General features: G+C 36.4%; 5 protein-coding genes and 2 non-coding genes across 10 annotated transcripts; 5 read left to right on the top strand and 2 right to left on the bottom strand.

Moving 5' to 3' along the window:
- Window positions 1-5396: 5396 nt before the first annotated feature.
- On the top strand, window positions 5397-6535 carry LOC132179042 (cysteine-rich and transmembrane domain-containing protein WIH2-like). Its single transcript, XM_059591660.1, has 3 exons — window positions 5397-5587; window positions 5733-5910; window positions 6306-6535. The coding sequence occupies exons 1-3, from the start codon at window positions 5536-5538 to the stop codon at window positions 6349-6351; spliced, it is 276 nt and encodes a 91-aa protein (XP_059447643.1). The 5' UTR covers window positions 5397-5535; the 3' UTR covers window positions 6352-6535.
- A 17977-nt stretch (window positions 6536-24512) lies between these two features.
- Window positions 24513-38326, top strand: LOC132177593 (telomere repeat-binding factor 1). 3 transcript variants are annotated; one of them, XM_059589974.1, is made up of 7 exons: window positions 24513-24803; window positions 25576-25758; window positions 25933-26150; window positions 27413-27497; window positions 28686-28769; window positions 36329-36679; window positions 37792-38326. In XM_059589974.1, exons 2-7 carry the CDS (start codon window positions 25609-25611, stop codon window positions 37804-37806), a joined length of 903 nt encoding a protein of 300 aa, XP_059445957.1. In that variant the 5' UTR covers window positions 24513-24803; window positions 25576-25608; the 3' UTR covers window positions 37807-38326. The 3 variants fall into 3 exon arrangements, with proteins under 3 accessions (XP_059445957.1, XP_059445956.1, XP_059445958.1); XM_059589973.1 differs by having other exon boundaries at window positions 25571-25758; XM_059589975.1 differs by having other exon boundaries at window positions 24513-24815; window positions 25571-25758.
- Window positions 38327-40873: 2547 nt separating this feature from the next.
- LOC132177344 (uncharacterized) lies at window positions 40874-56887 on the top strand. 2 transcript variants are annotated; one of them, XM_059589614.1, is made up of 18 exons: window positions 40874-41069; window positions 41475-41537; window positions 42173-42266; window positions 42450-42553; window positions 42630-42668; window positions 43818-43901; window positions 44139-44200; window positions 45761-45863; window positions 47198-47338; window positions 48893-48961; window positions 49056-49112; window positions 49230-49493; window positions 50806-50889; window positions 51051-51161; window positions 53515-53585; window positions 55377-55598; window positions 55787-55880; window positions 56211-56887. In XM_059589614.1, the coding sequence occupies exons 2-18, from the start codon at window positions 41535-41537 to the stop codon at window positions 56514-56516; spliced, it is 1908 nt and encodes a 635-aa protein (XP_059445597.1). In that variant the 5' UTR covers window positions 40874-41069; window positions 41475-41534; the 3' UTR covers window positions 56517-56887. The 2 variants fall into 2 exon arrangements, with proteins under 2 accessions (XP_059445597.1, XP_059445596.1); XM_059589613.1 differs by having other exon boundaries at window positions 42445-42553.
- Window positions 56888-57613: 726 nt separating this feature from the next.
- LOC132177345 (LIM domain-containing protein WLIM1-like) lies at window positions 57614-59778 on the bottom strand. The gene is made up of 5 exons (XM_059589615.1): window positions 59307-59778; window positions 58679-58775; window positions 58541-58581; window positions 58282-58365; window positions 57614-58027 (listed from the first exon to the last, which is right to left on the bottom strand). The coding sequence occupies exons 1-5, from the start codon at window positions 59445-59447 to the stop codon at window positions 57800-57802; spliced, it is 591 nt and encodes a 196-aa protein (XP_059445598.1). The 5' UTR covers window positions 59448-59778; the 3' UTR covers window positions 57614-57799.
- Window positions 59779-61813: 2035 nt separating this feature from the next.
- Window positions 61814-61885, top strand: TRNAP-UGG (transfer RNA proline (anticodon UGG)). The gene has a single exon. It is a non-coding gene; the product is annotated as a tRNA-Pro (tRNA).
- A 2813-nt stretch (window positions 61886-64698) lies between these two features.
- On the top strand, window positions 64699-64770 carry TRNAP-UGG (transfer RNA proline (anticodon UGG)). The gene has a single exon. It is a non-coding gene; the product is annotated as a tRNA-Pro (tRNA).
- Window positions 64771-65713: 943 nt separating this feature from the next.
- LOC132179927 (ADP-ribosylation factor-like protein 8a) lies at window positions 65714-70616 on the bottom strand. The gene is made up of 6 exons (XM_059592741.1): window positions 70463-70616; window positions 69122-69203; window positions 68979-69011; window positions 68701-68822; window positions 66617-66778; window positions 65714-66175 (listed from the first exon to the last, which is right to left on the bottom strand). The coding sequence occupies exons 1-6, from the start codon at window positions 70498-70500 to the stop codon at window positions 66058-66060; spliced, it is 555 nt and encodes a 184-aa protein (XP_059448724.1). The 5' UTR covers window positions 70501-70616; the 3' UTR covers window positions 65714-66057.
- Between the last annotated feature and the right edge of the window lie 258 nt (window positions 70617-70874).

The raw sequence follows: 70874 nt of genomic DNA, 5'->3' as shown, positions 1-70874 counted from the left end.
CCTTGCTTTACTGCATTAGTTGGATTATATTGGTGAACAATAATTCCTCTAGGTCATTCACTTCTTTAATACAACAATTGACCTTTAAAGATACTATTTTGCTTGCATTTTTAACATTAGAAATGTAATTAATTGCTCTATGTCCTCTTTCACATGTATTGGATGCATATAGCTCAACTGTTTTTTATTGTTATAAATCAAAAAAAAAAAAAAAATCGGAATTTTCCCTTTTTTTTTTCTTTTTTTTTTTTCGAATTTATCTTTTAGACCCTAGTTTATGAAGATTTTAAATCTAAGACGTCTGTACATTTTTCTTGCAAATAAATAACAAAACATAACGTTAGAAAAAACTATTATGGCTTTCCTATTAAAGAACAAAAAGATAACCGCTCTTTAACCAAATTGGTTGCCCCCTAACAAAGGTGTCGCTGGTGGCCACTCCCAAAAGGGATGGCTCACGGTCACCCCCATCTTTTATTTTATTTTTTATTTTTAATAGGAAGATCATAATAATATTTTGATGTCTTTTTTTTTTTTTTTTTTTTTGAGGAAAAAATTGACAAAAGTGGTATATTAAAAATCTTCTTAAAATAAAAAATAAAAAATCTTCTTAAAATCAAGTCTTTGAATTGGTCAAGCTAAAAAACTGAGATCTAAAAGTTAAATTCCCCAAAACCCCAGAAGAATTCCGAAGTCTTTCCTATAGAAAGAGAAGAGAGGGGGTGGGGGGGCTTTTGATTTTCAATCAAATTGGACTCTATCTGTTCTTAAGCCCAACCTATGGTAAACCTTTTAGCTTCGAAGCAAGTCTGATAGGCCCAAAAGTTCCTCAACCTTTTTTTCTGGTCTGAAAATTCCTTCCACTTGAAGCCTAGTAATGGAGCCCATTAAGGCCCACTGGACACCCAGTATGATCTGCCTATTGAGAAGGGGTGTCATCTCGCTCCGGTTTTTCGGCTTTTGCCAAAACCAGGGACCAGAACCGGTGTACCCGGTTCTTGGTTTATATATATATAAACCAGTAGAAACCGGGGACCCGGAACCGGGTCCCCGGTTTCCTGGTTTTTCGATTCTGATTTCGGTTCCCCAGTAATTTTTGACACCCCTACTATTGAGCGAGAGGGGAAAAACCAAAGAGCATTCTTAGCAAATTTTTCTTTTATTTCGTAATGTTAAAAATTATATTTTTATCGTACAAATATTTCAAAATATTGATGTGCCAATCACAACTGACCCTTTGATCAATCTATGTTAAAAAATAATAAATCTAAAGGTTCGATTGGAATTGACACGACATTATTATAAGATATTTGTAGAATAAAAATGTAACTTCTAACATCACTCTTCAATCTTAAGCAATTAGCAATGAGCTGGTTTAACAAAAATTTAGGTAAAAGAAATACCTTTTTTGGCCGTTTAACCTTCATTTAGGTCAGTGTAATCTTATTAGTAGTTAACAAAATATATACATTCCTACTATAAACAACTTTGATTGAGAAATGCTATAAGCTACCATTTTATCTCATAATTATAACATAATGTTGACCTCAACCAACATTTGGACTTTTTTTTTTTTTTTTTTTTTGAATCTAAGGATTAGTTTATGCTATCACGTCAACATTATGAAATAAAAATGTGAGGCTCGTTTGTTAATACTTTTTATGAGTCTATGTCAACTTTTTACTAAAAAAAAAAAAAAAAAACTCAACAAACAACTCAACACATAAACACTCACAAATCAAACAAAAGTACTTTGACATTTATATCACATTACAATCAAAAAGTAAAAGAGAAGTGTTAGGAGCCAAACAAATGAACCCAGAAAAATTTTTAAACTAACATGACAAGGGTTTTTAAATTAAAAAAAAAATGCAATTATCTCTCTCCTGTCTGCCACATTAGTTTGAAAATTTTTTGGGTACATTTGTTTGGCTCTCTAGCACTTCTCTAAGTAAAAAAACACCATCTAAAAAGCATTAGTAAATTAGCTCGTAATTTCTAGCGTTAGTCAGTTTTTATTTAATGCTTTTTAGTGATTCGTCAAATATTAAATTTAATACGAATGACAAATTTGAAAATCAAAATCATATATATATATATATATATATATATATATGACATGTCCAACAAGAAATCAAAATCTTATTTAATCATCAACTAGGATCAAATGTTCCGTCCCAAGATATTCACTCCCATATATATATATATGGCAAAATGAACATAGTATGCGATGAGTGCAATGCATGTCAACTTTGCTTAAGGCGTCAAACCCTTTTACATGTTTGAACAAGACTCACAAGAGTAGCGGACCACGTGATTAATTGCTTCGAGGTGCTATGATTTTATTATTATTAATTTTATTAATTATTATATTATTTTTGCACATTGGCCAACCATGACAGACAACATTTTGAATTTGTTTTACTGGGTTGTCGATCCAGTAACTTGTTGGTTCGAGTAAAAATAAAAACTTTAAATACTATTTATGATAAATACTTAATATGAAAATAATTACAATAATGTAACAAAGGAACGTTGTGTAAAGAGTCTAAAGACCCTAATTTTGTTACATTATAATATATTTTCCATATATTTACAATGAGACTTGTAACAAAATATTGAACGGAGAAAAGGACGCTTATGAATCCTATATATTATTTTAGGAATGATTTTTTTTTATTATTAATATATATAATTGATGAAATGGTCAAAGACTCAAAGATGATGCCTTCCACCAAACTTGATGTTAAAAAACCAAAAAAGAAAAAAGAAGTATTAATTAGTTTAAGCATTCCACCTAATTATGCTCACTTTAAAAGAGAGCACATTCAGAATTGTCAGGGTTTGGTAGATGAGGTATGGCATTTCTTACAGCTCTTTCGCATTGTTTGTCATGTGTAGTGAGATGGTTCGTCATACGGGACTTAGCTTGGCGCAATCAATTCTTGGATCGATGGTGACGAACCTTGTTGAGGCTCGCCATAATGGGTTTCCTATAGCAGGATGGTTCGTCATAATGGGTTCGTACCCATATTGATGGTTGTTATTCGAGTGGGAGCCTCTAAATGGGCTCGCTTCTAATTTGAGGTTCGCAGATTGTTAATGGGTAGATTAAAGGAAAACTCTCGTTTATTGATAATAAAAAAAATGATAAAGTTTGAGATTATAAATGTTGAGTTAATAAAAGTGATAAATATTAATATGATCAAGATGCTCCTCTTCCTTTTGTTCTTTTCCTTTATTTATTTTTTTAATATTTCCCAATAATGCTAGAATAATTAATGACATTAAAGCAACTTTCATAGTTTAATAAATTAAAAAGAAAGACTAATTAACATGTATACAAAAGTTTAGTTTAAAAATTAATAGAAGGGTAGAGACAGTAAAAGAGATTTTCACGTTCACATGTCATTACGTGCTTTCTACGTACTTTTATGTTTTCCTAATTGAACAATTATATGTCCTGTCGCGTTAATTTGAATTCCCAAAACCTTAAATCAATCAAATTATTGTTTGATTGTTGTTGTTAATTGGTCAAACTAAATTTGTCACAAAAAAAAAAAAAGGGTCAAACTAAAGATTTGCAAGGAGTCTTGTCTAACAAGGACTCTAGAATGGTAAACAACCCCAAGTTTGTCAGAGTGTTGCTTCAATTATAAATCTTACCTTTTTCCCCACAAATATGGAAGTACTACATTTCTATAATTTTACCAAAAAAGAAAAAGAAAAAAAATTCATTGACTATTTTCTTTTTCTTGTTTAAGAGAAAAAAAAATTAATTCAACTATCAAATTTGATTATGATTGTCACGTCAACATTTACGACATTACTCAAATAAAGTAGCTAGGCCATGTTTGTTAACGACTTTTTTTTTCCCCTTGTGTTTTGGTTTTTGTTCTGAAGTCAAAAACCGTTACAAAATTGAAACGCACAGCGGAATAAAAGAGGACCTCACTTACAATGCAAACAATCAAGTGTTGTTCTACCTTATTTTGAGGTGGAATACATTGTATGCTCTCTGAATTCTTGGAGCAACACCCACAAAAAATTCTATAATCTAAGAGCACCAAGAAAAACACACAAAGAGAGAGATTTTCACTTCCTATTGGATCACTTAACACTAAAAGCTCTAAGTAATCTCTAATGCCTCAACTCATCCACTGGGCGAGTACCTATAGCCGCACCCCCATTGATAATTTGGTGGAGAGGAGGAGTAACGTGACAGGTATAACGCAACATATATTATAGGACTGATAAAATGGGTTGGCAGGTTGGGTTCGGGTCGATTTGATTGATGCGCTAACATAATAAAGGTAAACTAGACAGGGAGAGAACCACCTTATAATTTGGGGGAGGTGATCCCAAAAAAAATAATTTTTTTTATAAAATACACCCTTAAAAATTAATTCCCCACCCTTGTCCCTTGCCCCTCCAATTTTTATTTTTTATTTATTTTTTTTTTAATTTCGCCTCTCAAACTAAAAGTTTTAGTTCTGCCCCTGAAACCAGAATGCGACTTGTGAGTAATCCGACATAATCCATTTGACCCATTATGCCTAAACGCGACATGTTTAACCATTTGATATAACCTAACATGATCCGTTGACCATTTTATGATGCAAATTGGCTTATGCCAAACTCTAATCTTATAATTTCGTGTTGTGTTTGCAAATTGCGTACAAAATTGACAACAATAAAAGTGAAGAGCGATTTCTATAAGGAGCTAGTGTAAATCAGTTCTTTTGTGCCCACCAATAAAAAATGGCCACATAGAATTATTGCACCAAATGAAATAATCACAAAAACACTAGATTATTATGATTTTTTTTTTTTGTTTTGTAAGATTGTGCAGGGGGCTGGCTCACCGGCCACCCCAAATGTGCTGGGGTAGCGGCCCTTCCCATATTCTTAAAAAAAAAAAAAAAAAAAAAAAATTAAATAAATCTAAATAATTTAGAATTTTTGTTCTTATTTAAATTTGTACAATATTCTCAAGTGACAGTTTCTTAGAATCTTATTAATGGATACAAAAGAAACTACCTCCTTATAGAAGTTATCAATTATGATGGTATAACATTTTCGTGATTTCCTCCCCGCAGTCCGAAGATAAAGCTGATGATAAAAAAGACAAAAAAAGTGCAGCTACGCGCGTTGGACACGGTAATGTATTTTTCGCAAATCCAACTAATTATTATTAATAAAGAAAGGAGGGAAAAAAAAGGGTCGCCCCATAAAAAGCGTTTACCAAGACTCAATCGCAACCCCAGATTGTTGCCACCTCATTATCGCAATTAGTCATCGCAGCCATTATTAAGTGTAAATATCAGGAAATTTAACCGACTCTCCCACATAATCTATTTTTTGATAACTCAAAAAATACCAAACAGACCTGTCTCGATTCCAACTCCCCCACCACTACCCAATCTTCTTCTTCTACTTTCGCACCCTATAAAAACAATAAAACCCCACTTTCTCTCCTCCTTTATTAATACCAGAAACCAGATCTCAGATTGCAGGCCTTCAAGAACAGAAAGAATGAGTTACTACAACCAGCAACAGCCCCCTGTCGGTGTTCCTCCCCAGCAAGGTCACCCCTCCAATCAAATCTTTGTAAATTCTGCTTTTGTGTCGATATGGATTTGTGGGTTTTGCGTGTTTTATTTATTTATTTTTGTTTGTTGGATCTGACTCTGGATCGGATCTCTGTTTCTTTGTGGGTTTTTTGCGAACAGGTTATCCGCCAGACGGATATCCTAAGGACGCATATCCGCCTCCGGGATATCCCGCGCAGGGATATCCACCGGCGGGATACCCTCCCCAGCAGGGTTATCCTCCGGCCTACGCCCCTCAGTACGCGCAGCCTCCTCCTCAGCAACAACAAAGTAGCAGTACTGGCATGCTGGAAGGCTGGTACGTCTCTCTTATCCTTTTCTTTCTCTGTTAATCGTTGACCGAGCCTGTTGACCCAGATCCGGGTCGATCCAGGCTCGTTTCCAGTTTTTTGGAACGAATCAACCCGCCTTGCATGACAGTTGGAGAAGATGGGGTTGGTTTCCATGGCGACTTTCTTCATGGGGATATTGTTGAAGATCAGTCCAAAAATAGATATTTTTTTTGTGATCCCAATTTGGAACTGAAAAAGAAAAAAAGCCAAAATTAGCTTTTATGAACTCATGATTAATTACCGTTGTATGCTTGTTTGTTTGTTTGAATCAAATGTCAAAGAGACATGCTAATTATGTTCATTTAATTAGGCATTTAATGAAGTAATTAAATTAAGATTTGTTAATTTTTTTTGCGTGCAGTTTGGCTGCCTTGTGCTGTTGCTGCCTCTTGGATGCCTGCTTCTGATGACCAGAAAAAAACATTGCAGCAAAAATGGAGTCATGAGTCATATGCCACGTAGACAATTCGGATTACCCAATGTTTGGGCTAATTTCAAATGACTGTTTTTATCTTTATAAAATAATATTGAACTTTTGCTTGGATGTTGAACCTCTTGTTATAATGTATATGTTTCTGGGTTTCGTTTCAATTCCTATCCCTGTTTTCTCCTTTCATCAACAATTTCTTGGATGTAAATTGTAAAGATTCAATTTGTCATTTGGATTTAGAAAATCTAGTCTTTTTTGTTTTTTTGAAAACACCATAGAAAAGATACCACGTATAATAATATGGTAGTAAACTTAATTAGTTTGAAATTTGAAATTGAATAGCTGTTTTTGGGTTGGATTTGGGGTAGCTTTCTCAGGAACAGAAGGCCAGCCAAAAAGGAATCGGTTCCGTAAGGACAAAGAATTCTTTTTTGTTTTTAATCTTTTCGTGGGGGTAATCACTAATCAAGGTTTAGCATAGGTGGATGATTGGATTTGCATGTACAACAGTTCCAAGTTTATATGTATTTTATTTATTCCTATTGGCTTTTGCCCTCTAAATTCTCTAATCATAACGGAAGATAGACATTGCAAAAAATTAAAAAATTTGATACCCTAAATTAAGCGTAATCTGATACCCTAAATTAAGCGTTTTTTAGCATCTTTTAGCAGTGTGATAGTTGTAATGGTAGAGTGGTTGCTTTTGGGGTCCAATCTTCTGATATTTCAATGCTTTTGTTGTGAGCTAGAGTGGGTACCTTTTTGCAATTCATCGTTAAGGTAGCAAACATTATGCTTGCGAATCATGCACCCAACGTTTTTTTAGTGGAACATAACAAACATGTCCACCCAAGAACACTCTCAATGCTTTATGATTAATATAATAAACAGAATTGTGGAGGTGAACATTCATTGCTGACTATATCCTTCAAGTCTCACGCGTGAACGAGACGGAAAAGCTGTGAAGCATACGGGAATTAAGAAAAGTCCCAATTGAGTATTCAATTTGGGTTCAAACTCGAATCGAATGGGTTGAATAGTACCACATGAATTAACGGTGCCCATGTAAAAGAGAACCGTCGTGATTTGAAAAAAAAAAACAGCAAAGCACATCACCAATTAGAACTAGATCAACCAAAGGTCCAACACCAACTCAATTGGTTTGATTTGGTTGATGAACTAAAGTAATAATATAATTGATTCGTTTTTTCTTATCATAATTTATTATGTATTTGAAGCTTATTATATACTTAAAAATGGGCCATTGCCTAAGTTTTATCATTATTATAATTTAATAATTATCTAATTGCTAGAGCACTGATGCAAAAAATATATATTAAAAAAAATTTTGCACGCGGCGTGCCTGTTTTGTTTTACCCATTGACAGTAGGCCCTAACCTTTATGTTACGATGGGCTTTGTTATCATACGCTAGTGTTGATTGGTGCACGCAAAAGGACGGCTCCTAAACCAATCAATCCGCAGAAGAATTTAAGAAACAGCAAACCAAGTTGATCGACCAATCAATCCATAAGTGTTGTTTTACATAAGCAAAGTACCCAAGAATTCTTTTGAGTTTTGTTCTTCAACCATGACAGATTGGTTTAATTTTAGGACAAAATACTGTTCCATTTTGGAGTTTTATTTATTATCAAATCACTATTTGAGGTTTTGTTTTGTTTTTTTGTTTTTTTTTTGACGAGCCAATCTTTAAGGTTTTATCTATTATCAAATCATTTGTTTTGTCTCAATTTCGTTAAATTTTCGTAGTGTCAAAATCTTTAGTCGCTTCGGTAACCTTTTGCCTAATTTCCCCATGCTAATAAGTGGCCTAATTTACTCACTTACCTTAATTTTTCTTTTTTTATATTTTATATCTCAAATTTTAAATTCAAATGTCATCCACTTAAGCAAGGTGTTACGCAATTTAATTCCTTAGTTACCATCTTCTTGTAACCAAAATTGATTAAAAACCTATTTAAACATTTATGTTTTAGTTAAATTCAAAGAACTACGATTGAAGTATCAATCGAGCTTTTCTATCCCTAATTCATACAAACAAACTCCCATTTCGCTCAAACAAACCCCAGAATACATTGTTTCACCCACATGTGCGACACGTTTCAATAGTTACTGGCTCGTTTGAATGAACTACAATTGAGTTATCGAACAAATCATTATGTGTTAGATTCATTCAAATGAAATACAACTCCGTTCGACCAAACCACACTGTCCTACATTTGTTATGAACGAAATACACACAAAACCCTAATATTCTCACTATCGCTCCCTGTGTCACACCTCACCTTATACTTGAAACATTCAACAAGCAACACAAACATGCCAAACTCACTTTCCCTTTCAACAAAACACAACAAAAAAAATTGTCTAACACAACTCCAAATACTCTTCACCATTACACCAACATCACAAAGCACTATCAATTGAATAAAAGCAAAAATGCAGTCATTTAGGCTTTATCTTATGAAAATAGGTCTTAGACCAAATCACTTAAAATTTGTTGTCTTTATTTTCTTTTATTTCTGCTATTGTATTTATTTTTCCATTTGATTATGTTCTTTTTCCTGGTATTAGAGCTATAGGCTAAAGCCAATTTTTTTTTTTTTTTTCTAAAAAAAAATAAAATAAAAAATCACAAAGCACTCATCAAACTCCAAAAAACACTCCTACAACCATATTCATAAAAACTCAATCACAATACCAAAACCCTAAACACCACCACAACATTATGATCGCAACAATATAACTACAACATATTCTGCAAATTTTCATGCAACTTATCATCAACTTCATCACAATACCATCACCACCACCATCATTTTCTCAATAACAACAACAAATTTGTTTCAATTTTATTCGAACAAACCTTAAGTTTGTTCGAAAGAAGTTGCCCACATTTGAATTATGTTAAAAGAACTCCCAAAATTAATACCATTTTGATTAAGAGCATGTTTGGGTCTGCAAACGCACTTCTAGTGCCTGAAAAGCCCGTTTCAAAAAAATCATGGTCGTTTGGTAAAATCATGCGAAAGGGCTTTTGAGGTTTCAAACGTTCAAACACACGTTTGCCTCAAAGCTGGATATCGAGGCTTCTGCTCAAACGTATGTTTGGAAGAAAGGCGCGCCGCGGTTTTGTGGTTAATGAAATATATGCACAGACAAATATATCCTTACGAATTTCACGTAATAACAACCATACCTGTATATAAGCATCTCTTCCCAAACAAGCTCGATTTGTCCTTCTTGTTGCCGCGGTTAGAGCTACTTCAGAACGAGGGAAATCCAAGCAGAAAGTGTTATCCCGTTGCAGGTGAGTTAAAGCTCCGTTTGATTTTGCTTTTGCTCATCTATTTTTTTTCCAAGAAAACACATATCTACAGAACACATATAGAAAAAATATAGATGAAGATAGAATAATATAGAGAATAGAAGGGACGAAGATAAAGGAGAGATAAGGTTTGAGAGTGATTGAAGGTTTTGGGCGTGTGTGATAGAAGATGGGTTTGAGAGTGATTGAAGAGTATGAGACTTACAACAAATCCATAGCCTGGGCTGAGAGACGAGAGTGAATGGCCGAGTGGGAGGGGAAGTGAAATGGGTTTAGGAGAGTGAGTACCGAAAATGGAGATGAAGGGGTAGTTAATCGAAGCAATTGATGCACACTTCCCAAGACTGACGTGCAGCAGAGGAACTCAAGATTACGAGCTGGCATCCAATACCTTAATTCCTGCGTTTTATGTTTTGCTTCCTGCGTTTTGTATCTCCTATTTAGCTTTTTGTTTTATGGTTTGCTTCTTGCTTTTTGATGAAGGCAAGCACTAATAATTATAGTATAATGTATTTTTTAGTTCATGAGAAACCATCAAAAGAAATAAATTTTTTGAAAAATTCTTCAAATATTAATATATTTTAATATTTTGTGTCTTCAATGGGTAGTTCAATGAGATAGGGATCACGCCTCATGAGAAAACATGAATTATTTAATGCTTTTCCTGTTGCAGAAACTTGGTTCCATTATTTTTTTTTTGTTGCCATTTTGTTTGATGGACATACATATTATTCATGTAAATATGAATTTTTGCACTCTATCATCAGTTGATTACTTTAAACGAATTTTTAATTGTTAATAGTGTTTAACATATTTTTTTATTTTTTTATAATTTTATCAGCTTATTTATTGTGTGACAAACATGAGTAAAAAAGGTCAAAGCAACGTTGTTGTTGCTACTGCAGATACTCAGATAAAGAAAGTAGTTTGGACTGAAAAAATGTTAGAAGATTATCTTGACATATGTATTACTGAGATTCATGCTGGTAACTGCCCAGGAACACATTTCAATTGGGTATGATGGAAAAATGTGATAGATAAATTTCATGAAAAAACTGGAAAACAATATTACTATAAACTGGAAGCCAATCGAGGGGTATGCATGAAATTTTTAATCATACACATTCATCACTTAGATGCACTATTGAAAGAACATTGGGAGTTTGGAAAAATAAGTGGAAATTATTACATTCCATGTCGAATTTTCCGTATGATACACAAGTGAAAATCGTGGTGGCGTCTATGGCTCTTCATAACTTTATTAGGAAGAATGTAATAAAGGATACTGAGTTCCAACCATATGATGATGACGATGATTTACTACCTACTGACACTATAGGCGATGACAAAGCACAAGATGAGTCAAGCATACCATAATCACAGACGTCCAATGAAAATTCTATGAACATTGAGTGTGATCATATTGTTAATCTACTTATGACCCGTTAATTATTATTATTTTTTTAATGTTGTTCTGTTATAAACTATTTAAAATGTTGTAAGGATCTTCTTGAATGTTGTTCTTTTTTATGTGTTAAATACTTTGAAGTGTTAAATACTTTAAATTATTTAAAAAAAGAAAGAAAGAAAATGATTGACATCACTTTTTATTACATATAAGAACAAAAGAAAGAAAATGTTGATGTTTTGTTACCTAAACCATTACAAAATAATTGTTACTTGTGAAAGCTAACATTAAACATTTTTATATAAAAAGGTTATAAAATGGAAAAAAAAAAAATCATTAACAACCTTTGGCCTTTATTGAAAAACATGTAATAATTTCACGTAAAATGACATATTTGATGGGACTGGTAATGATTTTTTTAGCCTATAATAAAAAAAATTATTACATGTCCTTTATTGTCATTTTTACAACTAAAAACACTTTTTTAGTTTTGTTACCTAACATCAAAAAGGGAATGTCTTCTGTTTGATCATGGCGTAAATGACCCAGTTTACACTCACCAACCAAAAAAGGACAACTTAGCTTATTTCAACTTACAAAATGAACTTAACTACACCAGATTATACCACCTGCAAAATGAAACCCATCATTTCTCTTTTCAGATTTTCGCATGCACCCACCGCTCATCCAGCTGGAACAGGCCGCCACCCACAACCAGCCCGATCCTTTGCCCAACCAGCTTCAAAAATCCAATGCCGCCCAGCCCACCACATGGCCGATGCAGGCCGCACCCACCGCCCCGGCCCATCTGGCCGGAATAGGCTGGCACTGACGCCCAGGCCGATCCCCCCGTCCAGCTGGCTGCCACCGCCCAGCAGGCTGCCCACCCATGCTGCCTTGCCCACCGCCTAGCCTGAAATCGCTTGTTTGATCCCCTGTTGGAAGGCCGGCACCCACGCCTAGGCCGATCCCCTATCCAGCCGGCTGCCCATCGCCAAGCCTGAAATCACTTGTTTGATCCCTTATTGGAAGGCTATTGGAATCTTGGGTGTGGGGCATGTTTTAGTTGCCATGTGGTTTGTATTCTTTAATCTGAAATGGGTTGTTGTACATGGAGTTATGAAGGACACAAGTGTGAACAAATTGACATCTGCTAGTTATAGTGTAAAAATTTGTATTTGCCCAATCTGGGTTTCCCCAATTCTTAGATTTTTACTTCTTTTTTTTGCTTTTGCTTTTACATCAATTTGTTGTGTAAACATGTGATGGAATTTGTATAGTTGCAGTGGATTGATGTTGGCTTTGTAGTGGATTGATTTGCTCTGTGAATATAGGTAGCAAGTCTACATAGATTTCTCAGATTTTTAGTCTCTTTTTTTGGGTTATTTTGTTGCTGGAATGGTTTTTTTCTAATTCCTTCAGTCAAAGCAACAGTGGTGAACCGTCGGAGTAGCTTGGCGTCGGGGGCTTGGCAAAGCTGGGCGGGGCGGCGTTTGGAGGTGCGTGGTCTAGGCAGTGAAGTTTGGCATTTGATCTTGTGCATCCAAGCTTATTTTGTAAGTTGAGATAATCTGAGGAGGCAACATTTTAGTGGAAGTCAAAAAACTCATGTTTTCTGCCTTGACTGTATAATAGCACATCTCTATAAAAAAAAGTACTTAAAGACATGCAGTTACCAAACATGTAAACAGTTTTTCAGTAATTGCACTTTTGCGAAAAATTCACAGGCAAAATGTCACCCACTTAACCCACTTACGTAGGGTGTTACGCAATTTCACTCCTTAGTTACTATCTTCTTGTAACCAAAATTGATTAAAAACCTATTTAAACCTTTATGCTTTAGTTCGATTGAAAGAACTATGATTGAAGTATTAATCGAACTTTTCTATCACTAGTTCATACAAACAAACTCTCATTTTGCTCAAACGAAACCCAGAATACATTGTTTCACCCACAAGTGCGACACGTTTCAATAGAGTTACTGGCTCGTTTGAACGAACTACAATTGAGTCATCGAACAATCCATTATGTGTTAGATTCATTCAAATGAAATTCAACTCTATTCGACCAAAACACATTGTTGTACGTTTGTTATGCACGAAATGCACACAAAACCCTAATATTCTCACTACCGCTCCTTGTGTCACAACTCACCTTATACTTGAAACATTTCAACAAGCAATGCAAACATGTCATTTACATCATAAAAACTCACTTTCCCTTTCAACAAAACACACCAAAAAAAAAAAAAAAGTCTAACACAACTCGAAATACTCTTCACCATTATACGTACCAACATCACAATGCATTCATCAAACTCCAAAAACACTCCTACAACCATATTCATAACAAATCAATGCCAATACCAAAACCCTAAACACCACCACAACATTATGATCACAACAACACAATTACAACATATTCTGCAAATTTCCATGCAACTTATCATCAACTTCATCATAATATCATCACCACCACCATTATTTTCTCAACAACAAGAACAAATTTGTTCCAATTTCATTCGACCAAACCCCAAGTTTGTTCAAAAGAAGTTGCTCACATTTGAATTATGTTAAAAGAACTCCCAAAATTAATACCCCCTTGATTAAATGTCCACGTGCCTAATTGCACTCTATCTATTTACACCATAAAATCATTTTTATTCTCTACACATCATATATATTTTTTTCTAAATCTTCTTCCTTTTTTTTTTTTGGTTGTTGTTATTTTTCTTAATCTAATCAAACACCTATATCCCAACCTTGATCTCTTAATCATGTAGAACCCAAAACATTTTTGAGGAACCATTATTAGTTGAGGATAAATAATTCTAACATTATTAAATCTTTTATGACTATCACTTTTTGACGTGACAGTAAAAATTACCACAATTTTAAATGCATTACTATTAAATTTTAAATTAAAAATAATTTTGATTATAACGTCAGGAAGTGTACACTTGAGACTATGTGAGTAAGAATGTCCATAGCATTTATAAAAATAAAAAAAATAAAAAAATTATTATCATTTTGTTAAAAAAAAAAAAAAAAAAAAAAAAAAAAAAAAAAAAACCCTTAACAGGCACCGTTAACAAAAGCCCTAAATAAAAAATTGCCTTGTCGTGTAGACGAGAGAGAGAACCATGCCCTAATTTTCTACCATTTGTAAAGGAATTTCAAATCTCATGCCCTAAAAACCGAACGCACAACTTCTACAACAACAACAACAACAACAACAAAAAGAGGAAGGGGGAACAAAGGGTCAATGTTTTCTTCAGTATCTGATCGTACTTGGTCTGGTAATTCTTTTATTCGGCATGAATTTTTTTTCGTAAAAATTTCCATATGATTTTCGTGGTTGATTTCAGTGCTTTGTTTTCAATTCATCTTTTTGCGGAATCGTGAATTTGTAGTTTTGATAGGGTTTGCCTCGCTTTTGTAATTGATTGCTAGCGGTTTCTCTAAATTGTATTGTTCATATGAAGTTATTGGGGGTTTTCGTCGTTTGAAAAGTATATAGTTTTGCAATTCATAATGCTATTAAGTTGGAATTTAGGTTTGATTTTTTTTTTCTTTCCAATAATTGTGGAAGAAGTATGTTTTTGTATTAAAATCAGGTTTGATTAATATGTTCTTTATTGTGGCTTGTCACGAGAAAATTGTTGAAATTTTTGTCCAAGCTTTAAAGAAATTGTGATATTACCAAAGGGAAAATGTTGAATGTGGTTATGATTTTTCTAGTTTGTCTAATGTCAAGGGGTTGGCTCAAGTGGAAGCTTGGGTGTGGGTCATGTTTTAGTTGCCATGTGGTTTGTATTCTTTGATCTGAAATGAGTTGTTGTACATGGAGTTATGAAGGACACAAGTGTGAACAAGCTGACATCTACTGGTTGCAGTGTGAAAAATTGTATTTGCCCAATTTGGGTTTCCCCAATTCTTAGATTTTTACTTTTTGGTTTTTTTTTTGCTTTTGCTTTTACATCAATTTGTTGTGTAAACATGTGATGGAATTTGTATAGTTGTAGTGGATTGATGTTGGCTTTGTAGTGGATTGATTTGTTCTGTGAATATAGGTAGCATGTCCATATAGATTTCTCAAATTTTTAGTCTATCTGTTTTTGGGTTATTTTATTGCTGGAATGGTTTTTTTCTAATTCCTTCAGTCGGAGCAACGGTGGTGAACCATCGGAGTAGCTTGGCGGCGTGGGCTTGGCAGAGCTGGGCGGCGTGGGCTTAGCAAAGCTGGGCGAGGCGGCATTTGGAGGTGCGTGGTCTAGGCAGTGAAGTTTGGCATATGATCTTGTGCATCCAAGCCTATTTTATAAGTTGAGATAATTTGAGGTGGCAACATTTTAGTGGAAGGCAGAGAACTCATGTTTTCTGCATTGACCGTATAATAGCACCTCTCTATCAAAAAAGCACTTAAAGACATGCAGTTACCAAATATGTAAACAGTTTTTTCACTAATAGCACTTTTGCCAAAAAACTCACAGGCAAAATGTCACCCACTTAAGCAGGGTGTTACGCAATTTAACTCCTTAGTTACTATCTTCTCGTAACCAAAATTGATTAAAAACCTATTTAAACCTTTATGTTTTAGTTCGTTTGAAAGAATTATGATTGAAGTATCAATCGAACTTTTTTATCACTAGTTCATACATACCAACTCCCATTTCGCTCAAACGAACCCCAGAATATATTGTTTCACCCACAAGTGCGACAGGTTTCAATAGAGTTACTAGCTCGTTTGAACGAACTACAATTGAGTCATCGAACAATCCATTATGTGTTAGATTCATTCAAATAAAATTCAACTCCATTCGACCAAAACACACTGTCCTACGTTTGTTATGCACAAAATGCACACAAAACCCTAATATTCTCACTACCTCTCCTTGTGTCACACCTCACCTTATACTTGAAACATTTCAACAAGCAACGCAAACATGCCATTTACATCATCAAAACTCACTTTCCCTTTCAAAAAAATAAAAAAAAATTGACTAACACAACTCCAAATACTCTTCACCATTATACGTACCAACATTACAAAGCACTCATCAAACTCCAAAAACATTCCTACAACCATATTCATAACAAATCAATCACAATACCAAAACCCTAAACACCACCACAACATTATGATCACAACAACACAACTACAACACATTCTGTAAATTTTCATGCAACTTATCATCAACTTCATCACAATATCATCACCACCACCATCATTTTCTCAACAATAACAACAAATTTGTTTCAATTTCATTCGAACAAATCCCAAGTTTGCTTAAAAGAAGTTGCCCACATTTGAATTATGTTAAAAGAACTCACAAAATTAATACCCTTTTTATTAAATGTCCATGGGCCCAATTGCGCTCTATCTATTTACACCATAAAATCCTTTTTATTCTCTACACATCATATATATTTTTCTCTAAATCTTCTTCCTTTTTTTTTATTGGTTGTTATTTTTCTTAATCCAATCAAACACCTATATCCCAACCTTGATCTTTTAATCATGTAGTACCCAAAACATTTTTGGGGAACCATTATTAGTTGAGGATAAAACATTCTAACATTATTAAATCATTTATGACAATCACTTTTTGACGTGACAGTAAAAATTACCACAATTTTAAATGCATTACTATTAAATTTTAAATTATTAATGATTTTGATTATAACGTCATGAAGTGTACTCTTGAGACTATGTGAGTAAGAATGTCCATAGCATTTATAAAAATAAAAAAATAATTATGATTTTGTTTTTTTTTTTTAAAAAAAAAACCCTTAATGAGCACCGTTAACAAAAGCCGTAGATAAAAAATTGCCTTGTCGTGTGGACGAGAGAGACAACCATGCCCTAATTTTCTCCCATTTGTAACGGAATTTCAAATCTCATGCCCTGAAAACCGAACGCACAACTTCTACAACAACAACAACAACAAACAAAAAAAAAAAAAAAAAAAAAAGGAAGGGGGAACAAAGGGTCAACGTTCTCTTCAGTATCTGATCGTACCTGGCCTGGTAATTCTTTTATTCGGCATGAATTTTTTTTTTCGTAAAAATTTCCATATGATTTTCGTGGTTGATTTCAATGCTTTGTTTTCAGTTCATCTTTTTGCGGAATCGTGAATTTGTAGTATTGTCAGGGTTTGCCTCGCTTTCGTAATTGATTACTAGCAGTTTCTCTAAATTGTATTGTTCATATGAAGTTATTGGGGGTTTTCGTCGTTTGAAAAGTATACAGTTTTGCAATTCATAATGCTATTAAGTTGTAATTCATGTTTTTTTTTTTTTTCTTTCCAATAATAGTTTGTGGAAGAAGTATGTTTTTGTATTGAAATCGGGTTTGATTAATATGTTCTTTATTGTGGCTTGTGATGAGAAAATAGTTAAAATTTTTGTTCAGACTTTGAAGAAATTGTGATATTACCAAAGGGAAAATGTTGAATGTGGTTATGATTTTTCTAGTTTGTCTAATGTCAAGGGGTTGGCTCAAGTGGAATCTTGGGTGTGGGGCATGTTTTAGTTGCCATGTGGTTTGTATTCTTTGATCTGAAATGGGTTGTTGTACATGGAGTTATGAAGGACACAAGTGTAAACAAGCTGACATCTGCTGGTTGCAGTGTGAAAATTTGTATTTGCCCAATCTAGGTTTCCCCAATTCTTAGATTTTGGGGTTAAAATTGAAAAACCCCTGAAACTTCAGGAGGCTAAACTGCATTTTCCCCTATATATACATATACAACATACATATATGTTGTATATACATATATACAACATATATGTATGTTAAATTCACTTTACCTCCTGAAGTTTCAGGGGTTTTTCAATTCGAACCTCAATGTTTAAAAATTGGCAATGTACCCCCTAATGTTTCAAAAAATTTTAATTCAAACCCTCCGTTACCAATTTCCGTCTAATTGGACAGAAATCATCCCACGTGTGTCTCACGTGAGATTTTGATACCCTCTATTCCAATTTTGCCCTCATTAAAACCTATGAAATTATGTAATTACTCCCAATTTCGTAAGTTTTTATAAGGGTAATTATGTAATTTACTTTTATTAATTGTATATAAATTTTACAGAATTCATTATTATTATTATCTTTTTTAATAATAATAATAATAATAATAATAATAATAAGGAGAAGCAACCCACAGCAGTTCGTGGGGGCTTGGGAACCCCACGGCAGTTCATGACCTCTGCCTTCTGGCAAAGGAGAAGCAACCTAACATTCTTTTTCTCATTGAGACAAAATGAACTCAAGGTGAAATGGAATGTATAAGAATAAAGCTTGGATTTGAGAACCTATTTGTGGTAGATTCTATAAGGAGATGCGGAGGACTGGCTCTGTTCTGGCAGGAAGATTGCAAGTTGACTATTCAAAATTTTTCCAGAAATCATATCAACACTGAAATCACAACACATGAGGGGGTTTGGCATTTTACTGGTTTTTACGGTAACCCGGAGGTGCAACACAGACATGAGTCGTGGTCTTTATTAAAACATCTCCACAAGCTGACCCTAGGACCATGGCTTAGTGCTGGGGATTACAAGGAAATAGTGAATATGTCGGAGAAATGGGGCGGAGCTAAGAAAAGAGATGGTCAAATGGAATTGTTTCGGGCTAGTTTAAAGGAATGTGGACTCAGTGACTTGGGATATGTTGGATCAAAATTTACTTGGTCTAATGCACGGGAAGACAGCGGTTTCACGAAAGAACAACTTGATAGGGATTTGGCAAATAAAGAATGGTGCTCATTATTTCAAGAGGTGGAAGTAAAAGCCTTGGCAGCAAGGTCCTCCGATCATAAGCCACTGTTGATTCTTTTTGCAAGTACAAAGCAGGAGGATTTTACGGTGAGAAGGGGTTTTCGGTTCGAAGCGAAATGGTTGTTAGATGAAGAATTCCAGGAGGTAGTGTGGGGTGCATGGACAGCAGGAGAAGCTTATGGAAATGGGGTTGAGAAGGTAATTCATAAGCTAAATCACTGTCGTAGTGCACTAACACAATGGAACAGAAAGTTTGGTTATTCAAGAAAACTTCTGGAACAAAAGACGAAGCAACTCCATAAGCTACAGAACAACGAGGGACCATATAATCAGAATCAGATAAAAGAACTTAAAAAAGCAATAGCAGTGATTCTTGATCAGGAAGACCTAAAGTGGAAGCAAAGGGCAAAACATAATTGGTATACACATGGGGATCGCAACACTCCCTATTTTCATTATTGGGTGAATCAACGACGGAAGCGAAACAAGATATCTTGCATCCGGGATGAGGATGGCGAAGAATGGCAGCATCTTCATGACATTAGGAGAGTTTTCGAGAATTATTTCTAGAAGATATACACTTCAGGTGGTTCAGAGAGACTTGATGAATGTTTGGAGGGTATGGAAAATCGGGTAACCCATGAAATGGATACAATGTTGCTGGCTACATACACACGGGCTGAAGTGGAAAATGCTCTAATGGGGATGGCGCCTTTAAAATCTCCAGGACCGGACGGGTATGCTACTTGCTTTTACCAAAAAGCCTGGCTTACAGTGCAGAATGAAGTGTGTGTTGCAGTCCTAGGCTTCCTGAATGAAGGTGCTTTCAATGCTAGTATTAACCATACTCATATTGTTTCCAAAAAAAAAAGTCTTCATTTTCTGTAACTGATTATAGGCCTATTAGTCTATGTAACGTGATATATAAAATTATTGTCAAAGTCCCTGCTAATAGACTAAAAAAGGTGTTGCCAGATATAATCTCCCCCTATCAAAGTGCTTTTGTACCAGGCCAACTCATTACCAACAATGTTCTAGTGACCTTCGAAGCATTGCATACCATGAATGGAAGAATGAAGGGAAGCAAGGGTTACATGGCTCTCAAGTTTGACATGAGCAAGGCGTATGACAGAGTGGAGTGGGATTTCCTAGAAGGGATCATGCTCAAATTGGGTTTTGCTCAGAGATGGATTCAAAGAGTAATGATATGTGTTCAAACGGTGTCGTATTCGGGGATGATTAATGGTCATATACGGCCATCTAGGGGACTGAGACAGGGAGATCCACTATCCCCATATCTCTTTATCCTATGTGCAGAGGGTCTTAGCCATATTCTTGGCAGGGCGGAAAAGAACAAACACATCTCTGGTTTGCCCATCACAAGGGGAGGTCCGAAAATTAACCATCTTCTGTTTGCAGACGATAGTCTCCTTTTTTGCAAGGCAAATATTGATGAGTGGAATGCAATGCAGGCATTACTCAACCTGTATGAGAGAAGCTCGGGGCAATGCCTCAACAAGGACAAGACATAATTATTTTTTAGCCGTAATACTAAGCCGGAGGTTAGGGCTCACTTAAAGTCCATTGCAGGAGTTGGAAGCCCACGGAATTATGAAAGTTATCTTGGTCTCCCAGCCTTGATTGGTAGATCTAGATTATGGTCTTTCAATAAAATACAGGAACGTGTATGAGAAAGGCTTAATGGGTGGAAGGAGCGCTTCTTGACTCATGCAGGTAAGGAAATACTCTTGAAGGCTGTTATTCAAGCCATACCCACATACACAATGAGTGTATTCAAACTCCTTAAGACGCTTAATCGGCAGATTAATTCGATGATGTCTCGGTTTTGGTGGGGCCATAAGGAAAATAATTCGCGAGTAGCTTGGATGGGATGGGAAAAGTTGGGATTGACAAAAGAAAGAGGAGGACTGGGTTTTCGTGACCTTGAGAGCTTTAATGAGGCTCTTTTAGCAAAACAGGGGTGGAGATTGGTTCAAAACCCTACTTCTTTTGTTACTTAGATTTTACAAGCCAAATATTTCAAAAATAAATCTTTTTTTGGATTCAAGTTTGGGGCATAGGCCGTCTTTTGCATGGAAGAGTATATGGGGGCAAAGAAATTACTAGAGGCGGGCTTGATATGGAGGGTGGGAAACGGTCACTCTATTAATATTTGGGGTGATCGGTGGCTCCCAACACCCACTTCACATATGATACAATCGCCCCAAAGAGTGCTTCCACATTATGTTAAGGTAAAGGACTTAATAGATGATGATACCCAATGGTGGAATATTCCATTGATTGAAAAAGTCTTTGTAAAGGAAGAGGCTGCAGTTATATGTAACATGGTAATTAGTCCCGGAAGCCAAATCGACAAACTCATTTGGGTGGGGACGAAGAATGGGAATTTTTCGATTCATAGTGCGTATCATCTAGCCCAAACTATGGACGATCATAAGGAGGGTTCCAGCTCGGTAGTGAGGTGTGGGGAAAATATTTGGAGAAAGATTTGGTCCTTTAAAGGTCCTCATGTCATGCAGCATTTTATGTAGGGGTGGCAAAATGGGTACCTGACACGACCTGATTACGACCTGCGGGTACCCATTACACGATTAGCCTATATTCAGACACGACCCGTTTAGCTAAACGGGTTTGACACGATTATGACACGAAAATAGCCGGGTAACCCGACACGACCCGTTTTACCCGTTTAAAATAACCGGGTCTAATTGGATAGATACGATCCGACACGACCCGATTACCCTAAACTATAAAATTAAAAAAATAATAATAAAAAAAAATTCAAAATTGTAATAATAATACTAATACAATAATACATCAATATAGTCAATGCAAAAAATTAAGTTCCAAGAGATTAAAGGCTTTAATAAAGGATAAGAAAAATATATATATATTGGAAAGTGACTGTAATTCACAAATTGTACTCCAAAAGAAATTACTAAACTCATAATTTCACATAAAGTTAAAAGTTAAAAGTTAAAACAAGTAAGTTCATTTATTAAAATAGTCCACTTATTATTTAGTCCCACATGTAACAAAAGTGTTAAAAAATCAATTTAAACAATGAAAATCACGGTTTTTTTGTTGGCTTTCTCTTTTGTTGGTAATTATGTATTAACTTATTTTTTCTTGAAGTAGGCTTCCTTGTCCCCAAAGGCTGAAAATGGTAAAGTAAGTCTTAATTTCTTAAAGTCTGTACTTAAAAAAAAAAAAAAAAAAAAAAGTCTGTAAGTATACGTGAGGAGTCCGCTAGGCAGAAAAAACGTGAGGAGTCCGCAAGGGCCGCAAGGCAGAAAAAAAAAAGAGAAAAAAAAAAAAAAAATCCGGGTCTGGCCGCTGGTGGGTCGCAAGGCAGAAAAAACCAAAAGAGAGAGAGGGAAAAAAAAAAAGCCTTAAAGTCTGTAAGTATACGTGAGGAGTCCGCAAGGCAGAAAAAAGAGAAAAAACGTGAGGAGTCCGCAAGGGCCGCAAGGCAGAAAAGAAAAAAAAAAAAAAAAAAAAAAAAACCCGGGTCTGGCGGGTCGACCCGCCAGACCCGCACAGTAATCATGTCTAGCGGGTCGACTCGCCAGACACGAAATTTTCGGGTCTTAATCGGGTAGACCCGATGACGACCCGAACCCGATTAGCCCAAACCCAATACCTGTTTTTTCGTGTCGTGTTCGTGTCGGATTCGCGAGTCGTGTCAAAATTGCTGGCCCTAATTTTATGTGGAAAGCCGCCAAAATATCCTTCCAACGAAGTGAAATCTTTTTCGTCGTCAAATTACACTTGATCCAATGTGCCCTTTATGTGAACAGTTGGAGGAAACCTCGGGTCATGTCCTTTGGAGTTGCCCTTTAGCCCAAGATGTTTAGCTGGAATGCAACAAGAGATTACAGAAGTGCTCGAGTTGTGATCAGGATTTTCGAACACTGTTTGACCATTTATTGGAGAAGCTGGAGGAGGAGGAAATTATGTTATTTGCTGCTGTGGCGAGGCAAATCTGGGTTAGACGTAATCAGGTGATCCACGGCGGGGAGATGATTCCACCTTCGGTAGTTATTCAAAGGGCCTGAATCCAACTATGAGACTATGAACAGGCGCAGACCAGAACGGGACATGAAACAAGCAAGACCCCTTCCACACAACCGGTGTTACAGTGGCAGCCACCTCCGGTTGGTTTTCTAAAGCTGAATTGGGATGCATCTATTGATGCTGTGGGGGGAAGTATGGGGATGGGAATAGTGGCTCGGGACCATACAGGACGAGTGTTGGCAACAGTCTGTAACACAAAACCCCATGTTCGGGATCCTTCATCTGCTGAGGCTCTGGCGTTAAGGAAAGCTGTAGAGTTGAGTGTTGATATGGGCTGGTAGCAGATCATACTGGAGGGCGATGCTTTGGAAATTATTCAACATCTACAATGCACTACAGACTGGTGGGGCAGTTATGGGTCAGTAATCCGAGATGCCAAGGCGAAACTGAACAGAGTAGCGGAATGGAGGGTGGAGTATGTCTCTCGTGAGGCTAATAAAGTTGCGCATAGTCTTGCAAAACTAGCACTATCCCAACAGGGGCAGATTCTCTGGGTAGACGACTATCCCCCTTGTATCCAAACTCTGATTTCCCATGAGCAAGTCTCTCTATAATAAATGAAGTTGATTGATTCTCCAAAAAAAAAAAAAACCAATTTTTACTTCATGCAAATTGTTACGTAAGCAATTCTTCATAACAATTCCTTATAATGAATTTAGGACTTAGAGTTTGAACATTACCATTAGATTAAATTTAAATGATTAATAATTAAGTAACTAATGTGTTTCTTATAATTTATACATTATAATCACAATTTGTAGTAAGTAAAAACTTAACAATTTGAATTTAAATCATATATATGTCATGAATCGTGATTATGGGATCATAAAATATAAGTATATAAAAATTAATATTGACCCATATAATGATACAATTATATAAGTATATAAATGTTTACATATTAGATACAATATATATTAATATTGACATTATATACTTGACCTGTGTTAAGCATTAACATTTTAACATATCAACTAAATAATACTATATGTAATATGATAATAGTGATTAGTGTGTGTGAGTGTGACATAAAGCATTTTACGTTGTAATTTAAAAAATACTTAATCTAAAATAAGAAGAAAAAAAATGCGATTGAAAAAAACACAATTTTTAAATCGTAATTATTGAAATTAAAATAACAAATTGACCCTAAATAATACTACATAACACAATTTTTATTTCTAATTCATAAATTTTAAATTTTAAATTAATTAAATTTAATCGTAGCGATCCAATTTAATTGAATTTAATCTTGGCCATTGTATTTGATCTATGGTATAAACCAATTTGAAAGAATTATATGGTGCTCCACATGACATAATAAGCTCATTAATCAAACGTTATAAATTGAATAAAAAAGTCAAGATCCTAATAAACGGTCTAGATCATCTACTATGCTTGCAATAGAACCGGTCTCACTATCAGACGCACACAGAGGATTAATTCCAGGTGAATATATTGCAGGATTAATTCCGTAATGCGTGCAAATTAGAGAACCCCAAATTTAACGTAAATCCATCATCTCTGATCTCTCCATTCTCTCGACTCTCCCCTCCGGTCTCCACCATCCTCCTCGCCTCCTATCTCTGTTGCCGCTCCCACCACTCCCCCAGTGCCCCCAACAGCAACCACCACCACCACCACCACCGCAGCAAACACACCTCGACGCCTGGCTGAAGCTGAACTGCTCGTGCCCGGTTTCCAGGAACTTGCCGCTGCCAACCCCGCTGTCCACGCCGCTCTCGGAGGTCGTTTCACTCTCGCAGTACGCCGCGGATCGGAGGCGGAGGAGGTGATAAGATTTGTGGGTTTTTCTTTTCTTTTTGGGTTTTTTCTTTTTTCTCCGTTTCTTCTTGGGTGGTGGGTGGTTTGGGGTTTTGCCGTTTGATGTGTTTGTTTGGTTGCCCAGAAAAATGTGTAAATATTTTTGGATAGATAGGTATTGGGGTTTCTGTTTTTTACTGAATTATGGTTTGTGTTTGTTTGGCAAAAATGATTCAATCCTAGAATTCAATATTATGTGAAAGACCAACACCAATCTGTTATATACTTTTTCTGCTCTGATAAGCTCGGCTTGTTTACACCCCTAGAAGGAAGATGCTTGATGGGTGGTGCAGTATAATGGGATATGGCCGGCATAATGAAGAATATTCATGCTGTTTATGCTGTTATGGTTAAAGCATGTGCATGTCCCACCCAATTTAGTTCCTTGGCTTGGTCAAACTGTTTCTTACTAGTGTTGTTGCTATCCACCCACAGTTCTAGGTTTCCACGTGCTCAAGTAGAAATAGTGTTTTATGGTCCTGATTCATGGAGTTTGATATAGCTTGGAGAGAGTTCCCCCTGGTAGACATATGTTCGTCTGAAACCCATAGAATGTTGAAAAGAGTTTGTCTATATGCGTTCCTCACTATATGTGCTATGCAGCTCGCTGCCAGACACATTTCTTTAGTCTTTGAGTAGAAGTGTTTATTTTGGCTCTGTTTTGATTATATATTTTAATGATATGAAGTTTCTGGTTGTTGAGTGCATGTGCTAATACGGAGCACCATTCTGCAGGTCAGATTCTTTTGGGGCATATATTTGTACTACTCTTGATGGGTGCTCCTAAGCAGAAATGGACACAAGAAGAGGAAGCAGCACTTAAAGCTGGAGTTATTAAGCATGGGGCTGGCAAATGGCGCACAATACTTAAAGATCCAGAATTTAGTGGTGTCCTGTATCTGCGTTCCAACGTAGATCTCAAGGTATGGTTCTTTGGACATAATTTACTGGATTGAGTTTATTCCTAGCGAGAATCTGAAGACTTATGCCTCTTTTTTTCAACAGTTTCCATCATAAAAGACTGAAACAAAAGCTTTATGATGAACTTTATAGTTCAGCATAAAGTCACTAAATAATCTGCTTTTGTTGCTGGGCAGGACAAGTGGAGAAATATGAGTGTAATGGCAAATGGATGGGGATCCCGAGAGAAGGCTAGGCTAGCTGTTAAAAGGGTGCCACAGGTACCTAAACAGGATGAGAACTCCATGTCTCTCAGTTCTGTTGGTCCAAGTGACGAAGACATTGTGGATGCTAAGCCTCTTGCAGTTTCTAATGATATGCTGCAGATTGCCTCTTCAAAGAGATCTATTGTAAGGTTAGACATTTTAATCAATTGATGTTTTAGTATCTTATTTCCATAACTTGGTATGTGGAAAGTAGTTTCACTTGCACTGTGCCACTGTCTCAAACAATTATTCTCCTCTTAAACAGTTCTATGTTCTGTTGAGGGCCATTAACCTTTTTTCCCCCCTCTGATGTGCTTGTGTATTCATAGTTGATAGTTTGGAACAAGATATCCCTAATGTTTGTATCAATACTTTTAGCTAAATTTGTATACACCCTATGTACTAGGGTTGCGCCCCTCTGCGCGTTTTGATATATACAACTTTACTTATCAAAAAAAAAAAAAAAAAAATTAGCTAAATTTGTCAAGCGGATTTAACTTAAAAGATCATAAAACAGAGTGGCACTTTGAAATCTGCCCTGGTGAAACTCCTACGTGAAGCTTATTGAACTGTTATTTATACGTACATCGTATCTCATGTCATTAAGTTTTTGGATCTAAGATCAGAACTTTTTTTAATGGCTCATATGTAGTGATGGGTGACCTATAGTTGGAGCCATGAGGAATAGTAAGAAGTACGTTTAATGTGGGTCAAGCATGAAAAGGGGTTGCCACATCAAAGTGAGTCATCTAGTTATAGAAACCAATGTAAACACCCCCTACCCCCAATGATATTTAATTTCCAATCATGTCATGCATTAATGAAATAAGCTAACGGAATTAAATTTTTTGTCATCTTGTCAATTGTTTAGTTGTTTGTAAATGCACAAGTGCTAGAACTTGCTACCTATCATTTGATAAGATTACTTTAGATAAGCCTTAAACCATTAGTTGAGGCACCTACTAGTTATCATTACTCTAGACAGGCAAATATAGGGCTTATGTGATTGAAATTGGTTTTATGTAGCCTTAGAATTGCAAATGAGGCAGTACATAGGTCTGCCCAGTAGCAGTTTCTGTCATGGCATCAATGGGTCCTTTACCACTCTATATTGAGTGGCATAAGTGATCTGATATGCATGATGTGATTTAAATTCACTTTGCACAAAGGAGCTTCAATATATCAAAATTTTACAATGGTAACAAACAAGTAATATTTTGGAAAACTCGGTCTCTTTATCTTAGATTAATTTCAATATGCCATTTATTTTGTGCAGTGTAATTTTTGTGGGTTGGATCTATCATTTAGAAGCATTAGATATTTTATGTTCACATTATATGTGTTTATTCCGTATCAAAAATATTATGTGTTTATTTGCATACTATGTCATCTTCTGATTTCATTTTTATAGGTTGGACAATCTTGTATTTGAGGCTATTACCAGCTTGAAGGAGCCCAGCGGTTCTAATAAGACAGCTATTGCTACGTATATAGAGGTAGCCTATTTTTTTTTTTTTAAAATGGAATTATAGGTATATTGTTCTCGAGTAAATGTCCTATGAGACATCCTAGTGTCATGACTCTTTGGCCTTACATTAACCTAATTGGACCCATGACATTATAATTTTGAAACATGATAGTATATGTGAGAGGATGACATGGTCCTTACACTTTTCATTGTGGGTCCAAATGGTTAATTTCGATAGTTTGGGGCTGAGAACCGGCAGTCAATTTTGTGAAAACCTATAGTTGAACCTCTAAATTTTGTTTCTGGACATAAGTGATTTGGACATCGAATTGAATTTTAGTTGAACCTCTAATCGGAGGTCTACAAGCACATGTCATGAAATAGATCCACTAACATCTTACATGTCGCATCCACCCCGACCCTCTCCCCAGTCCTCCCTTTCTTACTCTGCAACCCCAAAACCCCAATTTCCAATTAATTCACTCCATTCGGCTTATTGGTTTTCACACCACATGATATTTACCTGCCACATCAGATATTACAGGCATGTGTCATGGTAAAGCTTCGCAACTGAGTTTCGAATCTCACGACATCTCATCCCCCCTCTCATATGCCCTTCAAACCCCGTACCATAATTCCAATTAGCGGGGTTTGCTCAACTGAGCTTCAAATGCTGTGACATTTTACCTCTTGCGGTTCATTTATGACACCGTTCACATCAACTTGTTAGTGGAACCATTCATGTGTGCATTGTGCTGAGTCATCATAGAGCTTGAAACTTTGGCATCGTACCCAATTACAATATATGACATAACCCCAAGAGGTTGGCTCGATTGGTAAGTCACTTGGCCTTGGTGCTTCATGAAACATTAGCAAAACCCCTTGAATGCAAACAATTCCTTGGCCACAGGCGAAAGCCTGAACTTTACCCAATCTGCGTGGAGGGGGTGATTTACATGGTGTCCCGGGAATCTAGTTGGGACAAAGCCCCAGATACCCCGGTTATCCCAAAAAAAAAAAGAAAAAAAGCAATAAATGACATTTTTGCTGTCAATCCATGGGCTGTCCCATTGGTTGTGCTATACTTTTAGGACTTGTAATCAAGTGCTTGTTTGCCCAGTAGATGGGAAGATGCTTTTATTTTTTTTAATATCCGTCTATGTATTATCATCGTAATCTTTTGAAACCAGTTGAGTTGCAGTTTCTTATTTTATAGGAACAATATTGGTCACCTCCAGACTTTAAGAGGCTATTATCAGCAAAGCTAAAGTATTTGACAGCAAATGGGAGACTGATTAAGGTAAATATACATAGCAAATATGTGGCTTGATCATCTGGAGTCAATGCTGGCCTTCTTGCTTTACTTCTGTGAATGCCAAAGAATATTCAATTTTATTAATGCTAAATAATGTGTTTTTTTTGTTGTTGGGGAAAGTGAAAAATAAAGGAATTTTAATTGAGCACCTATTAAGTGTGTCATACTGCCATGACCAATGTCCACGACCATGAACTTTTTTTTAACTAGAATTAGTTTGGATTTTTTTTTTGAATAGTGTAAATTGTCAATTGACATGCGTACATGATTGGTTGGGTTATTTGAAGTGTTCATTATAAATGTGATATTTATGAATTATTAATTCTTTGCATTCTAGAGCATCATCATTAAATTGGTTTATCTAGTCAAATCACAACGTTTTATTTTGTTTGGATCGGTGTGGTTGACATGTTTGATATGTGTCATAAAGAGTTAGTGTCAACAAATAAGGGACTTAAGATTCTATTTGGTTGGGTTGTATTAAGTGTTCATCTATTCCAATTGTGTCATCTTCACAATTTGCACTTTATTGGGTTTGGGGATCAAGGTTTTGAGTGATGTTTCACAAAGAAAGAAATGAGACTTAAGATACTATTTGGCTTTCTTCTTTATCTCACTTTTCTAATCTTTATGCATTGACTATGTATTTCTTCTTTTGTTACTTATATCTTTTTATTTTTATTTTTTATAAGTAATGAAAAACTTTATTGAAAGCGTAAGACGCTCCTAAGTACACAGGCTAGATACGCAGGGAGCTTTCATAAGCCCGCAACCCAAAAAACAGCAAAAACACCCACAACCCAACCCAACCAAAAAGCCCACAACCCCAACACCCGCAAGACAAGAAAGTCCAAAGTCCTCAAGCGCTACACAAGCGTGGGCCTTGCCTTTCCCACGCCTAGATGATGCTCCCTTTGCATCATAGTTAAAGGAGCATTCCAAATTCAGAAGCTCCCTTCTACCCGTGACCTTTTTTTTTGATAAGTAATGATGATATAAAAAAAGTGCAGAGGGGCGCAACCCATATACACGGGAAGTATAACAAGAGAGCGTCTAAGAGAGAGAGAAATGAAAAAGGAAGTCAGAAAAGCTAATCACTAACGGAGCTAGCAAGGCGGCCGTCCAAGAGTACAGAGTGAAAAAAAAGAAATGAATAAGTTCCTCTAAAGACCTAGAGGAGTTCTCAAAACATCTAGCATTTCTTTCGCTCCATACACACCACATAAGACAGAGAGAAATTATCTTCCACATAACTGCACTACGAGAACGCCCTCCCGTCCACCAACAATCGAACAAGTCCCTTACCCTGCTAGGCATAACCCAAAGCAACCCGAATCGACTAAAGATAGTGTGCCAGAGAGCTCTTGCAATCTCACAGTGAAGAAGAAGATGATCAACAGACTCTCCATTCTTCTTACACATAAAACACCAATCCATAACCACAAAGTTCTTCCTTCGCAAATTATCGAGAGTCAGAATTTTGCTGAGGGCCACAGTCTACCCGAAAAAAGCCACCCGTGAAGGCACCTTCGTGCACCAGATACTCTAAAAAGGAAACGCCTCATGGTCAGTGTTGGACAAGGCCTTAAAGAACAACTTCACCTCGAACTTACCCTTCTTGGACGAGGCCCATCGAATATGATCCACAGAGTCAATGGTTATCTTACAAGAATACAACCGATCAAAGAAAGCAATGACCATATCCATCTCCCAATCTTGGACGGGCCGCACAAAAATGACATTCTACTCGACAACCCCATTTCTCCAAGAAAAATTGTCCTTCACCCAAGCTTCTTTAAATCTAGCGATATTGAACAAGGAAGGGAAGGTATGCTTCAACGGTTGATCCCCACACCAAATATCATGCCAGAATCGAACTCTCGAGCCCGCCCCAACTTCAAAACGAATACCTTTGGCAAAAAAGTTCCAACCTTGCCGGATATGCTTCCATAGACCCACTCCATGAGAGCCCGAAACCTCCTTAGTGCACCACCCACCCTCCTGGTCTTCGTACTTAACTTTTATAATCTTATGCCAAAGAGCCTCATTCTCATTCGCATACCTCCAAAGCCATTTCCCCAATAGAGCTTGGTTAAACTGATGCAACTTCCGAATGCCGAGACCACCGGAACGAAGTGGACGACAAACTTGATTCCAACTTACAAGGTGCAACTTAGGCTCATCTCCCATCCCTCCCCACAAGAAGTTTCTTTGGACTTTCTCCAGCCTTTTTGCAACACTCATAGGAATAGGGAACAAAGACAAAAAGTAAGTCGGAAGATTGGATAACGTACTCTTTATGAGAGTTAAACGGCCTCCCTTAGAGAGATACATTCTTTTCCATCCAGCCATCTGACGCTCCATCTTTTCAGTCACCTCGTTCCACATAGCCGTATCCTTGAACGACGCCCTAAGAGGCATACCCAAATACTTCATAGGCAAAGCAGCGACACTGCACCCAAGGATATTAGCTAAAGCCCCTATGTTCTCCACCTCACCAATAGGCATGATTACTGACAAGATTAACTCTCAAACCCGAAACAGCTTCAAAACATAAGAGAATAAGGCGCACGTACCGGATTTGCTCGGGAGACGCTTCACAAAAAATCGGAGTATCGTCAGCAAATAAAGAATGAGAAACCACCAACTCTGAAAAGACCCTTTCTCCCACAGAGAACCCAGTCAACAGGCCTTGCTCAACAGACGCATTCACCATCTTGCTTAGGGCTTCCATAACAAGAACAAAAAGTAACGGAGAAAGAGGGTCCCCTTGCCGAATACCCCTTGAACTGTTAAAGAAACCCTCCGGAGAACCATTCACAAGAATGGAGAATCTTACCGATGAAATACACCACTCTATCCAAGCCCTCCACCTTTCCCCGAAACCACACCGATGCAGCAAATACAAAACAAAATCCTAATTAACATGGTCGTAAGCCTTTTCCAAATCCAATTTGCACATGACACTTGACTCCCCTGTTCTCAAGCGACCATCCACACATTCATTAGCAATAAGGACAAAGTCTAATATTTGCCGACCACCGACGAACGCATTTTGAGAGCTAGAGATGATCTTACCCAAAACCGTTCTCATCCTATTAGCAAGAACCTTGGAGATAATTTTGTACACCCCTCCCACCAAGCTAATGGGCCGAAAATCTTTCATCTTCACCGCATCCGCCTTTTTTGGGATCAAAGAGAGGAAAGTTGCATTCAAGCTCTTCACCAACCTCTGTCTACGATGGAATTCCGCAAAAACAGCCAAGACATCATGCTTTACTACATCCCAACAAGCTTGAAAGAAAGCCATGGAGAAACCATCCGGGCCTGGAGCCTTGTCACCCTCCATACCTTTTACTACCTCCCAAACCTCCTTATCCTATCCTCAAAATCTCTTTCTAACCAAGTACTATCCTCCTCATCAATGGACAAAAAAGACTGGTTATCCATTCTGGGTCTCCAAGTACTTCGCTCTGAATATAATCTTTGATAAAACTGCACGATATGATCTTTTACCTCAGTGGGATCGTCAACCAAGACACCATTGATACGAAGCACTTCCACACGATTATACCTGCGATGAGAATTAGCCACCTTGTGAAAAAACCGAGTATTTCGGTCCCCCTCCTTAAGCCACAAAGCTCTTGATTTTTGATGCCAATGAGTTTCTTCACACAACAAGGTGTTCTCCAACTCTTTCGACATATCTGCCTTTTTTAACTTTTCCTCTTGAGCTAGACCCCTCGACTTTGCCAAATCTTCCAACTCTTGAATTCCTTCCAACAACTCCTTCTTTTTCCTCCCAATATCACCAAACACCTCCTCATTCCACTTTTTCAAATCAAGTTTAAGGGCTTTCAGCTTATTAGCTAGCACAAAACTAGGTAGCCCTTCAAACGAATAAGACTCCCACCAAGACTTGACCTTGTCAACAAACCCTTCGGACTTAAGCCACATATTCTCAAATTTGAAGCACTTGTTACCTCCACAAGGAGCCCCACAGTCCAGAAGCAAAGGGAAGTGATCGGAGAGAAGACGTTGAAGTCTTCTTTGAGACACTGTTGGGTAATGATCCTCCCAATCCGAGGAGAATAAGAACCGATCAATCCTAGACCAAGTCTCATTCTCTTGGTTATTTGACTAAGTAAATTGGCCCCCTGTCAACGGAATATCCACCAACCCGTTTTCGGATATGAAATCTGAGAACTCCATCATGCCTGTAGAATAGTAAGGGACACTAGAGCGCTCTCTGGGAAATCGGACAATATTAAAATCCCCACCAAAACACCAAGGGACCTCCCACAGCGTCATCAAACCAGCCAACTCTTCCCAAAGGACCCTTCTCTCCACATCGTCATTCGGGCCATACACCCCCCCAAACGCCCAAACAAAGTTGTCCTTCACATTCTAAAAAGAACAAGCCAAAGAGAAGTGTCCAAAACACTCCTCCTTACTCTCAACCACCCTTCTATCCCACATCAACAACATACCCCCTGACAACCCGTTAGACCCTTTTGACATCCAACCCACATGTTGACCTCCCCATAAACTACGAACCACCTCTTGGGAAATGGTCTCCATCTTCATCTCAATCAAGCACACAATATCCGCTTTCCATTCTTTCAAAAGACCCCTAATCCGCAATCTTTTCTTGAGAGCACTTAACCCTCTCACATTCCAAGCAATGATGTTCGGCTTCATAGTCCACTGAGTCGCCCCTTTCCTCTGCCCCTACCCTGCACAATTTCCGATTGGCACCTGTCATAATTAAGAGAACACCCTAACCTCTTTAATTCCCTCTTTCCTTTGGAGACAGGAGTATTGACAGAATTGCCTCGAGTATTGATAGAATTGCCTCCCAACCCAGATTCAGGCTGCGCTCTAGAGGCTTCAATAGAAGTGAGCAAAGCCGCTAGCTTCTCCTTTTTTCCTTCATCAGAAACACCAATTTTGGGACAAAAGTCTAGGCAGCTATCAACAACCCAGCAAGAAGAAACCTTCTCTAACTCTATATCCTCCAGCCCCCCTTCCCCTGAGTAGCTACCCTCATCCATACCTGTTCCAGACTCATCAGGAAGCGAAGATGCTGGTGACCTCAGCCCCCCAACAGCCGCCGAGCCCAGACCCAAATCCTCCCCCCAGGGAATCTCCGCCGAATAGCCCACTCCAACCTGCCCTGCTTCCAGACGAGCACAAGTCTTTGGCGCATTAGGCTGAGCCCTTATCGGAATCAAACCCTTCCCAGCTTCACCGATCTCCGCGGGGTATTCCGACGGCATGCCAGTCTTCCAAGTCCCCATCGGCGGCACTTCCCCTCCTTTCTCAACTTCCGACTCTTCTGTGGCTTCTTGAAAATCTTCCAGTGCCAGAATCCTCATCGTCGGAGCCCTTTGTACCTCCCCGAGCGGCACGCCAGAACACAAATCGACGATCGGGGGCGACTTGGCTAGCAAAGTCGAAGATTGGGCGATCTCCGACATCGTCTGAGCTCCTGCCGTCGACAACGAAGCTGTCTCCACCGGCGACGTAGTCTCCGGCACTTGAGTATTCGTCGACAGCAAAGGCGAAGACTGGGTTATCGACGGTGCCTTAACGGCCTCCGGCACCGACTGAGCTAACTCCGGCGATAGAGAATACGCCGGCAACGACCCCACCAAAATCGTCGGCGCCTTTATGTTCTCCAGCGACAGCTGGGCTAGCGTCGGTATGCTCTGCTTCAGCACCGGCGGCAATCCCAGAACTCCTTTCGATGGCCCACTTGGAGTTGAGCATCCCCCACCAGCATCCCATCCCTTGCAATTGACCACACCTGCGGCCCATCCAACCTTCCTCCTCCTATATTTCAGCAAAGCCTTACCCTTTGCTGTGGGCTGGGCCTTACCCTTTGCTGTGGGCTGGGCCTTACCCTTCTTAACATGCAGTTGTGCCTTGGGCTGATCCACACCCATTTTAACTTTGCTGTTCATACCTCTTTTCTCTGAGTTTTTTTGGGCTTTAATCTGAGGGACAAACGAGCCTCCCACTTCCTGCCCAGGCTCGTTTTCCTTCACATTTTTGAGAACCAAATCGATCTTCCCCACTCCCACGTCAATCTCTTCTTTTAGTCTGCATAGCGTGTCCCTTACGATTAGCAGCTCGAGCCTAACGTCGAAACAAACCTGCTCCACATGAGAATCAGCGCCGACCCATACCTTCACCCTCTCTGGATCACTGCTCGAGGCAGACACCCTCGCCGGAAAATGATTCGCTGGTGCCATCGTGAACTCCCCCGAGCATTCACCCAATTTTGAGTGTCGTTTTCCAGCCTCGACATGGCCATGGTGGGTACTCGCCGGAAACTGATGCACCGACGCCCTTTCTGGTTTGACACAATCTATGGCCTTGTTCGTCCCTACATAAGAGTTTTTCAACCACAAGGGTACCCTAGCTACCGGCTCTGGATAAGAACCAAAGACCTCCTCCGCTGGATAACCGACAGAGCTAACACATCCGCATAACTCCTCCTACCCTTCCCCTCCTTGTCTTTCTTTCCTTTGCTGGCCTCACGGAGAGAGAAGCTTGCCGTACGCAATTCCACTATAAACTGTTCCCAACCTTGTCCATATCTACCTTCTGGAATGAGGATGTTGCCACACCTCCTCCTACCATCAAATTCCTCCATCGTCAAGAAACACCCATGCCTATTCGAACGTCTCTGTACAATTACCCGAGGATACCCTACTCGGGATTGATCCCAAAAAACCTCAGAACTCTCCACTGTCACCAACTTCTCCACAGCATGCACCAGCCACGCTATCTCATCCTTCTGTAAAAAAACCGACCTTTGCTTCCCATTGCTTCTTTCATAGGTTCTCACTCCTAAGGCCCCTCCCTTAATCAGCAACTCAAAGTCTTTGGACTCCACAGACCACCTCCTCGAACCAGCCATGACACTAATCAAAGAAACTAAAAACTAACACCAGACAGCACCCACGCGCCACCCTGACCATACACCAGACAGCACTTCCCGTGACCTTCTGAGGGGTATCCTCTAAAATGTCTTCGATCGACTCATCCCCAAACAAAGCCCAATCTAAATGTTTATATCTATAAACTATGTGGTATATGCCGCCAAGATTCAGCTGTTCAGTAATGAAGAAGAAAATGTTCTGAAGTTCAGATGAGTGCATAAGAGCATTTAGTGATCCTTATTGGAATTCATTTATTTTGGTTGTGTGGTGAATGTTATTCTTGAAGACGAACCAAATGCAAATATGGTTTGTTTATGGTGATATATTATTGAGTGATATTTTGATCATTAATTGAAATTAAATTTACATGATTTGCACAATTTTCAGGTTTGGTACTTAAAAGTGCAAGACCATTAAGAAAAATACAGAATAGCTTCACCTTGATTAGGAAAAGAAACTATCTTATGACCATGTAACACTTAGCCAAATTCAAGGAAACTTTGAATTTAGTTTTGAGAAAAGTGGTTTTTTTGCTCTGGTAAAAGATTAAATGATTTTTGGGTTACGATTGCTACGTTATTTTTAAATTTACAGGTTAAGCGCAAGTATAGGATCACACCTACTCCAGCATTTTCTGACAGAAGAAGAAACTCTTCCATGTTACTTTTGGAGGGGAGGCAGAGGGTTTTTCCAAAAGTTGAAAAGGATGATACCCATATGTTTACGAAATCCCAGATTGATTTAGAGTTAGAAAAGATGAGGACTATGACTCCACAAGAGGCTGCTGCTGCTGCTGCTCAAGCAGTTGCTGAGGCAGAAGCTGCGATAACAGAAGCTGAAGATGCAGCAAGAGAGGCAGAGGAAGCAGAAGCTGATGCAGAAGTGGCGCAAGCTTTTGCAGCAGCAGCAGTGAAAACTCTGAAAGGAATAAGCAACCCGAAAATGGTAAAATTCCTCTATTACTCTATTTCTGTCTTTCACGACTTCTTCTTATTCTCCTTTATTTATTTTAAATCATTTTTGCTTGAGTTGATAATCTTGAGAAGCTCATCTAGGAATTTTCCTGTTACCGTAAGTGTTAAAAAAAAGGAGATAGAAATAAAATGGAAGAAAACAAGTTCCCCATTTACAGATGTTCAAAAGAAGAGTAAAAGTCTGTCCTTAATTTATCATAATTCTCCAGGATTGCTTTTGTATCCATATATGATCTTCAATCTGTGAGTAGTTCTCGGTGGAACTCAGCATGGAAAATGATTTGACATATCATTTAGTTTGTGGCTATGACTTTTCTCTCTTTCTTCCCTTTTCACTGTTTCAATATCACTTAACAGAGAAAAAGATAAACTGTTTTTGTATCACTTTTTCTTTTGGTGCCGTGATTCTTTATTTCAAGGAAAAATTCAGTATTTTCAGTGTGATGGTGAACTTTTTGGCTTGTATGTTTATATGTTTTTATATATATGTTTGGTGAATTTATTTTAGTATGTTTGTTGTGCCAAACTTGCGTATTAGTCACTTGGAAAAATGAAAATAATAATAAAACCAAAGACCAGGTTAGTCCACAGTTCTACTATGTTTGTCTTTGATATGGGTTCTATAAGCTTATTATTTAAATGGTGTAGGCTTGTGAAACGTGTTAGCGTTTTCCTTTTGAAATACTTGTAAAACTTTAGAACATACAACTTTGATTTGGACAATTCACAAGTTAATGGAGCAATGTACTCTCCAGTGCATGTATGCAAAGGGTGAACTAACCCATCACTAATCTTATCATTTTCTTGCTTGGGGTTTCCCTAACTCCTGCGTTTGACTTTTGTAAATTTAATCTCTACTCACAAGTAGCCTGATCCAACCCAAAAGAGATAAAAAAAAAAAAAAAAAAAATGGAACAGAAAAAATGCAGTTACCTATTGGGTACCATCATACCAACATTCTTTTTTTTTTTTGTTGATACCAACATTCTAATGGCCAGTGCTTGCATCTCATTCATCTTCTTTTTGTTTTTGTTTATGTTTTTATAAGCTTCTGACTATATTTTCAACTTGAAATTATGTCAGATGATCCGAGCTTGATATAACACATTCACAAATTGACTGATAAGGAGCAACGAACCAGAGCTCTTACTGACCAGAAAAAGAAAAAAAGAAAAAAAAAAGGGGCGCTTTATTTATGTTAAAGAGCCAGCCATATGTTTGTCTTTTGCTTGTAAATATGGTAAGACCTTCCTCTGACAGGCATATGCTGGATTTCCCTTGCAAGCAAATCTTGTTCAACTGGTAGATTCCGTTAACAGCTCCTTTTCTTTTAGAGTTCGGAGTTTGGAGATTTGTCTTTCTGTTTTCTAAACGTTCTGGTTTGTGGCCAATGTTGACCACCGCCTTTTGTTAACTTAGAAAACGCACCAAAATGTAGAAACTAGTGTACAAAGAAATAGAAAGAGGTGGACTATCTGATTGAGATCAGTTCATGTAGTCAAAACTTGCCATGTTTTTTGAATCTTTGAAGTATGAGTAAATGCACCGGTGACGGTTTTAGGGCCATCTGATTTGAATTCCTTTATTGATGCTACTAGATTATCTATTTCATACTTGATCTAAAACTCCTTCATTAAATTTTTGGTCTGGTTTAAGCATTATGTTCTTTACTTCATGCACGTTTCTCCTTTAGTTAGGCTTCACGTATAATTGTGAAATTGTATTTAGAAAGTCCTCTTTTTTTAAAAAAAAGAAAAAAAAAAAAAAAAGGCTGAGACATGGAAAGGGGAAGGTTATAGGGCCTAGGGGTCCTTCCCAATGTTAATCCTAATCAAAGATAAAACAGGAATGTATTAGGAATGCTTTTAAATACTAGGTTTGAAGTGGCCCATTTAGCGAGATGGTGCACACGAAAATTGACACTTCTTGAAACTTTGGTAGCATTTAGAGTGAAAATGCTGAAGCTTCAAACTCAATGTCGGAGATGATAGGAGCAAAAGCTGGATTGATTGCTAGAATGGTGATGGAGGAAAAAAAAAACAGAGACATCCTTCCATTTTCCATCTCTCATGGCTAAGGAATAATCATCTAAAATTAAATTAAGGGGAAACTTCATTTATTCCAAAATTATCAACTATTTTTTAATGTCTCTCCAAAATTTTTAAGATTTGCAATGTAGGATTCTAATTTTTTTAGTTCCTTTTAATTACCCCCTCTGTTGAATAGTAACTGAGGAAACAAAAATGAGCAAAATACCCTTTCATTAAAAAAAAGAAGAAGAAGAAGATAAGTGTGGCTGTGGGTTGTCGTTTTTTAATTTTATTAGGGTAGAACAAACATTAACCCTAACAAACATTTTACACGCTAGCTGCCGCTTTGAAAATAGTTGAAAGATCAAAACCTTACGTCTTAAACTTTCAAAATTTAGGATAAATATTAAAAAATGCTTGGTAAATTAGAGGGGGCAAGTAAAGTTCCTACTAAATTAAACTTTACTTAAAAATGCGATAAAAAAAGGTCCATAACCCTTTTGTTAAAAGAACAACAACAACTATGTTTATGTTCAAAAGCAATATATTTCTTTGTAAAAAAGAAAAAGCGATTTATTTCTTCTATAAACAAAATTAATGGCACACTTTGTATGCGGAATTGACCTATGGAATGAAATAACTATTCTTATAGAATAACTATTCATTTATTTGGCTGCACATCATTCTTGTGAATAACCACTTAAATGACAATGACTATTTCCCTACAAAGAAAAATAGCTATTCATATAGGAACATAATAGTCATTTCTAAAAAAATAAATAAACCATTATTTTTAAAATTTTTGGGTTAAAAGATATAAAAAAGTGGGTTTTTTCTTTTTATTTTTTTCCTAACAAATAATTTTTGGGGCTCAAATATTTTAGGAATTTCGGTTCAATTCCCATGAGAACATCATATGTTGTTAACAAATAAAAAGAATATGAATAATCATTCTATTTTAACTTTTATTTTTAAAATTTTTGGTCATATCTTTTTTATTCTTAAAGTTATGACCATTCTATATACCAAACACTATAAGAAAGATGATTCCTTTGACATGGACATGCATCAATACACCTTCACCATGGGTATCCCAAAAATACTGATGCATTTAAGATTTATAATTTGTAAGTACTAAAAAGGAAAGAAGATTATTCATTAAAAAAATAGGAAAAAAAAAAAAAAAACTTGAAAAGGGAATAAAGAATAAAGGATAGATGATGGAATTAAATGGAAAGAGACTCAAGGTTTATCTTGCTGGAACAAGATTCTTTTCAGTTCTAGACTTTTGAGTTGTGAATGTGAATATTATCTCTTGGCTTTCGGGTTGAGAAGGATGAACTTTGGCTTGGGGTTCTCTGCCCTCAGTACCGAGGAATAAGAGCTATCTATGCATTAGTTTGAGTCTGTTTGACGCAGATCTACTGTTTAATTTGAAAATTAGTCATAAGCTAGCGGATTTTGTTTGAGTCTAAAATATAATATGTCATCTTTGACGCTTGTAATCTCGTAGCTTCGACTATGGTTGTTTCAAAATTTTTGCTTTGTGTTATTTGAGTTTTATGTTCGTTTATCAATGAATGAGACTGAATTGATTAAAAAAAAAAAAAAATCCTTTTCGGTTTAGATGAATTGAAGAGTATAAAGTTACTTATATTTGAGAGTTTTTTTTTTTTTGAGACACAAATACTCATTCAATATAACTAATTCGATATTAACCAAAGCAAAGATGCTTTTTCGAGTTCAAAGTGCAAGAAATCAAATAATTAAATTAAATTAGGCGTTTTTCGTTTTCCAACTCCCCTTGTGCCTTTCCACCAAAATAATGGGTTTTTTTTTTTTTTTTTTTTTTTTTAATAAAAAAAATTAAAAAATTAAAAAAAAAAAATTTTAAAAATTTTAAATAATTTTACTATTATGTTACATAATTAACACTTTTTTTAAACCAAATAAAGAAATAGTTCAAGTTACTACTGCGTCATGGTATTGATGTGTTATTTCAGAAACTTCATGGGTTGCTTACATATATTGTGAGAAACCCGCACGCAATCATAATTTATTAAAAATACAGTAATTGACCACAAAAACGACAACAACAAAAGGAAAAAACAAAGAAGAAAACAAGAGGAAAATAAATCTTCAGGTTCCAGCAAGCGGGCACACATTTCTTGCAGAAAGCATAGTTCGTTAGAGAGAGAGAGAGAGAGAGAGAGCTGTTCGATGAGAGATGGCTCACTTCCTCTTCTAAACCAGACCAAGCGAAAATTCTCGTTTCTTCGTTTATCCCTGTATTCGGGTTTCTGCTATACCTGTTTTGGCCTGAACTTTTAGGTAAATCTTCTTCATATTTATATATAATATATGTTTATGCTCGTGTTATTGATTAGTTGAAATCCTGCTTTATCATCAGAGAATTATTTTTTATTATGTAGTGGAGTTCAGTTATGTAGTTCTGTTTTTTAGACAGAAAGCGATTTAACGGAAAAGATAATTCAAGGTATAAACGGGGTATCCTTCTGTTTTTGATGCGGAAATCAGATTTTGTTTAAGATACCCAAGTGGGCAAATGGGGTTATTTATTGTTTAAAATCATTCTCATGTTTTTGTTTGGACCAGAAAGATTGGATGGGAATACTCTTGTTGTTTATGTTGGTGTACTTTGTGGTTCTGTTTAGGATTAAATTATGTGCTCGATTCTGTTTGGATTTAACTTCTGTGGTCTAACTTTTCTTTCAGACATGGATGAGAATTCAAACGACAATGAATCATTGATGGCTCGCATCCAACAGTTGGAACATGGTATGTGCATTTCTGGTATTAATTCTTGGTCCTAAAATGTGTTATCTTCTACTATCAGTGAACTAGTTGAGCAAGTGTCCAACATAGACTGGATTGTCCATTTAATGTAATTGAACAGCTTTCTGGTTTTCTTTTCCTACTGCTGTTGATCAGTGTAATGAAACAAAGATGGCATTCTATTTGATAAAATCAATGTTTTTTGTTTCTCTTTCGAATTTTCGGGTGTAAATTTTTTGGGGGTATTTGTACTCTCCCCGTCTACTATTTTCTTAATAAAATTTATATAGTTGCATTAAAAAAAACAAAAAAGCCTCCAACTTCTTTTAGCCCTAGATGCAGTTACTTCCTCCTCTACAATTCTCATCAATTAGGCCTCACCTGTTTGAAACCTGATCTTATATGTTCTCTCTCTCTCTTTTTTTTTCCTTGTCTTTTTGTATGTTGCATTTTTGCCCTTTCCCAATTGGATTAACTGAGTTTACACATTATATAGTTGAAATATTCATTCTCCACATTTGAAATTGTAAGTCGTGCTTTCTAGAGCACTATGTTCTAAAGTTGATCACTCTGATGTTCACCAGTATCAAATCTATTTTGATCAATAAGATATAACATATGGATTATTTCTTTTGTAGAGCGTGATGAATTGCGCAAAGATATTGAACAATTGTGTATGCAACAAGCTGGACCTAGCTACCTTGCTGTGGCTACGCGAATGCATTTTCAAAGGTATAATTTTTTTTTCCTCAGTCCAAATTATCTATCTTCCCCTTTCTCTCTTTCCCCTGTTATCTTCCGTTGTTTGGGAGGTGGAAGTGGAAGGAGAGAAAGGTGTTCCTGTAGCCTGTTTGTTGGTATATTAGGGGACATGATTATATGCATCATAATAAAATAAATCCCCTATTAGGACAGCTGGCTTGGAGCAGGAGATTGAGAACTTGAAAAAGAAACTAGCTGCTTGCACAAGAAATAATACAAATCTTCAAGAGGAGCTTTCAGCGGCCTACCAAATCAAAGTAAATCTTGAACTTTTAATTATGAAACTTGCTTAACCCTTGCTCCGTGCTTACTAGTCTGCTTTGCTTTCCCCAGAGCCAACTTGCAGAGCTGCACAGTATAGAGGTCTCAAAGGTTTCTCTCTCTCTCTGCCCTCTTCCTCTTTAAGTGTTTCTGTTGTTTACTAACTTATGCATCTTCCATCAAAATCATATCTATCAAATAATCACGAACATGACCAACAACAAAAGCCAAAAGGACATAAAGATTTAGTAATGGCTTTAGCAAGATTATGTTCCGTTATAGTACTGTTCTAGAAGAGTAGTCGATTTGTATGCTTGTCACTTGGAGTGCTGCTGTGTGGAAGATGACGCCTTTGTGCCTTTTGTGGTGTCTATGGATGAATGAATGATAGAAGTTTTGAGGACCGTGAGAGGACTTTGGAAGAGATTAAGTCTTTATTTTTTAACACATTGTAACTTTGGACAACTGCTTTTGTTTCTCCTTTGGTGTAGTTACTATGATTTCCCTGTTCTTTTTTTTTTTTTGCCTCTACTAGCTAGGTAGGTGGCTTCTCTTGTATACTTCTTGTGAACTTGGGGGTGCCTTACGCTTTTAATGATATCTCAATTACTTATAAAAAAAAAAATGTTTGGGTGATAGTGTTAATAGCTATTATGTTCAAATCCCTGTATGTTTGGCTGGTTGCTCCCGGTAGTACTCTATTTTCTAATTTCATAGAGTTTCTGGATTTGTTTTCTTCTTCTTCTCCCTAGTTGGGTGTCTCTCATGTATATTCCCTGTGTACTTTGGTTATGTCCCTCTATGTTTTCTTATAAGATTGAATTACTTATTAAAAAAAAACTGCAAACTTTATGAATATTGTATTTTACATGAAATTATTTGTGCTTTATTTTTATTTTAAAATTATACTGCCTTTTCTTCTTTTAGGATCTAGCTTGATCTGTTCTCACATTGCCTCAATAGAAAATAATGATGGATAATCTTCTATGGCCATCCTGCTTGAACGATCTTGCGGTTGGCTTTTGCAAATAATTTTTGGAAGAGCTGCATCTGTTAGCAACAAATTTAACACGTAATACTGAAGAGGAAAGATGTAGGCTTAACACTTTTAGAAAGTGGCATGGATGATAGTTTTATATAGTTACATCACCTCTAGGTTTTGGTTCGGCCTCTTAGGAGACTGAATTATTCTCATGTTATGACAAAAATGAACGGGAACCTCGTTTCACTGTTGTGATTTGTTTCATTTTCCTTTTTCAGAATATGGAAGCTGAGAAGCAGGTTAAGTTTTTCCATGGCTGTGTAGCAGCTGCTTTTGCTGAAAGGGACCATTCAATAATGGAGGTTATGACAGTTACCACCTTTAAGTTTGAGTTTATTGTATATCTTTTTCTGGTTAGATGTTTCTCTTGTATACTTCCTGTGTGCATGGGTAGTGCCCTTTCACTCTTAATAAATTTCAATTACTTATCAAAAAGACAAAAAAAAAAAGGTTTGAGTTTATTGTATGATTCTTTGTGAAAGCTTTCCTGCTTTCAATAACTGTACAAGTTTTTAAAGATACTTTATGGGTGGTAACAGGCTGAGAAGGCTAAGGAGAAGGAGGAGATTATGTCGCTGAAATTGAGTGATATCCAGAAAAGGTATTTGTCAGTCTTTTAACCCTTTGGGTGTTCATTCACTATCTGTACTCACCATGCTTAATAGAAAACAAAAGTGACTTTGGTGGTAAACATCGAAGATTTTATTGCTATCAATATCATATCTATCTATAGAATGAGGCGGTTGTTGAAAATTGATGGAAATCACCTAACAAGAAGAAATCAGGGGAAAAGAAATTGTAATAACTTATAAGCGAAACAGATGATGACTATCTATACTGAGGATTGCTAGGGTCCCAAACTAATGAACCCAGAAAATTTTCCAAATTGACATGGCAGACTGTGAGTAGCAGACAAGAGAGAAAAAATTGCTTTTTTTTTTTTTTTTTTAATTTAAAAACTCTTGCCACATCAGTTTGGTAAATTTTTTGTGTTCATTTGTTTGACTCCCTAGCACTAGCCATCTATACTAGGAGGGAAAAGATGAGGAGATATTTGACATTTTTGTTAAAGATCGAAAAACTATAAATGCTCTCATGGACCGGAAAGAAATCTGATTCCTTGTTTATTATGTCATTCCCTCTCAAATACCACTGCCACAAAAAACTTGTGCAGTATGTATGCTTTGTGAGGTTTGAATTTCACAGTGCTGTAGTAGGTGGAGCTGACAGAGGAATTGGTGATTTCTTGGCCTTTTTTGTTTTTTGTTTTTTGAGTTGTGAAGAACTTTGTGTTTGATGTGATGATAGGGTCCATCCCCTTAAGAGTGGTTCAATGATTCAGTTTGTTTTTTGTTTTGTTTTTTTTTTTTTTGTTTTGTGCTTTTATTTCTTCCACTTGTGGCAATAAGATTGTAATGGTGGATAACGTGTTTTCTAGACCTTCTCAACCGTGTGTGTTATGGAAGGCACAGCAAGAATCATTTAATACTACCCATTTTACTTTTTACCCCTTATATGGGTAGATTCCTTAGTAGCTTCAGGAGTAATGAGCAGTGTTATCCTCTTTGAAGGAGGTTGTACAAGGGTAGGAAGCTGATGGTTGGAATATGGAGAATAGGATGACGTAGAAAGTTCCACTCTTTGCAATTGCTTAGGTTATTGGGGAAGGGCGGAGGAGGGTATTTTGTAAAGGCTAGGATTAGTTTGTAGACAAAAGCATAGCAGTAGATGGAGATTGGGTCTCCTTTTGTGATTTGTAAATCACATGGATTTTCTGATGCATCTTACTTCTCTTGTTCTTGCTTTCTTTTGTTATTGATGTACTTCTTGTACATATTCCTTCTATGCTTTTCCCATATTTATTTGAGTGAGAAGTTGATGTAAGGGATGACGTGTCATTCTTTGATACTTTGTGAGAGCTCAAAAAATTGTGAATGGGTCTTGGTGCTACAAAGGAAATCTTTGGATTTTGTTGTGTGCTCTTAATGCATGACTTAGAAAAGTGAAGTGCCCACTCACTTCTTGAATGCAAAGTGTGCATAAAATTTGTTTATATAGTTTTAACACACAGTCAAGTGCATCATCTATTATTGTCCTGCTACTTTTCTCATTGCTCCATGATAATTTTTATGTTTAATTTGCATGATATTCTATGACACAGGTTAGATGAGCTTTCCTCAGATTGTCTTGAACAGAAGAAACTCAATGATACATTGCAGATTGATCTAGCAAAGCAAGAAGATCAGAATAAGACTTTCAAGAAGGTGATTGTCTCTTCCCCAACCACCCCTAATGAACCTATTCCTATTGTATAGCTTTTTCTTAGGTGATGGCTAGACTGTGTTTTGATCCTCTTCTGGCATACATATAACTTAAGGATTTTCTTTTGTATGGTGTAATTACTTCTCTAAATTTTCCATCGTGTTTTTTCGGTTACAGTGGCTTGCATATCAATTTATCAATCTTAACAGGATTAGGTGCTGGTTCAGGGTCTAGATAATTCCACCTTGGGCTAAAATAGTTGTTAATTAGAAAGATGAAGCTTTGGTATCATGGCCTCCTAGGCTTGTCTGCCCTGCTTTATGGTTTGTCTACTTTGTACAGCTTTCTAATGTCAGTTCTGTGTGTATGTTTGTTTCCATTGAATAGGTAAAAAGAAAACAACAACTTTATATAGACAGATAAGAAACCTTTTTCTTTTTAAACTTGTACCATAACCACCTTTCAACTGTCATGGTTTGATCTCTCAGTTGTCTTCTGCCACATTGTGGGTGAATCTGCAAGTCTGGGGTACCAATTGGCCACTACACGTTCTTTGTGCATATCGCACTTCACTTTCTACTTCGTTAGGTATTTGGGATCCAAAACTTGTATGGACACCTCTAGGGTTTCCATATTGAAGATGCATTTCTTTTATTCACAAGGAGGCTTGATGATTGACAATGATAAGATCTGTTAAGATATTGTGTTAGTCTTTTTGTTGATATAAATTATTTGTATTTGTTGCTTAGTTTAGTATGATTAAGCATCTAACATGAAACCTATTTTTCCCCTTATTAGTGAGGTATGGAAGGGGTGAGGTCATGCGTTCAATCTTGATGAATGTGTTAGTTGTATTCATGTGTGTGTGTTTGCAGTTGCGTATAATTTGTTGATCTATGCATCTAGAATGAGCTTCATGAAGAACATATGATATATACACCATATATTAGAATATGATCCCATATTAAAGTTGTAGTCATTCATGGTCTTTGGGCCAGATGGAATTTTCTTCCTCATTAAGCAAGGGGTGGAGAGTGAGTCACAGGTTAAATGCCATATACGATATGATAGTATTCAATTAATCTCAAATAATCAACAACATATGTTTTTACCTAATTACTGTACCTAGAAGTCTTATTGTATATTTTTTATAGATCTTAGAAATCAGGGCAGCTATAAGATTCTCATTTTCCTGCTTATACTTCTCATTTATTTATGTTGCTTTCTTACTGACTGAGTTTTATTGTTAAGACCAAATTCTGAAACTTGATATTTTTTTTTTTTTTCTTTCCTTCCATCCCATTTAGGTCTTATGCGTACATGTTTACTTTGACAGGTTATTGATAAATTTTACAAGATTAGGCAAGATTCTCTCAGAGAATTTGAGGATATAAGTTGGGATGATAAATGTGCGTGTCTTGTGCATGATCCTCAAGAAATGTGGAGTTTTAACGATACTTCAACCTCCAAATACATTGTAAGTTTCATCGCTTTTGAGTTTCAGTTATCGTTCACTATTGATCATTAATATCATCCTATGGTTGGATAGCTTGATACCATCATCCTATGGCTGGAGATATTAATTACTACAGTTTGATGTTACTTCTCACATTTTCTTGGTTTGGATGTCACCTTTACTGACTTTGATGCACAAAATGATCTGAAAGCACCTAATGTGTTGACCTGTGCATGAGCTAATGATATTAACAATATTTTATTACTTAATTATGCTCGTAAATAATACTCTTTGTATATAACCCTCTCCCCCTTTTGTATTTGGATATCCTTTGTATTCCCTTATAGATTCTCTGAAATCACCTTGATTTATCCTTATGCTTGGCAGTACATGCAGAACAATTTTTTTTTTTTTTTGTTCTGAACTTAGTTTCGCTTGATTTCTTCTTAGTTTTTTGGATGATTTATTTATTTGAATATTGTTGTAAGTTTCAAACATGAAATGAAATAGCAGAGATTGTAGATGTTAGAGTATGGACAATTACTAAATTGAAGAGCAGTGCTCGTTGAACATTAAACAAAATACCTATGAAAGAACGCCATCTTTTGAAATCATGAATTAAATGCATAAAATCCAACCAATCCATGCATCATGTCGGAAAAGACCAATCCGAATTCTGCTAAAAATGGAAAAAAAAAAGAGAATAAATACCAGAGTTCCAAAGGGTGGGAGAGTTACTTCGATTAAAAATACTTTATCTAATCTGCCTACCTATTTCATGTCCCTTTTAGCCTTCTAGTTGGTGTGGCCAATCGCCTAAAGAAGTTGTTGAGGGATTTTTTATTGGGCGATATGGGTGAAGAGTTCAAATTTCACTTGGTCAGCTAGACTAAGGTGTGTACTCTGATATTTGAAGGAGGGTTGGGTGTTCGTAATTTATTTGTTGTCAACCGGGCTCTTCTGGGAAGTGATTGGTTTGTAATTTACATGTGTTTAAAGAAATGATCGTAGCTTTGAGGATCATGAGAGGACCTTAGTGGAATGAGGAATGCTACACTTACTTCCATTTTTTTACACAATTTTTCCACACCCATAGGTAGAATTAAAGGCTTTATTCTTTAAGACTCTTCCTTTGGGTTGCTACCTTAGATTTTAGTTTTTGGAACTTTCAAATTTTCTTAGATCTCTTCTCCACTACTAGCTAGGCTTCTCTCTTGTATATTACCTGTGTACTTGGGTTGTGCTTTTTAATGAATTTTGCAATTACTATATAAAAAAAAGTTCAGATTTATATGAATATTGGTTATTATTACTTAGTTTAGGTCCATCTTTTTATCTGTTCACTCCTGTAGTTGCATTGACCGGCTTCTGTGATATATAGTCATTATGCACGGGTTGGATGAGAAATATTAATTGCGTTGATGTGCCTATACCCTTTGTGGATCTTAGGAATCAAACATACTTGGTTAGCTCAAAGATAAATGTGATAACTTCGAAAGCAAAATAATCTAGTTGTCATTTGATTGTGATTTTATTTTTTGCTTCTGCCACTCGAATAACTTATTCCTCAGACAGAGTGCATTGGAAGAAGAGCTTGGGGCAATGCGGAAATCTGTGGATAATCTTCAAAATAAGCTACGGATGGTACAATTTAATTCTACTCCGTTATTGCCTTTTGTGTTGCAAACTGAATAACTGACTCTGCTTTTATTAAATCTTTATTTCTTGTTGTCCATAGGGGTTGGAAATTGAAAAGCATCTAAAGGACAAAGTTCGTGAATCGGAAAAGAAGAAAGTGAGTTCTTTAATGTCTTTAAATGTAACTTATATTCCTTGTGCGGAGAGAGAGAGAGAGGCATATAAATATTGAATCCTGATTGTTTATTTTTGAACCTAATTGCCTTACATGCAGATACGTACACACAAAATGATCAAGAGTGGGATAGCAGGGTTGCATCAATACCATTCTCAGCATAGAGTTCATGTCATGAATTTACTTGATGAGGGAAAATCTCATATGAATTCAATTGTTGATGCGATAGACGAAAAGATTAGGCAATTTGAAGTGAGCAGAGTACAAAGTTTGCGGCCTCCTCAAGGAGATGATAAACTGGAAGAAAATGAATGTCGAGATGTACATATGGCTACTGATGCTGGCTCCAACTTGTTATCTAAGGTTTGTTCACTACAGGCTTATGCTGTGCATTTGCTGGTCTTCTGTGTGTGTGTGTGGGGTATATTCTGGTTGCATATAGTGCCTTAATTTTGCATTGCCTCAGTGTGTGTGTGTGTGTTTTTTTTTTTTTTATTTTTTTTTCATCTTAACGGATGAGAATACTAGGGAAGGTTGCCTATATAGTCATCACACTACAAGTCTCATTCTGTCTATTCATTGACAATGATGTAGAATTATGTATTTCATAGTACATGTGCTTGCAGCGGAGCCTTTGAAGTAGATAGCTAGGTGGAGGCAAGCAAGCCAACCAACAAGGGATAATCTAAACCATTCATTGCATGAAGTTGTCCTGTGAATCATATAAAAAAAAAAGAAAAAGAAAAGAAGAGAAGAAAAAATGCTCCATTGTTCTCTGAAGTGATCAAGGAAATTCTATGAATTTGATGCCTTCAGTCTCATATGGACTAGTAAAAGAAAATTGCCTGCCACTCCATTTGAGACAGTGACTTATGGGTGGCAAACCGTAGCATTAAGAGTTTAGGGGTTGAATAAAAATTCAGATGCAGTCCCATAGAAGTAGCTTGTCTACATAATCTTCCCAAAATTTGATACAAGATCCAGTTCCAATTGAATAAGGCGAAGAAGGGAGTCCAGGTAACCTACCAAAGAAACTTCCAGGAAGTCTAATTAACTCTCTAATCCAGGTAACCTTGTAGAGAAACTTCTTTTAAGTCTGTTTTAACTCTCTCTCTCTTTGCTCCTAGCTTGCTGCTATATTTGCCTGGGATTACAGAATGCTATAAAAATTCAACTCCTAGAACCTATGAGCATTTCGTATATAGAGATTTATTCCTGGACAACTTGATTACTATTTTTGGATCTCTTAAAACTATCAAATGGTTCAATTTAGATGCCTGACCTATTGTTGCTTACCCAACCAAGGCTGCCAGTTACCCTTAAACTCTCCTAACATTTTAACTATATAGACTCGATTACTGGACATGTGATGGAAAGAAACAGTTTGTTTGCACTAAAGATTATTTTCTGGAATTCTATGTTCATATTTGGTATGCGGTTTCATTGTTCATATTTGATGCGTTGTTTGCACAAAAAGGTTGTGCAGTAGCGCAATACCTTATACATAAGCACTTTATTTGACTTTGAGAACTGGTGTTTGTTTGCTAGAAATCTACCCTGATATTATCTCTAGTGGAACTATGATATTTAATCATGATGAATCAACCTGATAAGAATGTTGGCCCTGTTTTCCTGCAACTTCTAATTTTAATCAGTTTATTCCCTTGCTGTTCAGAGCAATGGTCCTGCCTTACCAGATGTTGCGGCTGACGGAAAAGGCGACACCTCCGAAGCCCTTGCACAGGCATTGCAAGAGAAGGTTTTTGTACATTCTCTCATGTCTTTCTCATACTATCTCTCTCCCCCACCCACCAAAATCTGTGGTAATTATTTTTCTGTGGAGTATGAACTGTGTGCTTCGGATATGTAGTATCTTTTACCATTTTTGTTATTTTTCCTCAAGTACGGAATCTATGTCAGGTTGCAGCATTGTTGCTTTTATCGCAGCAGGAAGAAAGACATTTATTGGAGAGAAATGTGAATGCAGCTCTTCAAAGGAAAATGGAGGAGCTCCAGAGAAACTTATTACAGGTAATTTCAGCAAAGTGTTTGTTTCTGGTCTGGCACTTCAGCTCCGTGACTTTAACAGCATGCTGCCTGTAGAGACTTTTAACATTATGTGCTTGCAGCTGGCACCAAATCGAGAAAAGAAATTTACACGGTCGCAGGCAGAAAATATTTGAGTGGATGGGGATGTTAGCATGCACATAACTATATATGGTTTCGCCATACGAATGTTAGGTCTTAGTTCATATTGATTTGTTACCTTTCTCGTCTTTTCTCTGTGTTGGTGCCCACTTCCAAAAACAAAAAAAAAACAAAATGGTCCATGCCTTTTTGGAACCTGCAGTGATCTACATTTTCTGGTGTTAGTTTCAAAATAAGACCTTATTTATGCTACTAATTGATGGATGGGTTCTCATTCATGGTTTGAAAATCTCCCGGTTATTGCTTTCTTCTTTAGGGTGTATTTGGTTTGGATTTTTAAAGTGATTTTTTTAATAAGTTTTTGGAATTTTAATTAATTATATAAAAAAAAAAAAGAAAAAAAAAAGGAATTTTAAAGTGAATTGGATCTAAATTTGATATATATATAATTCAAGATAGTGATTTGTTGTTGAATGTATAAGATAAGAGTAGAATTTTTTGGAATGAAAATTGATAAAATCACAATCAGATTGATTATTCAATGCATCAAAGACACTTAAAAAAAATCCTGAACAAACAAGCTATTAATATTTTTCACTGTTGAAAATAAAAAATATTCACATCAGAGTTTATCCAGTACAACATTATATAAGCTGCTGTAAAATGAGAAGATTGCATAAAAATAACCTTTTTTTTTTTTTTGGGTATAAGTGATAAAAATTTATTAAAGTGAAAAGAGGCTCAAATACACAATGAGTATAGAAGAGAATCCACTAAAGATGAACTTTTTTTTTTTTTTTTTAAAAAAAGAAGTTAAACAAGTGGACTTGGGAAAATTACATTATTTCGAGCATTATGTGAAATGAAGACACAGTAAGGAGTCAGAGACATTGAGGTGAATATATTATAAGTTCCTCTATCTGAATAAACAAGCATATGACTTGAGTGAGATAAAACTGAAGTTGGTTATACTACAAGAAGGTCATCTATACTCATCTTGCTCCTTTTTTGCTCTCTCTCTCTCTCTCTCTCTTTAAATCACTTACAAGTTCTGTGCTTTGGCTGCATGCTATTATGCTTCAATTAGCGCTTTCCTTTCAGTTTACAAGGGTTTTCCTGGAATTTTTATTTTTTATTTTTTATTTTATATATATATAACTAATTCAAATTCATTAAAAGTGCAGAGGGGTGCAACAATAGAACAAAAAAAAGTATATAAGAGAACCCCTAATGTATAGAAAATGAAGAACAAAACTCCAAGAACTCGAAGAAATTAAAAACGGGCAAGCTATGGAATGCTACTATCCATGTTTAAAGGCATTGAAACAACATTTTCTTCAACTCTTAACATTGCAGTCTCATGATCTTCAAAGTTCTTTGCATTCCGTTCTCTCAAAATACACCACATTAAACACAAAGGAGCCAACCTCCATACTTCCGAAGCAGTACGGTGTCCCAATTCTCTTCTTCAACTCACCAACAACTCTCTCACCCTTTGAGGCATAATCCATCCAACATCAAACAATTGAAAAAACGAACTATATAATTCTCTTGCAACCTCACACTGAAAAATGAGGTGATCAATAGATTCCCCACTTTTCTTACACAGCACGAATTCACCACAATAACATTCATCTTTCGTTATTCATAAAAAAAAAAATAATAATAATAATAACATTCTTCGTTATTCATAAAAAGATAGCTCTATCGTAAATTATCCAAAGTCAAGATTTTTTGAAAAAGTGTGAAAATGATTGTTTGACTTTTTGGCAATGGACACATTTTGGGATGGCCAATAATAGAAATGTGGCTTATTTTTATGGACAGAGGGAGTATTACTTTTGAGGATGTTTTCACCTCCTTGAAGTAGTGGGAAAATTGTTCTCTATTTGAAAAGATTCACACAAAATGAAAAGGATTGGATTTATATCTGGGAAACCAAATCTGTTGAAGGTATTATGACTTTACATAGAGTTTAAGTGATTCCTGGGTAGTAAGTGGTCCACTGGAGCACACACCTCCTTGGCTGAGTCTTGAACTCTAGCTTCTAATTTTGTAGTTTGATGTGCTATTATGTACATGAAGTCTTTGGTGTCATACAAAAATTAAATTGCCTCTGCCTTTCATCTTGAGCTATGCTATGTGACCAAGCATGACTGGGTTTTAATTGTGTTATGTTCTGATAATTTTTCAGTTGGATGTATTGATTGATTCTACAATTCTTTAACTGGTCCAGGTCACCAATGAGAAGGTAAAAACTCTCATGGAGTTCGCGCAACTAAAGCAGGAATATCGACTACTTCAGGAGTATGATTTCTTTCCTTTCAGAATCTTACTATCTAAGTTCTTGTTTTTTCTTCTGTTACTGCTTTGTTTGCCAGTTAAGAGAACTTGCAAAATTTCACTACGGCAAGTTCTCGTTTGGAGCTTAAAACAAATCTATAATTGTTAGTGGACCACCCTTATCTTGTTGCATTAGTGATTATTGATGATGTGTCAATATGATTAAATATGTGGCTTGTTACTGAGATGGGGGTGTTTGCGGGGTGGGGTTCTTGCTGCTCCACTTTATCTATGTGGATATTGTTGAGAGAAAGATACAATCACATATGAAGGTGTTGAAAATTCCGTTCTTCAACTCAAATCTACTTTCTTCCGTACTTTGTATGAGTGGTCTATCACCATTGGAGGGATTTCTGTTCCGTCTTTTGGTCACTTCGTAGAATACATGCATTTTAGATTGTAACTTTTTGGAGGACTCTATTGTATACAACCTGTCAAGAAAATTTTTATTACCTATATAAGAAAAGTTGAACAAACTCTATGATTGAGTAACAATTATTCAGGAAGTGAATGCCCTATGCCTTAAGGCCATCCTCTTGTCCTTGTAGCTCCTTGAAATTTAAATCACTTTCCTTACAAGTGGACCAGTGAATGACCGATCCATCTCAAATAACTAACCATCATCTTGTAGTCTATTGGTGCTAGATGCAGTTTCCACTAATGGATTCATTTATTACTTTTTCAATTCTTGCATTACCTTTCTTACATCACTATGCACCTGTATCTGCTAGCCGTGCTTTTCGACACGTGTCTTGACCTCCTGGAATATGTCATCGAACTTATTGTGACATCATTGTCCAACTGATTTAGTGGGACAAATGAGTAAAATGTCTCCTTTACCTTGAAATGCACAATAAGACTAGCCTATTCTCTCCTATCGGTCCTAACGTCATCCACATCACGCTCATTTAATGGGTATTGCCCTCACCATTTAGCTAGCAAATCCTTGGGAAGTGCTAAAGAGTAAACCTTTTCAATTCTGAAGTTTCTCTCCATAAATAGATTTTGGGAAATACCTGTTCTCTGTTTTCTTCAAATGAAATCGTAATGTTGATGAACAACCTACTCCGTGGAAAGTTTTGTGTGGTATGCTTTGCAAGTCCTTTCATGACTGAAGTAGAATTAAATGCCTAACCTTGATATAAGCCTCTTGCTGGGGTTTTACCCAATTAGATTCACACTTGTCATTATCCTGTTTCCCGTATCTTTGTCTGCATCAATATGTCTAATTGTCTAATTGATACCCTTTCTTTTTCAAGACCAACCACATCTTCTTGAGGAATCCTATCAGATCCTCTCTTTTCCTTTTTTCTTTTTAATTTCATATTTACTTTTATCATTTAAAGTGTGTAAATACCATATTGAAGTCTATCTTTTTGTCTTTTGAATCATTCTATCAATTGCTTAAGTAGCTTCTGTTGTAGATTTTCCTTCATCAAAATTTACGTATCACATGACATAATAATGTGTCAACACCTGATTATATTGTTGTGATGGTGATAAGAATACCAAATGCTACCATTATAACAGAATGAACCCAATTACTCTTCCTATAATCTTGCTTTGAACTGAAAAATTTGGGTATTCTCAGTCGGCTTCTTATGGATTTATTGGGTGATGATTTTGTTACTATCTGTCTGTTTCGTTTGCTTGCCCTTCTCTTTGAAAAATTTTCTACACCTTTGGCAATAGTTGGTTTTAGTGCTGATGACTTATTACAGTAGTACCTAACCAGAATGTGATGCATTTTTGTAGGAACATCGGTAAGGAGATTAAACAAGGAAAAGCTTTGGTTGATATTGGAGGGAAAAAACTTGTTACTGAAAGAGATGGAAAGTTAAAAAACTTGCTAAAGAGAACATATCTGGGACGTTGGATTGGTCCACTAGATGTAATCGGACATGAAGCTGAAGTTCACCAAAATAATGAAGGGAAATTCTTCAGCCGAAGGTCCTCCAATAGCATGGACTTTGCCAGGTTATTGAAAATATTTTTGTGACAGTCTCTTTGAACTGCTTGATGCATGATTTTAGATGTGTGGTTCTTATGCAGACAAAATGGTTTCCCATAGATTTGTTCACTAACCTCAGAAATTTAATTTACAAATGTTTGCTTTTCTTTCCTATATTTTCCATTTATATTATAATAGTTATTTAATTTTTCAGAATGAAGGTTGAACATGCAACTCTTAAGGAAAGCATGGAAATTATGGAGCATCTGACATCTTCAATTCATAGGCTTCGTCTCTCTCTTTTGAAGGTATAACACTATATCATATATACAAACAGTTGTTACTGCAAGGCATGGGATGTGCAATCTTTTTCCTTCAGACCAGGGCCAGGGATGCAGGATTCTAAACGTAATACATACACTTTAGATAGTGATCTGGTTCAAGATTTCCTTACTTTTTGATGAATGCTTGAGATGCTTGTTCATTTTGTTACCACATTGTCAAAGAGTCATGTAATTTTTTTCTCACCTGATAGCTTGGAATCTCTCATGTCTGTTTGATTAAAAGATAGCAGTATGATTCTAATTACCTGTCTAAAATTAATGTGCCATGTGCCTGTGCTATAATCTATTTTGTAGGCCAAAGAATCGGATTCTGAAGGTACAGTTACTAGCATTTCAGAAGCTCTTGATGATATTATTAATGAGGCAAAACTTGTCAAGATTGCCCTTGGCAGCTCCCTGCCCGTTAGTTGGTCAGCGGAGGCAGATGTTGGTTCCATTGATGAAAGCATCAGCAACGATCCCATAGATATTTATGGGGACCCCAGCAGTGAGAAGATTGATTCTGTTTCTGCTGCAGGATTTGAGATGGTGGAGCTCCTCATACTTGCAGCTCAGATACTGAAGAACAATACAACGAGAAGTAGTTCCTTAGAAACCTAGAAGGTATCTGATCAAGTTCTGGTAATGTTGGGTCTTGGTTCTGGGTTGGATGCCGCTTGATTGGTACTGAATGCTCGTAAAAGCTATGAGGTGGAAAAATGAAGAATTATTGTCGTGATTAGGGAATGAAAATGATATATAAGTGTTGCAAGAAGGGGAAAATGTGCGAATCAGTATGTTGTCATTGTACAGTCATTTTGTTATACCGATGTTTTAGGAGGATTTTGGGGAAGTTCAATCCCCTGAACTTGCTAGGGTGAATCTGTATCAGTTGCTCGCCTAATGTACAGGAATATTTTGATTGGGTTCAGATTATAAATCCAACTCAATAGTGGTTTAATGTTAGATGACCCTCTGTTTATTTATTACAAGTCGCCAGCATTTTGGAAGATTGTCACTAAAGAGAGTCACTATCAATTTCTTCCCAATTCAAGTGAACCTGGCCTGTGCCTGCCCTCTTTGCTTAATTGACTTATGCCTCACATAGACTAAGGAGTCAATACAAGACTCTGGTTACATAAGGGCCCAATAGTTTTTGGCAAAATTTGTGTCATGCAATCCTACTTGTGTTTGTGGAGCGGCAGAAGTGGTGTACAGGTCCTAATAACTTGAAAAAGTTGATGTTGAAACTATGACGATGATCAATTGTGTGCACATGGTGGATATGGGTCTTCATAGCAGAAGCCAGAAAGAACAGCAAAGAAATATTATTGGACTTCAGAAATTAGGTACTTATTTAACTTGAGTTTTTGCTTACATCTCTCAAGTGGAACTGCTTTCAGTATCAATGTCTTTGATTATGCTCTGCATCTTTTGTCTGCTCAATTTCTATGTGTCCTCGGTACTTTAGTTTTGTAAATCGTCATCAAGTATTTTTGATTCATTAGTCTGATTCTAAGGTTTCCCGTGTTTTTAATTGATCAATTATTGACCAAACAAAACAAATTTTTTAAAAAAGGTAGGTGAATGAACGAAATCTGATATCATGAGGAGTTGCTCAATTGTACTTAAAAATATAATTAGATATACTAGTAACGAATCTACATGATATTTCAAGCCACGGGAAAACTTCATATTGTATGCAGATGCTGAAGGCATGAAACACAACACAACAGGCACATTTTATATGAACTAAACCTTGTAAATCAAACCCACAACAGTACATCTGAAAGTCCACAAGTTTTATGACAGAAGTTCATAAGACAGACCTTATTTTACAAGCAAGACATCATTACAAACTATAGGGGAAGGGTGGGTGCTACATGAGAAGTTGTTGAAGTGGGTTATGATTCAGCAGCAATTTCCACAGCAGTGACTTTCTCAGATATTATATTCTTTTCTCGGTCGCTCTCAAGTTGGCTGTAGTTCCCTTTCTCCTTGAAGAGTTGGATGTGGTGGTGCTTGCAGTAGAGCTTTCCTTCATGGGCAATGTAGTTGGATGGGCTTATGGTGCAACCTCCATGGGTGCATTTGAAGCAGCTCCTATGGTATGGAGTCCCATTAACCGTCACCTTTAAGGAAGTAAACATCATTAATATGCCATCTATTTTCAATTACATTTTTACACTAACAAAGAGACCATCTTGGTTTTGGCCGAAGCAAAATGATCGTCCTGAAACCTTGAAAACCATTAAGAGTTGCAGAATTGCGCATTAGCATCAACAGTTTGGTCACAAAGGCTGCTATTTCTTTGAATAATGCTTGATGTATTTTAGATGTAAAACATATATGCTGATCATGCTTAAAGGTATTCTATGGTTGTTACCTTCTCAATTGGATAAACTGTCTTATTGCACCCCACACATTTCTCTCTGGTGCCCCCGAACAAATTCGAGACTGCCTTCGCGTTCTGTTAATTGTCAGGTCAAGTTAGCATGCAAGTAGTCTAGAAATTATTGTCTCCTTTTTTTTTTTTTGGCCTTCTAGAAATTGGTAAACTTGATAAACTTGCTTTCAGTAAGGTGAGCATAATGCTTATTTTCTAGGGTTGAGCAAGGTGAGAATGTGGTTTAGGAAGAGAGTACCTCCTCAACAGGTTTTTCAGGTTTCAAGATTTTGGGTGTTCCTGAAAGAATATATAGAAGAAAGAAGAACAAATTAAGTATCATAATAAGGTAGTGCAGACAAGTGGAATGTCTTTGAATCCAGAAGAAAAATTATACCTTCAAAGCTCTTGTCCAGGCTGCCAGTTCGCTTGAAGAGTTGATCATAATGAGGCCTGCAGTAAAGGACCCCCTCGAAAGAACAGTAGTTGCTGAGCTGCAAATGGAGAAAACAGCATAATGAATTATTCTTCAGATCAATGAGTTGGCGTTGAGAATTTATCAGCTCTTGGTTAATGAATTTAAAATCCTTTTCACATATTCAGGCAAGCTAGATATATAGAGCTATTGATGCCCTTTTCCTTCTGGGACATTATTGATCTTCTATTATACTTGGTTTGAATTGTTTTCAATACGATTGAGTCGGGTTAAGGCTAACTTATAGTCTATCAACGACTCCACTGTAGTCGTGTGTTTTTTTCATATATTTCTCTTATCTTTTCCACTCCTTGCCAAATCCATTTCCCACAGCTTGTATGCATTTTCTTATTGATTCTTCCCATCCTTGTTTAGTCACCAGACTGGTGATCGCAGAAGCATTTCCCGAGGCATCAAGGGTTCGAAGTAGATGCATAAAAAATGGGGAAAAATGTACATGATCCATGCAAGAAGATGATGATAATGAACTCTTTCCTTCCTTTTTCTTGTTGGCCAAACAAAACAAAAATATGTATACGGCTAGTGTTACCTTGAGGGTGCCCCTGCAGTGGTGGCATCGGAAGCAGGCCTTATGGTAGACCCGGTTATCGGCAGCCAACTTGTCAACCAGGTAGACAGTCTTGTCACAGGCGGTGCACTTCTGTGTGGTTCCGGCGAAGGTGGCGGCCATTGCCTCGATCCACTCCTTGGGAAGGATCAGCAAGAGCAGGAGAGAGCAGCCTTATTTTGCACCTTTTTTCTTCCTCTCCCTCCCTCTCTCTTTCAATTGCTAGAGATGAAAAACCAGAGGAGGAGATGAAAAGCAGTGTGAGAGAATTGTGGGTTGCAGTGAATTGCGGGCGACATGAAACCAAATTTATAGATTAATTGATGTGAGTGGCCATTTAGCAATCATTTTGTCCCGGATTTAAAGCTACCTCATATGCCAAACATCTTATGTTAACAACGTAGGCCGTCAGGCCCCTCCCCCACTTTTTTTTTTTTCTTAGTACAGTTATATATTTTAATTATGTTATGTAAATTATTCGCATTGGATCCATTTTCCAAAACTAACGTCCTAAAGTAGGATTTTTTTTTTTTTTTTTTTTTTTTTTAAGTATGCACTAAAGTAGTTAATACATGTAACTTTTGCTATTCGCCAGTAAGTTTTGGCTTGGGTCTACTTCCGGTCGGAATTGAACTCATTAAAATTAGAACACACGTCTTCTATGTTTTGTTGTGGGACACATATACCAATGCTAATAGGTTTAGTTCCAATGAGAACTAGACCCAAACTCAAGAGTAATGTTATAAACCATATTTATATCTTACCATTATGTAACTTTGTCGACGTAGCAGTGTCATTTAGTCATTAGATTTTTTTATTTTATTTTTTAAACACGGATTGATTCAAGGGTTATTGACACTGCCATGTCAGAGGGGTGGGATGGTACTACTCGTGTCAAAATAATCTAATTAATTTTGCGCACCGAGTTAGGTTTCATCACAGGAGAAAACAAATATTAAGAAAGAAAAACTTACAAAATGAGTATGATACCATGTCAATTCATAAGATTTGAACTTGTAGGTGGTGATTATTAATTTAATGATGACTTTTAATTATCATCATGGCAAAACACCTTTAATTATGGTGAAGTTTTATAAAATAGAAAGATTAGGAAGCTCCCCTATCTAATCAAATGTGTAAAAAGAAGATTAGGGAGCTAACTCATCATGAACTTTTGTGGATTTTGTGGGTAGATAATCGAGAATTGATTTTCTTTTGCAAAAGATGGTGGGTCTAAGGCTTTTGATTGTTTAATTTCATCATGGCTTGCCCATCTGGATTCCTATTTGGCTTCCATCTTTCTTACTAGTTACTACTACATTAGTTGGAGTGTATATCTTCTTTTATCTTCTCTCTCTTTTTCTCTTATTTCTTAACAACACGGTTTATCCTTTTTTTTTTTCTTTTTTTTTTTTTAAAAAAAAAAAAAAAAAGTAAAAGAAAAGTCCGAAACTTTTATCTTTTGGTCATCATTTGTCTTTTTCTTTTGGTTTGGAATGGTTTAAGATTTTTGGAAATCAGAATTGGCTGCAATTTGTTGACCAAATTGTAGCTAATTCAGGCAACCCTGAGAGAGAGGTCTGGTACGAGACTTAGTTGTTCCGGACAATCCAAAGTATGGCCCGAGACAACTCCAAGTAGGTGGATCGCACACCCGCCCTCTCTATCGAAACTGTCTGAATCGTCTGCAATTTTGTTCGCCAATCTTCATCGACATCTAGGGCATCATTGAGTGCATAAATGTAATCACTAGCAAGCTTGACCAAGGCTTTTCTAGTTTTCTTTCATTGGGTATGTTATTGTTAAGGCTCAGTAAGATATTGACCCTCTTTGAAATTGGGGCAAAATAGGCCAATTACCTACTCGAAGTTAAAATGAAATCCCATTTAACATGGACAACAATTAGCCCAAGACACCAAGTGCCACTATTCTTTTTATTAAACTGTAATTTTATTTTTTTAAAAAGGGTGTTTTTATGGGTAAGACAAGAAAATAAAATCCTCAATGGGAAAGCTTTTTGAGAAGGAAATGATCCATTTTGCAAGACTTTGAGCGCATGTACATAAGCTGGGATCTTTCTTGTAGGCTGAACCAGTGGACCTTATTGTAATTTCCAGGAGTGTCTTAACATTTTTTTTCCCAATACATATAATAAAACGGTTAATCTTTCTTTTTCTTGACTACATATTAAGCAAAACCAAAGTGCCTCTCCTCTAGAATATGAGATAGCAAACCTCCAAATTTGGGTTCGTTGGGCAAAACTTTTTAGAGTGTGTTTTTTGCCTTTTGGTTGTAATATGACATAAAGATAAAAGTAGTTTTGAGTATTTTGTATTTTAATTTGTTTATTAATATTTTTATTTTTTTTTGCTAAAAAGCAAAATTCTATCCTAGAAGGCGTGTCAAACGAGCTCGCATATTTACTAATAGGTGGACAAGTATTATGAATATTTAGAATGTGATTAGTCTATTTAAGCTAATTATCAAGAGGGCATTTGGTCTAGTGGTATGATTCTCGCTTTGGGTGCGAGAGGTCCCGAGTTCGATTCTCGGAATGCCCCATTGATCATTGTTTTTATGTTCACCAGTTTTCAGTTCTTTTTTTTTTTTTTTTAATTGAAATAAACTAAGCAGAAAAGACCTTAAGAAGTTAAGAACTGCAAAGGGTTTATATCCAAGTACATTTTATTGCTGACAAGAATCTTGGAAAGCCCCATTGATCATTAATTGTTTATGGAGTTTACTAGTTTTCAGTTCATTTTTTTTTTTAATATTTTATTAAAATAAACTAAGCCAAAAAAAAAGGACCCTACCCAAGTTAAGAACTGCAAAGGGTTTCAATATATTACATTTTATTGCTGACAAGAAACTTCATCTGTGACTAAAGTAATGCATTAGATTTTAACAAATGCTGATATCATGGAAGGGGAGACAGGGAAGAAACCCAAAATCTATCATCCTTTATTAGCTTTGGTGTTCATTTACCACCAAAGATTGCTATCCCACATGCAAAAGACATTTGGTGGTGGTTGGCATTTCACCTAATTGTCTTCTTACATCAATCTTTTAACACATTAACTACTTACCTGTAAACAGGCTTCATCAGAAAGGTAACCAACAAGAAGCCAAAGCCTTGAAATTGTATCGAGTTGTGGACAAAATAGCAATGCTAGAAACTACATTTTTATCCAGTAATTATCCCACAATAATGACGTGGTAGTCTCAATCAACCATTGGATCAATCATTATTAAAAAACTTTCAAAAGTTGATTGAAAATTTAAAGGTATTTGGAAAGGGCATCTCAGAAGTTTAGATTTCAGAGAATGAGAAAATCATAGAGTAACATTCCTGGTGACTGCAGGCTGCAGCAACTGATACCAAAGCAAACATGGTAAGTTTTGTTTAGTGACATAAGCTTCTTTTAGATACTTATTTTCCTGCAACTTCTAGGCAAACAAACCGAGCATGAAGAAAGAGTAGAGGCACTAACTAGAGTAACCTTAAAATTGGGTCATCTGAAGCCTGAAATCATATACATTGCTTTTTTCTTAGGTCATCTTTGGAACCATACCCAAATTTATATTTTTTTGTACTCAAAACTGGTTTAGAGTACATATATATGGGGATAGCTAATGGAAAAGGGAAGGTGAACCCCTCGCTTGCTCAGGTACTTGTTCAAGCTGCCCGAATACTTGCTTGAGCAGGTGAAGAGGCCACCTACCCTCTCACATTAGTTGTCCGAGCACTTGCTTTGCAACATTTTTTTTTTAGTTTTTTATTTTATAAGTACATTCCATTATATTAAAAAGAAGATGGTTAAAATGGAACCAAAATCTAAGAGGGGTGGGCTCTCTAATAACAAATCCAAGCATAAGAAACATTGCCAAAATGGTAAACAAAAAATAGGAAATGAGTCCATAAATGATCACAAAAGCTAAGAAAAATGATCATAAAGGCATAAATGACTCGATCCTCTATATCTTAGACAAAAGCTAAATGAAAATGGCCGCATAAAGCGGTAAAGCACCAAAATAGAGGACGAAGAGGGGCATGATCCTTGCTAGACCCTTCAACCCTACTTGAATGGGTAGGAGCATAACCTTCACGAGCAGTGGCGGACCCACGTATGGGCCAGTGGTGGCCACGGCCCCCCCAAGAGAAATTACAAAAAAAAATTTTGAGCACAAGTTTAGGCTGTTTAGCTGCTGACCACTCGTCCATCCAGCTACATACGGCCCCCACAATTCCACAAAGAATTTTGTTTTTTAAAAAACTTTGAACACTTGTCTGGAACACCGAGCACACGATCAGCTACAAAGGGGCCCCTCCAAGTATTAAAAAAAAAAAAAAAATTCTTTTCCCTCTTTCTCAAGACTCACGCACTCGCCTCTCGGCCTCTGTCCTCTGAGTTCTCTCCCTTTCTCCTCTGAGTTCTAGACACTTTTTTGTATTTTTATCTTTTTGATATAGTGCCGACATGTTATATTTATAATATATCAATTTGAGCATATATTTATGAATTTTTATAAGATTTTTTTTGTGATACATATACTGTGTGAATTACCAAATTTTCAGTGTGAACAAAATTTTTAGGACGAAAAAAAAAAAATTAGGATGCAAAATTTTTTTTTACAACCCCTACATTCTTAAACATCTGGCTCCGCCACTGTTCACGAGATCCTTTAACCCTACTTGAATGGGCATTGGCATGACCCTTGTGAGCTCGCATGATCCTTAAAAGACCCTTCAATCCTACTTGAACCCTAACAAGGAGACACGGGTAGATGCATGACCCTCAAAAGACCTTTTAACCCTATTCTAATCTTTGCAAGATAACAACGACAATCACCTTAGGAGGGACACTACTAAAATTAGGACAAAATTTGTCATCAAGTTATTACAAACTTCGGATTCAAAAGTCTCCACTAACAAATAAAACCACATGATACAGGGAGACAAAAACCCACAAACAGAGATGGAGGTATGGTGCAACATTTTTTTATGATACATATAATAAAACGGTTAATCTTTCTTTTTCTTGGCTACATATTAAGCAAAACCAAAGTGCCTCTCCTCTTGAATATGAGATAACAAACCTCCAAATTTGGATTCGTTTGGCAAAACTTTTTAGAGTGTGCTTTTGGCTTTTTGGTTGTAGTGTGACATAAAGATGAAAGTAGTTTTGAGTGTTTTGTAAGTATTCTGTGTTTTAGTAATTTATTTAATGCTTTTTTTTTTTTTTTTGGCTAAAAAGCAAAAAACTATCCTAAAAGGCAATATCAAATGAGCCTGCATATTTACTAATAGGTGGAGTGTGGACAAGTAGTATGAATATTTAGAATCTGAATATTTTATTTAAACTAATTATCAAAAGGGCATTTGGTCTAGTGGTATGATTCTCGCTTTGGGTGCGAGAGGTCCCGAGTTCGATTCTCGGAATGCCCCATTAATCATTGTTTATGTTCACTAGTTTTCAGTTCAATATATATTTTTTTAATAAATATGTATATATACTTTAGTAAAATAAACTAAGCATAAAAGACCTTACCCAAGTTAAGAACTGCAGAGGGTTTCAATATATCCAAATACATTTTATTGCTGACAAGAATCTTCATCAGTGAATAAAGTAATGCATTAGATTTCAACAAATCAGCATCTGTTGATTTGGATATATTGAAGTATTTGGAGTTTTTTTTTTTAAGGATATAAATATGATATTGTCTTAACAGCAACAAATTTAAGCAACACATTAACCAAAAAAAAAAAGAAGCAAACCCAAAATAATTACTAAAAGGGAGAGACAAGTTGGCTTGAAAGACTTTTAATCTGGAATAGGACAAGAAACTCACACATCATCGGATGAAGGCAAGAGCATGACTCTGTGTGTGTTTTAAGGATCGAAATTGGGTGCGTGTTACATGGACAACTAATGTAAGAGAGTAAGTAGATCCCTTGCTTGCTCAAGTACCTGTTCGAGCTGTTCAAAAACTTGCTCAAGCAGGTGAGAGACTCGTCTACCCTCTCACATTAAATATATCGTATGCAATTTTGATAGCTAATTGTGGATTCAAATCCTGGTAAAGCCATATTCAAGCCAAAAGTGGTTTGACCAATAGAAATGGCCCATGTGATGCTATTGACTTGGATAGCATTTTTATAATAAAAGGTACAAATCAGACCCACAAATCTCGTTGCCCTGCTTGAATACTTTACAAGCTGAAGCTCGCAATTTGGTGCAAAGGCAACTGACGCCAGTTGGCCTAGTGGCACCGCTTCCATTTAAAAAAAAAATGCTTAATATAATTCCATTAATTAAATCCCCGTTTGTTAGTGCAGCAATCTGAAAGTTTATACACTATAAGACCAAATACATCAAAACCTGCGAGCCTGAAGTGAAACTCGTCCAAAGATGAATACATAAAAAGCCGCCTAACAAAAAAGAATACATAAAAGCCATTATCCCTTCCAAAACCACAAGATTTGCAGCATGTTTACATTACAACACACACCAATCATAATATATACAAGAAATGCCAACATCAAGACAACCTGCACCAGAACCCAGATGTTGTCTAAATAATGTAACTGAAACCAAGGAGAGAAAGAGGATGGTCAGACTGATCAGTAGTAAACCCAGTTAGAGAAAACAGCCGAAATCACTTCAACCAGCTTCATATCCATCTCTCTTCTAGTTGTGATGAATGACAGCAGGAAAGGAACAGAAGCTGAGACTCAATTCTTTGATTTAGAATGCTTCACAAGCCAATCAATAACTGTATCAATGTTGGTAGAGTTCTTGCAAGAAATCATGAAGCAACAAACTTCCCTATCAGAAATTGACTTGAGCCCCCTGCATGGAGGAACACCATTTTCAACATTACAAAGAATTTACAAAGGAAAAACAAAAAACTTAAAAGCCACGTGTATGACAATTTGTTATGCACTATTTAATGTTTCCTCTATCCTCAATGCTGCTGGCTAAAATATGAGAAACATTGATATTTTGTAGCTGGTCAAAATTGGGGAGGGAAATCTCTCATTTTAATTTTTACATGACAGTGTGACCAAGCATTTCTTTTTTTTTTTTTTTTTTTTTTTACACTAAATGGATACTCTCCTTCAAATGAAATGGAGAGTATCCATTTAGTGTAAAATGAAGGGTAATATTGTCTTAACATTAAATATTATCCTTCATTTTACACTAAATGGATACTTTCCATTTCATTTAAAAAATACTCATTTTGACGGCCCACCAAAAGACCATTTTAACATTTCTAGACTCTGCACTTACATTTGCTCTGTCAGACCCTCTTTAGACAAAGCTCCTGGTTTGTCAATCTTGTTACCCAGTACCAGCAAGGGAATGCCATAAAGTGAAGGCTTACTCAACAGGTCATGAAGTTCACCTTTTGAGACATGTACATTCTCATAATCAGCGGCATCCACGACATACCTGTAACAAGCAAAGATCAAGGCAAGAAATTGTTGGACAAAAAAACTAGAGTGGATTGGCAAGCTATAATCTAAACTAATCAACTACAAAATACAAAATACAAAAAAATAAAATAAAAATAAAAATAAAAATAAAAATAAAAATGTAAAGAAAAGCTATATTTTATGTGCACTTAGGAAATTCTCTTTTGCTTTTTTAATAAATTATCGCACAAGAAAAAGTACATAGCCATGTAAAATTTGTTTACTTTTATCCAGGACCCTAAAATTAAAATATGCACAGATCTTTTGGTTACTACTAGAGCTTCATGCATACCCAAGCAGATAGTGAAGATTAGTCCATATCTTTCAGCCATGTTACCCACGATTATAAGGGGTAGTTAAAAGCTTCCTAAGGGGTGGAGGTGGCCGATCACAGGCCAGGCGCCACAAACTTCTGGTGGAAGTGTCCATTTCCAAGCAATTTTCTGGCTCTTCTTGATATCCATAATAGAAAGATGAGAAACAGGAACATTGCGAAGATGGTGGCCATAAAAGTTGTATAGGATGGGTGAGGGAAAAGAATAATTGTTGTTTCTAATTCTTGATGAAGGTTTTAGAAATGTCAAAAAAGCAAAAGAATCAGAATTTTTTTTATAAAAAAAATGTGACATTATTAATGGGTCAAAAGGTGGCAATTAGTAATTTGGTAATTATAAAGTATCTCAATGTGGTTGTGAAACTGAAAAACTAATGACAAGACTAGGAGATCTGATAAATGGGATCCGATGGCAACTCTTCCTGTTGGCTACTTCTATGGTCTCCAGCAAATCTCAGATTGTCAATTTAAGACTGGATTATCGTCAATGTCACGTTGTTAGCTCGAATGGTGGAGAGCGAGATGGACACAAAGGAGCTCGTCGGTGGTCTCGGAGATACTGAACAATACGACAACCATGAATAGGGTGAGGATCCCAAGGTTGCCATGGAGAGCGTCGACAGGGGAGACGAAGCAGGACTGGATGCTGAGGAGAAACAGGTTTGGGAGATCTAGTTGGCAAAAAGGCTAGACTTGCTGACACTACAAAAGAAGATGGTGTTGGAGGCAGAAAGAGAGGGAGGCAAAGTGGAGAGGAGTGCAAGAAGGAGAGTCTCTCTGGAAGAGGGAGGCAGCTAGGTTTTGAAAAATGCAAACCCATCAACTCACCTTCCTTTGAGCTTGGCAACATCCACTAGTATAAATCATAAACCCCCATAAGAAAGAAGAGAAGCTTCTAGACTAAGGTTTTCACTATGACAGATGAGAAAACTTCAGTTTTTCCCATACCTTCCAAGAGACATCCACTTTAGGAATGATAACAATAAAGTGTTATAGTTGGAGCTTAAGCAGCAGACTAGCATTTTACTTTGAAGTCAACAACATTATCTAATCATGGTACTCTGCAGTCGGGAACAAGTAGCAGAAGAGGGGAAGAAAACACTGTTTACCAGAACATGTGTGAAAAAAAAAAAAAATAAATAAAAAATAAAAAATCCCTGTACTTCGCTACAAGAGTGCATATTAACAAGTGTGTTCAGGGGCCTATGATGGCATTTCTTTTGACAGAAATGCTTGAGCTTAAAGTATGAAACCATGATACATGGTGACTATAAACGTCAGAAATGCTTAAAAAAGGGGAGGGGAGGTGGGGAGAGGCAATGTATTCACTAACATGGTAAAATTTCATCACCAGAGCTTCATGAAGATGTATTCTGTGAAAAGACTAAACAAGAAGAAGAAGATGCATATAACAGAATATTAAGAATAAAACATTCCAACTTCATCATAAAATTTATTTTTCCTTTTTATAACCAATGTCATCTCAAAATTACGAGAGAAATAAGTAAAAAATAAGAAGCTTGTAGGTTCACAGGCAAGGTTAAGGAAATAGAAAAGGGACGCACACAATAGCCGAAACTGCACGGCAGTATCTCTCCCACATACTGCGAAATCTTGGTTGACCTCCAAGGTCCCACAGCTTTATTGTGACATTCCCTTTAGTTACCTTCCTCATATTAAATCCTACCTGTGGATAAAAAGAAATACCTAAAGTGAGATGTCTAAAAAGATGATTAAACAGAAACTTGTGGCAATACAATTAAAATTTTTTGGGGAGAATGACATCTTTCTATGGCGAAAATTAGAGGCAAATAAAATTCTAAGAGAAAGGAAGATGACACACCGTTGGGATCATATCTTCACTGTATCCACCAGTCTGGAAATAAGTTCCAAGAACAGAAATTTTGCCATCAGCATCAAACCAAAAGAGAGGAAAAGAAACTTTAAAAAAAAAAAAACCACACCTCTCATAAATAGTTTACTTACTGCAACAACATTTACAAGTGATGTTTTTCCAGCATTCTGAAGGCCTATCAAAGATAGCTCCATTTCTTGCTTGAAGAAGAGACTAAAATTCGAAAAAGAAAAATTATTGCATAAATTTGTAATGCAATGTAGAGGACCTATCAAATTAACTCATGAAATATGCAACAACATGTTATCACAAGCAATTCCACGCACAAAGGCAGGCTGGAAGCAAAATCTAGGGAATCATAAAATTAATCACAATGTCATTCCGTCCAACTACATAGTGTGCAACTAATAAACACCGGCACCAGAATCAGAATATTATACAAAGTCTACCTCAAACACACATGAAGAGGTATACTTGATTCATAGGAATCCCCAGCCATTTAATACCAAGGATAAAATCCATTGAGGAAAAGGCAAAAATGCTAGTGAGAACAACAAAGCTGAGTTTCAGCAGCTGTTAAAAGAAACAGCAGCCGAAAATATGCTCATTATCAAAAGGGAGGACAGAGGTAAATATTACTTTAGCACTAGTGTCCATTCAATTATATGAAATATTAAGAGGGGAAAAAGCCATATAAAGAAGCACATTTTCACCATCCAGACATTAAAGAATTGAGTACCTGGCCCTAACATTTTTCTCATAGGGTACCCCTTTATTGTCATTTTTAGTAAGTAACTTAACGGAAGAATAAATATGGAGGATTCGAAAAGACATGAACTACTAAAGTTTCCCTCTCACATACCAGCTTCATACTCTGCCAAATTATCATCAACGCTTCTTATATATTCTACCTATTCTTCATATCCTTTCCCAAACTCCACCAATGCACAGGTTTATTCGAAGGACATTCATTAAACAAGGACCAAGCTTATATTCAATACCATTCATCAACTTAGATCCTACATTTTTCCTGATACCAATCACATAACCCAACCAAAAACTTCATCTCCTATTGAAAAAAAAAAAAAAAAAAAAAAGCATGTACCAAAAAATCTATTATAAAGTTAACTAGAAAGGTAGAAACAGAATATGAAACAAAATTTGAAATCTATTTTACTTCAATATGAAAAAAATAAACTAAGTTAACAGGTCGAATAGTATTTGCCTAATCTAACTGGAACTTTTTCCTATTCCAATCATTTCTTTACAATCTAAAACTGAATAAGAAAGAAAGCAAGTTCATCAATCTCATGAACTGCGATGTTTCGTGTGTGTAAGTATTAGATTCAGCAGAGTCTAAGTTACAATCTTCTCAGCTCCCAAACAATGAACAACTCGGAATTCAATTCTTTTATTTTTCCTACACTTTCTCACCATCCAAACAAAAAGAGAGAGGGAAAGAGACTTTTTACCTTCGTAGCCAATTGAGAAAAGCTTCCCATAATCCCATTGTGAACGATAAATACAACAAATCCAAAGAAAACTTTAGGGCTTCGACTGGGGAATTTGATCTCAGATGTGATGGTCTTTGCTCTGGTTTTTCAATTTTATCGCTATTTAACCCAGAAATATGAAAATATATAATGATTATTCATCCAATTATATATAAATATAATGATGATTGAATTTTTAAATTACAAAAAGCCGACAAGATAAAATATTCCTCTCTGCTAATCCACGCGCCTCATCGGGTGGGCGGTGTACTTGGGCAACGGACCAATAGCGTTGGATCTTTTACGAAAAAAATGAGTCTGCTATTGGTGAGGTTCACTTACGCGCTGGGATGAGGCTGGTTGTGGTTAATTACTGAAGACAAAGGGGGAA

The sequence above is a fragment of the Corylus avellana genome, chromosome ca4 (genome assembly GCF_901000735.1).
Source record: "Corylus avellana chromosome ca4, CavTom2PMs-1.0".
NCBI classification, from domain to species: Eukaryota; Viridiplantae; Streptophyta; class Magnoliopsida; order Fagales; family Betulaceae; genus Corylus; species Corylus avellana.
This window is presented reverse-complemented; position numbering and strand designations above follow the sequence as displayed.

Coding starts and splice junctions, on each gene's coding strand:
- LOC132179042 (XM_059591660.1), top strand. CDS start 5,536: ATGAGTTACTACAACCAGCAACAGCCCCCTGTCGGTGTTCCTCCCCAG. Junction 5,588..5,732: donor CGGTGTTCCTCCCCAGCAAG/GTCACCCCTCCA, acceptor TTTTGCGAACAG/GTTATCCGCCAGACGGATAT. Junction 5,911..6,305: donor ACTGGCATGCTGGAAGGCTG/GTACGTCTCTCT, acceptor TTTTGCGTGCAG/TTTGGCTGCCTTGTGCTGTT.
- LOC132177593 (XM_059589974.1), top strand. CDS start 25,609: ATGGGTGCTCCTAAGCAGAAATGGACACAAGAAGAGGAAGCAGCACTT. Junction 25,759..25,932: donor GTTCCAACGTAGATCTCAAG/GTATGGTTCTTT, acceptor GTTGCTGGGCAG/GACAAGTGGAGAAATATGAG. Junction 28,770..36,328: donor CAAATGGGAGACTGATTAAG/GTAAATATACAT, acceptor TTAAATTTACAG/GTTAAGCGCAAGTATAGGAT.
- LOC132177344 (XM_059589613.1), top strand. CDS start 41,477: ATGGATGAGAATTCAAACGACAATGAATCATTGATGGCTCGCATCCAA. Junction 42,554..42,629: donor CAGCGGCCTACCAAATCAAA/GTAAATCTTGAA, acceptor TGCTTTCCCCAG/AGCCAACTTGCAGAGCTGCA. Junction 42,669..43,817: donor ACAGTATAGAGGTCTCAAAG/GTTTCTCTCTCT, acceptor TTCCTTTTTCAG/AATATGGAAGCTGAGAAGCA.
- LOC132177345 (XM_059589615.1), bottom strand. CDS start 59,447: ATGGCCGCCACCTTCGCCGGAACCACACAGAAGTGCACCGCCTGTGAC. Junction 58,582..58,678: donor CCTGGACAAGAGCTTTGAAG/GTATAATTTTTC, acceptor ATATTCTTTCAG/GAACACCCAAAATCTTGAAA. Junction 58,366..58,540: donor CTGAAAAACCTGTTGAGGAG/GTACTCTCTTCC, acceptor GACAATTAACAG/AACGCGAAGGCAGTCTCGAA.
- LOC132179927 (XM_059592741.1), bottom strand. CDS start 70,500: ATGGGATTATGGGAAGCTTTTCTCAATTGGCTACGAAG. Junction 69,012..69,121: donor CACTTGTAAATGTTGTTGCA/GTAAGTAAACTA, acceptor ACTTATTTCCAG/ACTGGTGGATACAGTGAAGA. Junction 68,823..68,978: donor GTGAAGATATGATCCCAACG/GTGTGTCATCTT, acceptor TTTTATCCACAG/GTAGGATTTAATATGAGGAA.